Raw genomic sequence first — 72,089 nt, 5'->3', positions numbered from 1 at the left:
TAAACAAAAGCTGTTCCCTCCAGTCACTTCGTATTCTAGCTTCTGCTTATTTTCTGCTGTTATTTTCTTACTAGCTTAGTTCTGAGGTAGTACGTTCTACAGAACAAGAAAAAATGCAGTCCTTTCAGTTACATTTTACTTTTTCCCCTTTCAAAAACTGCCGTCATTACTAATTATGACTGCACATATCAGCATGTTTTCCTAGGAACATTTTCTATTAAAGAGATAAGCTAGGTTTCTACCTCATGCACTCGCCTACACTTCAACTCCATTATGAAAGCAAACATACATTTTTTAAGCAGCTGACGAAAGTCTTGTGTCTCATTCCCTGGCAGCCACACTTGATAAATTACCAAATCACACAAGCTTCGCCTAGTCTCTGTTTGCTTTACTGAAAGTAGTTTATTTTTAATATTAGAGAAGGAAAATATGAAAAGAAAAAAAAATCCCTTATTAAATAAATGCAATCTGGAACTAGATTATTAGCCCTGAACAGAAAAGATAGTTTGACATTTCTGAATTTCAGATCGGAGACCCACTGGTTCATTCAAGTATGATTGCTAACACTCAATCTCATGTCAGATCATATGGGGAAAAAAAGGGACTTTGGTACAGAAAACAAAAATGTTACTTAGAAAAAACCCTATTTGTCACATCTATTCCCAGAGAATCATCTGATTACAGTAATGTCTTCCAGACCTAAGCAAGGAGAAGAGTACTTACTGTACGCCTTAAAAAAAAAAACAATAAATAATAACATATTGAGGAAAAAACCAATGGAATGATCTAAACAGTAAGGGAAAGATGTCAACAGGAAAAATGCTGTGGAAGGGGGAAAAATCCAGGAAGGTCTGGTAGTTTGAAATAATTTGATGTCAAATATTGTATGTACGTGCAACCATTTTCAACCTAGACATTTCCTTTTAGCACAGTCCCACACTTACACAGAAGGATATCTAAATGTTACTATTGGAAATGGTACTTACAAGTGCAAGCCTGTGTACAGAAGTATGGCTAAAGTGATTTAACGTAGATGGCTTCTGGGTTCAAGTTAGAGATTGGAAGGTGTTTTCCCTTCTACTTTGATGAGGCACAGCTTGCTGATGTCTGTGGGAACACACTGATTTGTAGGTTGAACCCAGTGGCCAATGAATCATGATAATTGCAGTAGTGCAGTATAGGCCACAGGCCATTCTTATGCATAATTTACAAGTTTTTATTGCATCTTCCACTTGGGAAATGGTGTCTACCTGTGCTGCTGAAACAAGCAGAAACAGAAAATTACCTAAACCAAGAGGTAGGTTCTCATTTTTACCTCCATACAAGAGTGTTTCTCTGCACGTACCTGAGATTTCTCACTGACTTACTAGCAAATAGTGACTTTCCAGAAGCTGTCTTTATTTGCAGCCCTCCTAACAGCACTGAAAGGATTGACTCTCATAAGTTGCCTGGGACATTTATACCATCCCGTAATCTTGCAAAGTGGACTGCCTACAATGAGGAGACTGCTTCCTCATGCCTTTTCTTCTGAAGCAACAGAAATGTTTTGGTTGTGATATTCAGTTTTTAATACTGAAATTCACCAGAGATCTGCCAACACAGGGCCAAGATTTAGCAGCACTCATCTTTTCTCCTTTGTATTCTTTTAACAGAAAAGGAAAATGCAAGCTAACATTTGCCATGACACACACTTACCTGGAATTGTTCATTTCCTTGAAGTACTGTTAAGGGATTCAAATGGAATTATAGGAAAGGTGCCAAAAACTAAGGAATAACAACTCAGAAAATGTGAACAAGTCAAACTTCTGATCAGGAGACCTAACAGCTAAGGAAGTGTTCTCTACTGGAATCTTATGTGAAACCCTAGTAATCAGAGACACTTTTGCCCTTGACCTTAAATGGCTTTGGAATAAAATTCTGAGAACAAATTTAAAACATTGCAATCTACAAACAAGAATGAATTCTGCTGCCACTGCAACACTCAGATGATGCACAAAAGTGAACACTGACATTTAAGAGTAATATTATGGTTTCCAACAATTATAAGATGTGAGATTTGGCAGGCAATGCTATTTACCAAGTCCTGAAAATGCAATATAATGCTTGCTGAATAGAAAAACATATATTTTATTCAAAGGCAGGACGGATTGTAACATTTGTATTTTACACAGCAGTCACCACTGCAGATGTCAAGTTCCTTAAAGGGCAGAAAGAACCTGCAGTTTTTCCACTGACTCTCCTCAGAACAGTGGAGACATGGTTGTATGAAAAGAATACATAATTCATTGGATGGTCTCACTTGCATTTCCAACAGCGTTATCTAAATCCTGATCAAGACAACGCTGTTGGGTCTTTATTTTCATTCTCTTAATCTTCTTAACTTGTTCTTACTCTTCTCAGAGCTGTAAATTAAGTTCCTTGAGTGGAACAGACTGAGGAAAAGAACATCAGTTACACAGAGATAGGAGAAGAATAACTGATGCTAGAAAATAGAGAAGATGGTGGAAAAAGAGATTATGACAGTAGTAAACCATAAGACAAGAAAAGGTAAGGCATACTGAATGCTGGACCAGTTTCAAAAACTGCCTTTGGCAACTGCAGCTGACACTCCTGGATGCACAGGGCCAAAGTGGCAGAAAGCTGTCTCGCACAGACGAGTGTGCTGGAGCAGGTCATCTCCCCTGAGTCACAAATCAAAACACATACTTGTCCCCATGCACCTGGGCACTGAACCCCAGGTGGTGCCAACCAGCTTCTCAGAGCCCGAAGGCAGCAGCCCAGGATGTATATATCCAGTGGATCAACCTGGGAACCTGGGATAGGGGCTAAAGGTAGAGAAAGCAATGGAGGGAAATCCAACTGATATTTCAATAGCTGGAGGTTGCCACAATATTCTGCATTTAGCTGATTTTTTTTTTTGTAGAATAAAAAAGTCATCTGTCCATTTGATAGCTTAATACTCCCCTAATTCAACCTTGTTAAATTTGGTGCTAAAGTACTACTGAAGGCATTTTTGGTGTTGCAGATGGAGGGAAAGAGAATGGTTTTGTTTTGACACAGGAAGAATACAGATGCAACTTTTTTTTATTTTTAAAGCTGTTATCACAGTGACATGAGTAGAAAAGCAGATTTTATGTCCTGCCTGTATTATTCTATAGTTTTCTGTAAGCTGCTCATCCACTGCGGGGGCAGGTCCGAGAAGGCCAAGAACTAGAAGATTTAGTGGCTCATCCCAGCACCTGCTCTGCAAAGGCCACACCACCCTCTAGCTGAAGACATTTTAGACTTTCCAAAAAAGGCTGCCTATGACTCTTTTTAACAATAAATAAATCCTGCCATGTAAGAAATACAGTCATGGAGTGATCGGGCTGACACTGGAAACTCCAAGGCTATAAACAACTCACCAATGGGCAGATTAAAAAATGCAAAGCCGGGAGCTGAACAAAACTGGTTTTAGGAGCAATGGAAAACACAGAGCAATTACCTAACAAGTGAAATACATTCTATATATACAGTAAATTTGAACGCAATATGAAGATGCAAAACAGTCAAAAAAGAGCAATGTAGAAAAGCCTTTTAGAAAACAAGAAAATATACCACGTTCCTCCCAGTGATGTGTCTGAGAAGATCGCAACTCCCTGGAAACCCTTTACCCTAGCCCAAGTCAACATGAGGACCCACAGAGTCTGCAAAAGAGCAAACATAACACAGAGATGAGGCAAACACTGGGAAGCATCAGTTATTTGCTTAGCAGTTGCTAAACCACGGCACCACTGGTGCTCTTGTACTTCAAAATTATTGAGAAGAGGCAACAGCAGCTGCCTATGCAGTGTGGATATAAAAGATTATTCCTCAACCAGCATGCAGCAGAGTTGAGAAAAATCCATCTGGGAAAAGCTTCAAAAATGAGAAGAAAAGCTAAAAGGATGTGTTGAAAATCATCTCTCCGGTATAAAAATGACATCAACAATAAGATGTGAGGAATGGAAGGCCACAGCGTCAAGTGCTAAAGGAAACTTGCAGCCATTGCTCTCAGCCCAGCAGTCTGACAGCCTCAAGACAGAGAACCTGCTAACACTGTCATCAAAATAAGCACAAGGCTTTTTTCTTACCTTTGAAAACAAAATGAGAAAAAAGACACTTATGGGTAATTATCAGAAAAAGAGATTAACTAGTGAATGACAATTATAATAAATCTCTTTCAAATGTTGTACTGCTCATTCTCCATTTCATTCATGCTGATCACCTTTCTTACTCTCAGGCTCAAGCAATTTCATAACCAGTTTCTGCTGAGTGACAGCATGATATCCAAGTCAGCAATCTCATCTATGCAGTTTTATTTCCCAGTTTGTGCTCACAACGTTTTGCTATCAGTAGAGCATCAGGAGGCATAAGACCAGCACCTGAAGGGCTCATAAAACCACAAATAAAAATCAATGAAATCTGTATTCAGCAGCCATGTAAGTGTTTAGCTACTAGAAGAAAGGGAAAGTCAGCATATGCAATCCTACAAGAAAATCCCAAAAGGAAGACAACTGGTACACCTGGTTACTTGTCAGCCATCCTTACTAAAGCGGCCACACAGCACTTCTGTGCAAACAGCAAAGGGTGTGACAACATATAGCACTATAATTCAGATTACTTATGATGAATATATGATAAATAGATGCAACAACTGCAGTGTTTGCAGTACTTGATACGCTGTATTTACCATAGGAAAAAAACTCTGAAGCCTCACTTTAGGCAACTAGCAGATTTATCGCTTTTCTGTGCACAAACCTACTTTATGCCTGATAATTTATTACTTTATAAATGGACCATTGCCAGGGCATGAGGAACATTTTTGCATCCTCCTTATAGAAAACAGCACAACTGCAAATAAAGGCAACAAGCCAAATTAAAATATAAAAGAACTCATGTCAAGGTCATGGTGTCCTATCAACAAGTACTGTAGTAAATAGTGTATTTCTAAGCTGCTTTATGTTGTGGCTTGATTATTTATTAATATGTTCTAGTACTTTCATTCCTCTGAACTAAAAGTAACAATTGTTTTCATTTACTGAAATCTCCCTCTCTCTCTGTTTTTGCTTACAAATGTATGGAATGAAAGATGTTACCCCCCCAAAATTATAAAACCCTTGTTTATAAATATAATCAAATGAACAGTGAGGAAACACACTTATCTTGAACAGTATCGTGTATTTAAAATAATTACTACTACATGAACAATCAGGCAGCAGAAGATCATACCATAAAAATAAGATTCAATTAAAGGAGTTGAAAAGCTGATATAAGAGACTGCCAAATGCTCCTGTTTTACACCTCAACACATGATAAAGCTTAGGGTGAATCAAGTGGACTTCAGTGAACTTCTACAAGTCCCAAAGACATGATGGACATTTTAGCTCATACTTCTCTGAGAAGCAGTAATAGGAAAGTAAAGAAGTTTTGAGTTGGATAACATTTGGAGCTGAACACATCTCTCTGGACGTAGACACAACTTGTTTTTCTGCTAAACATACTATCCCTCCACTGACAGGAGCATCTGTGATTCAGCTTAATCTTTGGAAATTTAAAAACTGCCTGCACGGAGTGAAATGGTAATGCTTTTCTATCAATTAGATCTCATTTTTCTGAGCACGTTGATCAGAACAGTTGGCCAGATGTTTAGATGAGCCCCATCTGGTTTGGATTCACTGGCCAAAGAGAAGTAATGAAGGTAGGACACTATTTCCTTTCATTAAGTATAGAAAGCATTATTCACCCAAAATATCTACCTAATATTTCTCTCAATATATTTTCTTCACTTTGCTAAAATCATCTTATATTAGCTTGACATCACACGGTCTGTCATCACCGCAATTTTTACCATAGCAACCCATTATCCTACATAGTCACATGAACTAAAGCCAAATGTGGCACTGTCCCTATGCATATGAAGTTTCAATTTAGGTCAGAATTCAGCACTGCCAGCTAACAAAGTGCAGCCAAAGACTGCCTTTCCTATCCAGAACACAAGGAGATACGTACAGTGTGTACCAAGACAATTTAAATAAGGGGGTGTTTTTGCAATGTCACTAGCTTGGAAAAACATCAGTTATACTTCTGAGCTCAAGTGTCTAATTACATTTTCTTCTCAATTCTTGTAATCACAGTGTCATTTGTAATGGAATGGTTTGTGGAGGAGCCACAGAGAAACACCAGGGACTTCTGTGCACATACAGCTGGAAGAGGACATCTTCTCCCTGGACAACTAAACAAAAGGCTGTGAGCAAAACCTTAAAACACTTCTGAAAACCCAGCTGCCTTGTTCTATTGCTTGACAGGAAGCGGATTAATTTTTATAGCCCAAGATATCTGTCCAGTTTGATCCTGAGGTTAAAATGCATCTCAGTAGTACAAAACAAATCTTGAATTGGAAACGTAAATTTTGTAAATGTTAGGGATCCTTTTTTTTTCTCTGGCACTTCTGTTAAGAGTACACAAGCACTCATGTTTTCAAGGCTGAGGTAAGAGGAGCCGTGGGATAATGTAAGTTCAGCACTGGCAACTAAGTACAACAGAATCAGGTTTGTTGGTTTGTGTTTAACAAGGGACAAGGCATTTGCTTGAACTCAGTGTCAGGAGTATCTCCATCCACCTCACAGAAACACACTGCTTCCAGTGGGCTCATAGAGCCATTGACAGAAGGCTAGGGGAAAAGTTACTCAAAGGAGAGCTCCAAAGCTAAGAGGATACTTAGCCACCAAGGAAGTGAAGTGAAACACAGTAACTATGACTGAATGTCTAGTAAGTACCTGGAAATGGAAATTATTACACAGAAACAACATTAAACAATTAAAATATTCTCTTCTGGCTCCAGTCATGGAAACTAAAATGATTTCCTACATATGGATTTCACATTTTGTCTACAATGCAAAGGGCTGAACCACTGAGTAAAGAACATCACATTAGAACTTATCTCTGAGGACTTAGGTGGGAGGAGAAGATTATCCAAGCATGACATGTTGGTTAGTCTGACCTGAGTGTAAGGTTTTAGAACAAAATTGCAAGAGATGAAAAAATACAGAATAAGCAACACAAAATATAATAGAAAATGTAATTAAAAGGTGAATGCATTTCTAGAGAATCGCTGGACAAACCAAAAGGAGAAGGCTGAAGTCTAAAGTCTGAAGTATATGATCCCTAGAGAGCATCTCTCCCAGTCTTCCATTCCACATACCTTGGGCCACTGAAATCACTTACTTTTCTTTCCTATGCCCCAAAGTGGAAAGTAAAGCATTGATTCTGCTTTTTGGGCAAATTCTCAAAGAGCAATCTCACACTACAAAACTCTGTAAATCCCTGTTGCCAAGGAACCCTAGGGACTTGTTGCTCTTGTTTTTAAGCTTCATTTCCTTTCCAATTTCTCTTTCTCGATCCTTTTAATCACAGTACAATCCATAATTAGCCAAGTGGTGCAGATGAGTGCTCTGCATTTATAGGGGTGGAAGCAAAAAAACAGAAACAAAAGAAAAAACCCTCCACACTGAAAACCTTAGCTGAGATTTCCAATCCATTGCAACAGTGCCTCAATGCCTAGAGCACTCAGGGTGTCAAGTGAGCTTCAGCTGAACCAGTTTATCTGCAAAGCCAATAACACTGAGATCAGAGCACGTGCACTGGGTAAAACAGATTTAAAAGCTGAGAGACACAAGAAAAGATTTTGTAAGTATCGTAAGACCTAAACATAGCATTGAATTACACACATCATATGGGAGCAAAGACAAGAAAACATTGCTGGTTTTATTTTCAGCTATCTTTGGTACTGACCATAATCAAATTCCAAAACAGCATTTCCACTAAGCTATGTAGACTTCAACTAAGATCCAAAATTGAATACTGTTCATTTTCACTTGTGACTAGAATTTGTTTCCAATAAGTCTCTTAAATATCCATAGGAGTATTAAGAACTGTTTGCCCACAAAAAATAAAATAAAATCTCTTTATAGGTTGTTTGTACCCCCATCAAAACTCTCCATGACACTGGGCCAGAAGTTGCTGGTGCTGAAATTTAAGATCAGTCTTTCTAGTTCAGAGGACTGAAATGCATCATGACTCTCTGAAAGTGATCCCTGTAGTGCTGAATAAACTGTATTACTCTTTTTGTACTCTACTACTATACACAAAAAATATGCTTTATCTGGATAATGATTAGCCCACTCTTAGCGGCTAGCAATTTTGTTTGTTTTATACAGAAATGACTGTGTCAGAGGAACTCTTTTATAGAACAAATGCTGAAAGTTTGTCTCGAAAGCAGGCTCTTAGTATTGACTAATGATGACACCTCTCTCCTGAAGCAGCAAAGACATGCCCTTTTAGCTCCTTTTAAAGGATTGCACATTGCCACAAATTTAATAAGACAATTAGATCAAAGTGCCCTTAATAAGCCACTGCATTTCAGCACTCCTTGAAGCTCAGGAGAGCAAGGCTACGTTTACAGAATGGTGGTATTACTGATTTAGACTCATCTCCAGTAAATAATGATTTATTAACATCCAAAGGGTATTTTTGCATTATGAAAATTTGTCTCAATGAAAACACATGGAAAAAGGAAAGCATAAGATCATGGTAGTTCAACCCAGCAAACAGCTGAACACTGTGCAGTGTGATATAATCAACCCATCAGGCCTCTTAATATTTATATTTCACCCATCGCCCTCCATATCAAAGAGGCTTTATCTATTTGGCTTGCTTAATTGCTGTGTATGATTCACATTCATGGATAACCTGTGCAATAGTGTCAAGTCCACTCCTTGAACCTGAGCCCATCTATATGTTGCTTCTCTTCCTTGATGGCCTGAGGTGTCATGAGCGCTCACCAAGCTAGGAACAATTCACCCTTACGCTGCCAGTCCAGATCTACCATCTCATTCCTTTGCCTTCCACCTCCCTTTAGATATTCATAAACATTAGTCAGATCCCCCCTCAGTCTTCTTTTCCCCAGGATGAACAGTCCCAGATTACTCAGCCTTTCCTTACAAGGGAGATGTTCCAGGCCCTTTATCATCCTTCTGGCCTTCTGCTGCACTTCTAGGAGATCCCTGTCTTTTTGAACTGTTGAGCCCAGAACTGGACACAATATTCTAAATGTGGCCTCACCAGGGCAGATTAGAGGGGAAGGATCTCCCTCTCGATCTTCTGGTCACGCTCTTTGTAATGCAATCCAGGCTATCATTGGCCATCTTGGCCAGAAGGGCACACTGCTGGCTCATGGCCAACCTGCTGACCACCCAGACACCCAGGTCCTTCTCTGCAGAGCTCCTCTCCAGCCAGTCATATCCTTACCTGTACTGATACATGCGGTTATTCCTCCCCAGGTGCAAATACTCTACATTTGCTTTTGTTGAACCTCATCAGGTTCCCCTCTGCCCAACTCTCCAGTCTGTCCAGGTCTTGTTGAATTGCATCACAGCCTTCTGGTGCATCAGCCACTCCACTCAGCTCTTTATCATCAGCAAACTCACTGATGGTGGACTTCATCCCTTCATCTAGGTCACTGATGAAGATGTTGAACAAGATCAGACCCAGCTGGGGTCTGGGGAACACTGCTAGTTATACCACTAGTTAGACAGCTAGTTACACCGACCCCTGGGAAACACCGCTAGTTACAGTGGAAATGTCCTTGGCTCTGTACAGCACTGCTTAGCAACAACTAAAATGTTGGTGTCTTCTCAACACCATTTTTCTCCCAAAGCCAAAACATAGCATTATGTGAGACAGTATGAAGAAAATGAAATCTCTGTTCCAGCTGAAATCAGGACAAAGATGAAAACCATCAGGGAGCAGACAGCTTTTCTAAAAGTGAGCATATAAGCTGTAAAGAAAGCCTACAGCAGCACAATGAATTTGTTTTTCCCTTGGCTACAGCTCTATAATGATAATATATTCAAGAAGCAAAAAGACTAAATCTGCAATTACAGTACTTTACCTTCCTGCTCGTGAGAAGCACTGCCGGTTTATTTTGGCACTCTAAGTACTCAGAAGCATCCATTTAGTCCTTTGTCTGGCCAGAGTACGTTCAGAGTGCTACACCAGGGCATCAGGTGGTATTTTGGGAAAAATAAATGGATGTGTTTCTCTTGAAGTTCCAAACTTAATCTGGTAGATGCCCTCTGTTTCTAACTTCACTTTCACATACACATGTGGAGCATGCTGGAACGAGCATAGTGAGAAACTTCAGGACAGCAGATAATTTGTACTTTTTCAAAGTATAGTGGTTGGTTACATGGGTATTTTGAATAGCTTTACAAATCCTAAGATTTCTGAATCCTGTTCTTGAAAATATACCAGAATGCCCATTGAAGAAGCTTTTCTATGGCTTTTGAGGCTAAGATGTTTTGTACTTTGTAAAAAGCACTATATCTGTGCAAGAGAGAAATGTCTCAACGTTTCTGCAGTAAGGACTTCTACATTTAAGAAGTATTTGTTTCTTCATGTAATTCTGACTAGACTATTTTTTAAAAACTGTATTCAACTGTACAACAGCCACTGGCACATAAGGGAAATGCTTATCAATAACTAGGCAAAACAGAGCAACTTGACGGTATATTATGCTAGTGATAATACACACTCCATGTATTTTAAACTTATCCTAGGAAAAAAGCTCTATAGGAACACAGCTAAGATCTTAAGTCCACTGAAGCCAGTGGTAAAGACCATTGGAGATCAAGAAGCCTAGGATTGCACCTTTTTAATTTACTGCTTCCTGGCCACCAGTGTTTTATTTCTGAAGGAAAAATGATAATCTGACAACTCTTTGGAAGTTCACTCCAAAGATTTACTTAATTTCCATTTTCCTGACACTTGAGCTTGTTCAATGCTTTTGTTCTACAATACTCATCTCTAAAATCCCTTCACCTTTCACCAGTATCTTAATTTCTCTTAATTCAGTTTCTTTGTTTCTGTGTTTGGTTCCTTTCCTAATTGCAGAATGACATGTAGTAATCTCATTGAACATAGCTGCAGCTTAAATACCAGTACCAGATTTTTGAGACTTATCTTTTGTCTTTCCTGTACAGGGACAAGCTATTTTATCAAGAGTATACAATTAAAAATAAAATAAGGGATGAGAATACTGCCTTGTAGAAGCACAAATTACATTTTCTTTGGACCTGGATTTTTCTTCAGTTTCTAAAAATAACATCAAATATAGAGAGAGATGTAAAGAGGAAACGTAATAAAGTTTCAATTTTTCTACAAACAGGCAACTTGATAATGAAGTACTGTGAAATGAAGCCAATGTAAACAAAAAACAGGAGGGAGGATCTCTATGTTAACTCTATTGCTTTTTCTCCCTCCTCCAAATGAAGAAAAGTTTCAGATGGGCGCTAGCATTAGATAAGGAATGAACCTGAGGCCAGATTAACTGTGCAGACATCAGTTTTCACTGTTGCATAAGAGCTCTACATTAGCCAGTGTTACTGTAAGTCAGAGCTATTATATCTCTACAAAATGAAATCCAATCCTGACAGCCACACACCCCATATTCAAAACTTTTCTCTTTAGTACTCATTCTTGTAGCTTAATCTCAGTATAGAACCAAAGTAATGGGGGGAAAGAGAAGAACTTCATAGTCTCCTGACACCTAAAACTGCTAGGAGCTACTTTAGTCCCATCAGCAGATCAGAGGACCCCAGTACTAACCAACCACAATGAGCCTTAAATCTTTCTTTCACCTCAAGATCCTAGGAATGTCCAACATCAAAATGACCTCACTATCTGGAAGGAATAATTCAGCTAACACAGTGTTATTTTTCACACTTCCTTATTGACACTAAGGGCATGGGTTACATGAATTGTTTTGACAGCAGTGGAAATAATGCAAACTGTCACTAATATCAGGTGATGGTTTGTTTCCTAGCACTGCCCTTGTAACCAAACAAGGGTTACTACATCGGCAGCTCTGTCAGTTCTATAGCTAATTGTTAAATCCTATCTACCTGTTTTTGGATTTTTATACAAATAAGACTACAGCACATAAATAATGAAAAACAAATCACAGCTGTCTTTGACCAGCTTTTCTTTGGGTTAGGGAGTAGAATATTTACTTCATTTGAATTTATTATTATTATTATTATAACTATTATTATTACTTAAATCCTTTAAACAGTATTACTGATAGTTTCCCAGATTTTTTCAGAAATGGCTTACCCTTTAATCAGTGTAACCAGGGAAATGGTAACCTTTGTGAGGACAGAATGAGAGACTGGCATTACTCAGATCTGCTAAATACAGAACAGTCATATATAAACACAGTGGTTTCTTCCTCATTTTCACAGAACCTGCTCTTTTAATAAGCACACTTTATCACACACTCACGTGTGCTGTTGCTGCAGTAATAGCTCATCTTTGCTCAAGACACTGTGATGACAACTCTGTCACGCATTTTTCATATAAATAAGAATCACTAAGAGATACCATGTGAAATAAAAAAGGCAGGAGTAGTGTTTTGGATATTTCGTTTTCCTCCACAAGCATATCGTAAGAGATGTACACATTAATTAAACATAAATAGATGAAATACATGCATGTTCACTGAACCTGAACAATAATAAGGTCATGGTTCACCAACAAAAAATATCAAATCTGTTTTTTCTGTGGATTTTAATTCAGTTGTGACTCCTTAAAACTATTTGGTCAAATCCCAGGAGATGACAATAAACAAATTCAGCAGCTTTACACAAGACAAATCCAAGCTACAAGAATGCATATTTTATTAGTACATGCAATCAGTGAGCAAATTCTGTCTTTCCACAGCTTCTGGTAATTAATATACTATAGAGCCTAGTTTCTAGTCTTGGCTGAACACATGATTGTGAACTCTGGAAACATTTAGTTATACATTTATACAAATTGAAATCAAGTTACATACTGAAGAAATCCATATGCCAGCCTACAGCTTTCTGTATGGATTAATACAGAAATTAATACTGGGGGGGGGGGGGGGGGGGGGTGAAAGCTATATTATCTACTAGAGCAGGAATGTTTTCTGTCCTAGATGGCTGAGAAATTGAGCTGGAGTCCACTCGTAAATGAAGGAGATTTCTTTTGCCAGAAACATTGCATGGGCCTCAAAACAGTGACTCAGAGGAACTAGTTACTTATCCCACCACTGGGCCCCACATTACTATCCCACAAGGAACAGTAACCACAGCAGGGTGCAGACAGCATGCCAGACCCAGCCTATACCTTTTCATGGGCTTGTACAGTCCTAAATTACCAGTAACTGGCCATACTGAGAGGCCTACCTCTTAGAAGAACTGTTAATTTTGCTCTGGAAGCTACTCATTACTTTTAAGAGAGCGTGGACAGGATGATGAAAGTCATCTGGAGGTCACAGATCAAATTGGATCAGGCTACTGATACAGATGGTATTAAACTGCATTGGGATCAGGAACTCATAACTACAATAAAATAGCAGTAAAACTTGCTAAATAGTTTAACATCAGCCACTACTACGAGCCAAAGCAGGGCAGCTGGGCTTGATTCAGAATAGATTTGATGCCAGACCATTGATATGTTTTCCCCTGGCGAGTTACACAATTTTTGTTTTGGTTTGGTTTTTAATCCATTAGGAAGGACCTAAGTAATTGCAATGACACTGCAGAAAACATAACACGAATTTTTGGCCACAAACGAAACACTAGCACAGAAGTTTGGCTCTTATTAGATCCTGGTGCAAGAATAACTTGCCTCATCTTCTCATTAATAAAAATATAATACCAGTGTACTCTTCAGACTTAACACATCCTACCTTAAAAATATAGCAAGGATGCCATTAGCTAGTACCCTTCTCTGTTGCTATGGGTTGGTTTTAACTGATGGTGAGCATAATATTGATCATTAGCCTCTCTTTCCTTCTCCTTTTGCCCTAAATAACCTCTAGTCAAATGCCGTGCTACCACTTACAATGGCACTCAGTCACTAGAAGATTCTCAGCCCCAGCAAGGGCTGTAGTGGATGTCTGTTATTTGTGCCTTTATTTAATATATACTAACATGCTGACCAGCATTCTCTCTCCAAAGCTCACACTTTCCAGTCAGATTTTCCTAGCTAATGTGTTAATAAAAAATAAAATAAAATAAAAATAGGGAAATTATTCTTCATGAGATCTTTTTGCCCCTAAGAAGCAAAGAGCCCAGCACAGTAGCTCAGATAGACTGAAAATAGATTGCTGTAAATTACCTAGTTTTTAAATGCTCTGTTTTTTGCTTCGCATAAAATAACAAAGTAGGTAACCTGTATCACTGGAAGCACCTCGCTCACAACAGTAATTTTCACCTTTCCAGAAGAACAGCCCATCTCTTTACAACTTTTATCCTTTAAAACCTCTGCAACGCTGGTCAGTGGGATCAATCGGCTGCACAGAAAGAGTTTGAGACTAATTGTTTTTCTTGCCACTGTCTTTTTCACACAGCTTTATTCCTATCTATCATCAGCTTCCATTTGCTCCACTTCTGCAGAAAGAGGTGACAGAAAAGCTACTACTTTACATTTTAAAATATCAGACTAAAAAGAATAATTATTCACCGTTTTTATCCCCAAAATAAATGTGCAGGTAGCCATCTTACCTAGGCTACCAAGCAACAAGCACATGTTATGTGAACTCTCTTTTAAAAATAAATAAATAAATGGGCAATAGCTCTTCAAGGAAAACCTCCTCAGCTCCTTCCCAGTCTCCCAATTCCAAGGAGAGCTGGCTCCCTCCCCAGGGACAGACCCCTCAAGCTGACTCTTGCTCACTTGCTTCCAACATCTGCTAGCTGTTTGCAACCACATCTGTTCATTCTAGTTCACTGGAAAAGGTCTATCCTTCCACAGCACAAAGCAATACAAGGCAGAATGTAACTGTATCTGAATTAAGGCTGTAGTGCACTTAGCTAAGATACGCACATAAATTGTAGAGAACAGAAATAATGTTTTCAATGACATATGCTAGCTGCCCTCATCACCCAGCTCATGATAAGCACTCATCTCAAACAAGTTTACCTTCCTCCCACAAACATTTACCCATTCTGTATTTCTGCTCTAATGCTCTTTGAAAACCCAGCACCTCTAAGCAAATCATAGCTCAGCAGCTTGCAAGTATCTGCCCACAAATTTTCATCACATTTACCTTCTGATATTGCATGATCTTCATGCATGTGTTAGGGCTAAAACTCTGCTTGTGTTTTAGACATGTTTATAACTTACCCTTAAAAATGAGCAGCTTTTTAAAGAGCTATTTTTTGCTGCATATGATTTTGTGTCACCTAGAATACTTTACCAAAAGTAAAGTTTAATAAATAATGCAAAAAGACCAATCATGTCACCTATACTTTATCGAGCCATGCTGAAAAGAGAAGTGAGATGAGTACCTCAATAAATTCCAACTTTGGACACCCAGAAAAAAGCCACCACACCTAGAGACAGACATCTAGATGGCAAGCAATGAATCTGTATTTTGTCAAATGAATCTCAGCCTAAGCAGAGGATTACCGGGAGCAATTTCTATTCCCAATGCAACAAGGAACACAGAACAATACATTTCAGTGACGATGTTCACAGGAAGAAAAGCAACAAGAGTTTAAAATCACTACCTGCCATTCTGTCAGTACACCTTGTTTGACACATACTCCTTACTCCCTGGAAGCCTTGCGCCAGAATACAGCCATCAGTTTTCTCCTCAGCCAGTCAAACGGTTTTGTCTATTTGCCATCATACTTAAATTTGTTAGTTAACATAATTAACAACCGTCATTGACTAACTGGTATGTAAGCTCAGAGCTTTTAAAAAGTGAGCTGCCCACAGTCCATGTGGGACTTGCTCACAGTTTCTGATTCAGTGGAGATTTTACCTATGTTATGAGATTTACATTTGTCTTCTAGGTTCAGTAAGTAGTTCCTGCAGAGATTTTGTTCCAAAGAGGAGGCCGTCTCACACAAAGAAAGAAAATAAAGTCATACAGAGTCCCAGAGCACCAGCAAAGCTGGAAAAAGAGAGTGGAGAAAACTGTCTGGAACTCAAATGACTTCAAGGCTCTAGGGAGCTAATGAAGCGAATGGTCCTTAACAAATGAAAACAAAAACAGATGATACCTTAGATGTGCTCCGAAACAGCACCTTGGCTCTGATCACATTTTCTTCCAGCCAAATGCTTCTTCATAGTTCATTCTGAAGTCAGAAGAACCATCCCTTCCCAAGCTTATGCAAAACTGCAGCAAAAGCCAGTCATATCCTAAGAGAGAGAAGACACACTTCAATGTTTCATTAAATGCCAGAGCAACACTTTTTTTTCCACACAGTTTTGATACTCTCTTACAGGGAATGGCAGATCTGCTCATTTAACAGAAATGATTTTGATCACAGGCTGCCCCGTATTGTATTCTGGCATAGCTCCCTTGATTTCAGTGGAATTTTGCTGATTTACTCACAAACAATCAGATTCATTTTTCTGTAAACTCTTATTACTGTTCTCAGAGTTTTACAAATGAAAGAATGATACCTTCACATGGAATAAGATCAAAACAAATCAAATCCAAACAATCCGGAAAAAAATTTAACCCTCAACAACGTTGAGATACTCAATGCTCAGCACAAGAAACTAGATATTGTTTAAATACTGCCAGGTATTTTACCAGAAAAAATAAGAAAAACACAGACCCAGGTCAATCATACTTTTTTTCTTTCATTATTTCAACACAATTTGATAACCACCACCACTATCCCCCCTCCCACCCACACACAAAACAAACAAACCACTACTCAACAATAATCAAGGAAAAACAGCCAAAAAACCCACCCTTAAACAAGAGGATGGGTAGATCTAAAACCCTGCAAATTTCATCTGTGAAGCGGAGTTGAAAAAGCATTGCTAGAGTGCAATTTGAGCTGAAGCTCAGGAAAGGATGATTTTAAGATGTTTACACTCATAACAATGTTTGGATTGTAACTCAGTGGGGTAGGACAGTTTTCTACATCTTTAGTCTGATGAACGACCCCTGCTGCAGAGTTTGGAGTCAGTACCATGGGTTTTTTTTGTGTCATGACTCATACAATGAAGGTAGGGATGACACTGTAGAGAAATGGCTTTGCCTCCTTCTCTGAAACTTTCTTATCCACTGCCTGACATTATGACTCATTCTAACATCGAGTACAAATATAATAAGAACTTTTATTCACTGAAAGAATGTTGTATTTCATGGCTGCCTTTAATGTCAAAAGAAAGTGGGAAAATCTGGACTGGTAATTACTTTATTTATGTGGTTATACAGAAGTTGTGCTCAGATCTACAAGTTTGTGACCTTTGCTAGAGTCTGACATGTAAGTTAACTGCACCAGTTAAGGTGCAGAAACGGGTTTTACATATAAACATGTTTTGCTCACGTATAAAGTACCAGTACTGTATTCTTCCCATACTCAGTTTTTCAGAGTTTAATCAGAACTGTTCACATTGAATGAAATAGTAGCACGTACTAGCTCAAGAGAAGCACACCCTTAGGCTCACTGATCATGGATTTACATTCATGGATCTTGCTATTTATCCTAACCCATAAGCCTGTCATGAACCCAACAACAGAGCTGTCAACTGACAGATCCATCTCTCTAGAGCACAACACAGGAGAGATCAAAAGAGGGGTGTAACGAGACACAGAATGAGCATACCCTGTTCACTTGGACTGTTTCCCACAGTCTTCTCTAACAGACACAGCAAAGCTCTGAAACTCATTTCAGGTCCGGTCAGCTCTCATTAGAAAGAGAGTCCATAACTTTGGCAGTGCCCAGTCCTTGTTACATGAAGAAGGAACTCAGCAGAACATCAACGCCTTCAAGACCTACAAGAAGAACTAAAAGAAAATAAGCAAAAAAAAAAAAAAAAAAAAAAAAAAAAAAAAAAAAAAAAAAAAAAAAAAAAGATAGAAAATGAAAGACTATTACAGCTGCCCACAATGTAATAGAGTAAAACAAGTCACTGTGGAAAAGTAGTTTTAAACAACCCATCGGACTTTGATCTGCCAAAAGAAACTACCCAGAAACTTGTCAACATTTAATGGAAAAATAAAAATGTCACCAAGCTCTTAACCTAAATAATCACTGGAGGAGCATTTGGAATCAGTTTTCTGGGCTGTTTCAAGGAAAACAGTACAAAGAAGCAATCTTTTGCTTTCTCTTAGCATCTTATACCTTCCTGGAAAGTTTCCTCTCTCAACAGAAACCACACATTGCTGCAGCTCCCAGCAGAAAACGGAAGGTCCCAGCACAAAAGCCGAGGAAGGAGCAGACATGCTATCTTTAAGGATGGGCTGTGTATGATAGTAATGAAAATGGTTTCCAGGAAATGGCTCTTCAGAGTGCATTGCCTATGCTACACACTTCATTTCTCTGTATTATAAAAATATTCTTCAGCCAGGCTACAGCAAAGCATCTCATTTGCTTGAATAGCTACCAGTGACAACCAGAGCACTTGCATTAACATTCACTCTAACCGTTTTTCATTGCCTACCCTTTCACACTCTCTGCTATTAGATATTTTTAACCTCCCAAGATTAATTCCATGAAATGATCAATGACATTTGTAATGTTTAAACAAAGGAAAAGTGCCTTGATGCTTCTGTGCCTATTTGTACTTCTGCAGCTTCAATGGAAAGTCTCCAAGCTGGCTTTTGTTTGCTAATTACTTTAATTTGCAACATGGAGAGAAGAAGGGTTAGCACATAGAAGATAAGCTTTATTTTAAACATGAAAGGCATCACACGGCAGAGCATTCAGGTCTTAGGTGAATGGTTTCCATGCTCTTCAATGAATCTGAGAACAGTCTCAACCATAAATTACATTTCCAGAACAAGAATGCTAGTGCGTCGCAGGCCCTATCTGCAAAGGAAAACACAGGCTCACTGACACTGTACCCCACTTGCTTGCTTTAGAAAACAGTACACATTGGAAGTAGTTTCAAAGTACAAAGCAAACAATTTTGTTGTAACACCCATGTTTCTCAAGGACTAGGACTGCCTACATTTCCCCTGGTATTTGATTTCTGTACGCAGTCGTGTAGGAATCTCTGCTGTCTGAAAAAAATCTAATAAAAAAGCTGGTGGCATTCCTGCCAAACCTTCCAAGTCTCAAGTCTCTAGGCAGCTGTTGTTAACCAGCCACACAGACCCCATACTTCAAAGCTTTAGCTAATTAACAGCATTCCTCAATACAGCTAGAAGTAAGCTTGATTATTCACTAGGAAGGAATCACAGGACTATATTACTGACATCATCACATGGTGATTGTGCTTATCTACCAGATATCGCTATAGATGTGTATGTACGTGTATGTATATATATATATAAAATACATATATATATATATATATACTGACAGAAGTAATTTGTGGTAAGTTAAAGGTGCATCTTTAGCAGTACTCAAGGGTGGTGTACCAAGTGGTCAGTTCACCCCATGGCATACAGGAAGAGCAAGAGAGGAACTGTGCTGCTGCTTCCACTAACACATGGCCCTTGCTCAGGTCCCTGGCAGGGCTGCAGCCGCACACCTCACCTCATCTCCCTGGTTCATGGTAAGCAACTGAGCTGCTGGATGAGAATTCGCTGGCTCTAGGCCAGTGCAGGGCTCCTAAGTAAAGAACTGCAGCACACATCACTGACTATAAGTCAAGGAAAACCTAACTGATGTCAATTGAGTGAACTAAGCACGAGGTGAATTAAGAGCTGCTGCATTAGGGTGAAACTGATTCCAATCTTGAAAACTTAATTTTACCTTTTTCCTTTTTTCCTTTATTTTTTTTTTTAAGCTATAACCCTGAAGGGCCAACATAACCTTGTTGCAGATAGAACAGTAAGGCGAGAGATTCAGGGTAACAGGCCCCACCTTCAAACAGTAGGAAAACGTTACTACCTCATTGAAGAAATATACCAATATTTATGTATCTAGTACAGTAGAGAAAGGGTAATAAATCAGACTATATCTCCCCACAAACACAAGTTTTCCTTGTTTAAAGTAACCAAGAATTTACTTTTTGAATAAGAAATAAGTAGGAAAAGAAAAGACAATGGTTAAAAACACACTGCTTTTGATCAGAAGACATTCAAAACCTGTCACACAACTGTGGGTTAGATTATATTAAAATTTATTTACACAGCGTAGCAATTCAAGCTGCACCACAGCATACTTAGGTCTCCAGCAATCTCATTCCTCCTTTCTGGTTTTCCAACTCCTGACAAACACACTAGAAGATATTAGCAAGGAGCTTGGGTACACTTTGCCTGAGCTCTTTCTCTGTACACCATGGAAGGTGAGACCAAGCAGTGCTGCTGAGCTGTCGCGTGGTTTAGTCTCATCTGCCACCCAGTGGCTTCTCGCCCGTCCTGCAACTTGTTAGTGCTCGCTTTCCCATTGAGGTCAGCTCTGACGAGTGGACATTTTTACACAGGCAGATGAGCCATGGCACCATGTTGCTGCACTCAGATGTCAACCCACAAAGATTCAGCGTAGCAAACCCAAAGTTTGGTTAACTCCTCCTACCCACAAGTTCCACTTCACTCTAAGATTTCCAACAGAATGCCTACTAAGTTTCACCCAAGAGGTAACCTTTGGCTCATCCATTGGGTCACAAAACGCCAATTATCACCACAAAGTTTCTGAACCACCACTTTTGCAGAAGTCTCTTGTGCCCAGAAAATGAATACACATCTGCCAACCGTCTCTTCTCTAACAATTCCCCACAATTTTTGTATCTCACACTCTGATGCTGGGATATGCTAAAAATCCTACTGTGAGCAGCAGTTTGCAGCTTGCATTTGCACCGCCTAAAGCCCACATTGGGCAGTTTCTCTGTGTCTGCAGTACTACAGCTAGCTGTCTCACTGACACTTTGAGTATGGCATCAGAAACAGGCCGCATCAAATGTGAAAGGACAAGATTTTGTCTCTAGGATTTCTCCCTGTTGGTATAGGTGACATCTTTTATTCTGGTGAGCTGGTGATTGCTTTGTCAGCAGTGTGTTCACCCACTCTCTAGTCAACGCATCCTCCTCATAACTGGTCTAGTGGGAATGCCACCACTTTGCTGGGACATCCCATCACATATCTGGTGATATGGGGCTCTCCCCTAAGCTTTCTGCAGATTATTCCTCCTTTCATTTTTTTCTGATGCCTCTGTTGGAATAATAACTTCTTCCCCCCTGCACTGAAACAAAATTAAAAAAACACAAGCAAAGGGAATCCACCTCTCAAAGCTTACATGTAAAAACTTTTATTTCCCCTACTCCTACTCCTCCTTCACTCAAATCAAAACCACATTTGCAGGGCACTAAGTAGGGATACCTGGCAAGCAAAAAAGCTGGGAAAAACCATCAGAAAGAAGCAGTTCTCCAAAAGCAGGGACAGCAGTGCTCAGCTGATTAGCTGGCAGCTCTGTAGCTTTGGGAGAATGTTGTACACGAGGGAGCTGTTTCATTTCAACATAACCAAACTGTAAGAGATTTTACTTTCAGCTTAGCTGATGAGATCAAACTCATTAGTTTGTCAGAAATGGCAATTTCGGTAAATGTCTCTTTTGGGGCACTGAACGACAGAGAACGTTTATTTAACAGCAAGAAAATGGCAGTTTACAAACAGGATTCATTAGAGACAGAGTGGTAGAAATAAATTTTGAAAATGTTTTCACTTCTCGGTTTGAAACATGCTGTGCCTGGAGCAGTGTGGTGTTTCCCAGTCTCTGCTGTGGCTGCGCAGTGATGGGAATGGAGCACCCTGAAGTTTTAAAGTACATATCTTGCTTCAGGAAAGAGTGAAGGAATGAGGCATTTCTCCCTGGTAGTTATAAATACACATAATGAAACCCATCTGTAATTTTTCCACATTGCACAAGTTCATTGGGATCAGTGTACTTAAAGATGTACCATAAATACTACGCTATTGAGGACACCAGCAGTGCTCTAAAAATTGGGGAGGGGACAAAACCAAACAGAAACCACACAACTTTTCTCATTAGAAGATCTGTCCCATTTATGATTGGCACCATTGGGTTTGAACTCATGCTGAACTTGAAAGGACGCTTCTAGATCCTACATCCTGGCCACGTTGCCCAGCTTGGGTAGCAGCTGATGAAGGAAACACCACAGGCTGGCACCTGTCACTCAGCAACAACCAAAGGTGTTCTGTGTTGAAACCAGGACAGCAGGGCATGTGTGACAGGAGCCAAAGGAGACACTGACATCTGACGGTACCTGGTAATCACCTTCTTTTCTCTTGTAACATCCTAGGGTTGCCTAGGGCTCATAACACTGCAGCTGATCTACATCTGCTTCTGGAAGGTTTGGGGACTGGGGAAGCACCAGGCCTGTTTTAGACACACTCATCATACCCATACTTAGGTCAAGGAGCTGTAGATCAAGTAACCCCAGAGAACAAGGATCATGAGAAGCACTTCCTCTAAAGCACGTTCCCTAGATGCTCAATGGACTGGAAGTCAGTCAGATTTTTGACAGTTACAATGGCTTCAAAGGAAAGTTCTTCCTTTTCTTCCTGACCAGATTCCCAATCAGTACTTGAAGCTGTGCCTTTGTCCCAGACTTCATACTGCATTCCAACAATCTTAAATAAGGCTTTATTGATACGCACAAAATTCCCTTTTTTGTTTTGTTTTCTCATTCAATATTTGATCTCTCTCAGGTAACAACAGATAACGCCTCTTATGCCAGGGAAGTGCTTTTGCAAGTAGAAAAGGTCTTGCTCTAAGTAACCACATTGTAGGATCATCTGTACCTTGATTTGCATAGCTTGTTGGGGCAGGATACCCTCTGACAGATGACCGTAATCTGGCTTGTATATTTAATCCATCGGAGTAACTGCCTGTATTATTACTGCAGCCCATCTGTCCAATACGTTCTTGTTCTACCTGAACTATTCCACAGCCCAGGTTGTAAAGTCAGCACTGAAAACCTCCTTTTCAAGTTCCATCCCTTTCTTCCTCCCTTCCAAATAAAATCCACCCTTCCTGCAGTGCTATCAAGAAAGCCTCATATACTTGACCTTCCTCAATGCACTCTAAACATTTTATGCTAACAAAGTACCTGCACTTCTACAGACATAAACACAGCTTAATAGACCACCAGGATCCATTAAAAAAAAAAAAAAGGATAAAAACCCTCCAATCTAAATTAACACATTGCAAATTGCCAATAAGATTAAAATACATATAAATTGGTGAAAATGAAATGACTGCTTAGTGGGTGAAATCCAACCTACCTAAAACCTAGTGAGTGGCAGAGACAGGAGAAAAAATAAGGAGCTAGCAATACCACTGAGCAAAAGCTAACCTGACTTGGATCTGCAAGTGACATGAGCTGCTGCAATTTGCAAATAATGAGGCAGAAAAGCAGAGCTAGCACACGAAGTCTTCTGCCACCATCTTATCCATATTTATGAACTCCCAAGTCAGAAAGGTTTGCTGCATATTAGTGAATTTGCTAACTATATATAGCAGTTTTTCTACTGCAAACTGAGTTTTCCAAACCAGTCCACAGAGCAAAATCATGTCAGGTACTCTCTAATTTTTAATGTAACTGTAAAGCCTGTATTTTCAAAGCAGATAAACTTTTCAGTTATACACAAATAAGCACTTACCAGTTAGCTGTGCAAACAAGCCAAGTTCCAACAGAAGAAACGTATACAGTACAAAGTAGCAATAATATGCATATCAACACCATTAACCCCCATGTTCTTCACGTGTGTTATTTGCATATCCATGCTTAGCAGGTTTAGTCTGTAGAGGTACTGAAAAATCGTTTTAGAAAATTCAGTGTGTGGTCAATTGCTCAATTTTATACAAAAGAAAAGATTATAGGGATTTTCCCATCTGTATGGACAAAGGAAAAATAAGTATACTGACCACAAAGTACAACAGAATTTTGTTTATTCTTCCCCTATTTTCTATGCCTCTTCTCTTCCTAATTTTAGCCACTTTCAGATGGTGCAAGATACTACTTCTGAGTCGAGTGAGCTGGGCTTCAATATCAATACTAAAGAGCGAGAGTTGGGCTACCATAGTGCTGAAGAAATACGCTGTTTTGAAGAATGAAATTTTAAGAAAATAATCTTGTAACTCACTCAATTACCACCACACTAGTTATATCACTCATGTAGTACCTGGATGTATTGGAAAATGTGTGAAGACTATATGTTTAGTGATAATGGACATGGCTTCTGAAAGACCCCTGTTATGTTTCAAGAGGTCTCACTTACTTCTCCCCTACATCTCCCGCCCTTAAAAAGTTTAGTACTGTGAAAGAAACACACAGCTTCATTGCTTCCGCCATTGAGACAGTGCTTGACCTTGCTCTACACTGACATGAATGCAGTAAAGCCTAGCTATTTGTTCAACGTCTAATCAAATGAAATCTACCAACAGCTTGCAATTTCTCTTAGAGTGAGAATGGTTTTATTTACGTGAAGGTTTTCATGGCCATTGAACTGAAAACAGAAATTACTCTGTGATAGAAGCATTTCTGCAATAGCTCCAATTCTTTGGTCTGGTCACCTTCTGCCTCATGGGGAGCAAACATAGATTTATGTCATTCTCAATTAGCATTCACCTTACCAATGAAGTGAGACAGAAATCATCTTCTGACACAGCTAACATCTATCACAATCTCCCCATGAGCCAGGGCTCAGTAGTGATCTCCCTCTCTTCTCCAGGCCAAGCCAGAGCGATACAGAGTGAAGTTCTCTGCAGACTTGGAGGGCAATTCTTCCAAATGTTTACTCTTCCAAATTCATCAAGTGTTGCATGAGTTCCCTCTAATGCCTGTCCCTGGTAGGAAAAAAAATTAAACCCACTCATGTAGGCTGCACAGTTTGTTTGTCCTAAGTACAAATTAAACTTGGTTCCTTCCAAGACTGTAGTGGGCAAATTCTGCCTACATGCAGTTCCCCCCACTTTCATCTTTATGTGACCATCTTTATTTTCAGTCTTTTTTCTCTCACTGTCTTGACTCAGCATGACCAACAGTGATGACTTACCTGCTAACACATCTATTCCCATTTCCTGATAAACACAGATACAACACACTATTGTCACTGAATCCTCCTTATTCCTTACATTTCACTCTAGATCTCAATACCACATCCCCACTACAAAATTCTTATCCACTTATTTCTCCTCTCAGCTTCCATATAACCATCTCCTTTCCTTAATTAAGGAAAAAAAGAAAAAAACTGACTCTTATACTTCTAATTACACTGACCTTGGAATCCTCTTCACTGGCTTTCTTGTCTCTCATCTTTCAAAATCACACATAACCTAACTCCCACCCTTGACATATTGATACCTGTTTGGTTAATAATGGTTGAACTATTCATACCACCCCAAGTGTTCAGGTCCACTGGTGTGAGTACAAATATAATGTAAACTGGGTTTCTTCCTGGGCTTCTCAAAGACAGCCAAGCCATGAGAAAATTGACATTTTTCAATTACTTTAATTCATCTTGAGTAGCTACAGTATGTCCTTGAAGAACCATGTTTTGGACCCACTCAGGGAAACATTTGTATGAGACATTGGCTTAATCCTTGGCTTAAGCCCAAATGGCCTTAAGAGGTAATGATACAGCTGGTTTTGTTGTGCCTTACATTGTTGGTTTTTTTTTTTTCAGTTTTCAGCTATAAAGTAAAAGCAAGTGCAAGAATTCATTAATCTCTCCCCAAATTAATTCACTGCTTTATAATTGCTACTTAAGACTCTCTTTGAGAGGAGGGAGGAATGTACACATACCAGTCTCCAGAAAAAGAATTCATGTGAAGAAACTGTTGTTCCAGACCGCAGAAAAACTATTCTTCAGAGAAGCCACATTGAATTTATTTCAGCTACATCAATAAGCACATTTTAATTGTCAGGTTTGTTTACATAAGACTGTACAAGCTGTCAAGGCTCATCAGCAATGGACAGAAAGCAACTAGCCACCCACTCAGCTCCATGCTGCTGACGTATTTGGTATCACCTTATCTAAAGATCTGTCTTGACAGCCTTGGAAGCAGGAGCCCTTCTTTTACCCAAACAAGATAAGCAGCAGAAAGCTTCATCTCAATTTCATGTTTTTGCTCATATGGGCCACCTGAGCTGCCTGTATAGAAAATGAGTCAGTCCAACAATGTCTTGGCCCTCAAATACCTACGACTTTTTATTTAACACTGTTGTCATTGTCTGCTTTTAATCCTATATGACTGGCGGAGTATAAAGTCCAAGATGAATCACTCCCTTTCAGCACATGGCTGACGTATTTTAATGATGAGGGGCAGCAGCATGCAATACTGCAAAGAAAAACTTCTGTGGAGGTAGGTACAAGACAAAGAAGCTCTTCCAATATGACATTAGATACTTTACAGCTGCAAAAGGAAGTTCTTTCCCCAGACACAATAACCTATTGCAGCTGAATCACTCTTGAGATGAACTGGAATTTGTATGAAGGCCTCTTCTATCTAGTGCGCTGACAATTGACAAATTAGACTGAAATAAACAAGCTCTTACCTGAAAATGAGTTCATCATTCTAGAAACACAGTAATTAATTGTTTCAAAGTCAACAAACGGCAAAACCTTACAAAGTCACCAAAATGGGAACAGGCAATCACAAAGCCCATGTCCAACCCATGACCCCAAGAGTCCTCACATACAACTCCATGCACACTTTTACACAGAAGGTGGACAGAGGCAGAGTCCAGCCTCTTTTTTCTCTATCCAAGGCGGCAAAGCTAGAGCGAAAATCTCCCCAGATTCCTGCCTTTTTTTTATCTTCTTCCCTTTGCAGCTGTTCCCTGTTGGTGGTAACTTCAAGAAATTGGAGAGGGATGAAGGAAGAAAGAAAGAAGCAAGCATTGTAGTTCTTCTATTCAAAGTACCTAACCAACACCAGCCAGCACCTCGGTCACATTCCATGGATCCTAACTGCAGTGCTGGTAAGCGCACACATGCTGGGATGGCAGAGCTGTGTGTGAAAGGGGACTGAAAATAAAACCTTCACACTAGTGGCTGCCAGGCTGTACTGCAGGCAGCTCCAACTATCCTGAAAAGGGCTCTGCTTTCTGCAGCACTGAGAATGATGGCAATATAGTCCCACAAACAGACTTATGCATGCAAAATAGTCACTTGGCAGACTTGGTAAATAGGGAAAAAAAAGAAAAAGATATTGACAACAGATGGGTAGTTAAGCCCACTGTAAACTTTTCATGTTATCTCCAGGAGCAGATTATCTCTTTCAGCATAGACCTACATTGACTTAACTTTAATTTGGTATAGAAATATGAGCAAGTTAGCAACAAACGACTTTAGCTGAATGTTTCAATCTATTAACCTGACAAAAAAAAAAAAAAGAGCATTAGTTTCCCTTGCGTACTCAGGGAAAATCAATAGTAAGCTAGCTAACAGTCAGTGTGGGATAAAGCATGTGTAAAAACAGAATACATGGTAATATATGATAGAGTGATCTGGATTGCAAAACTCAGTTGCATTTTAATTTCACAGCTATTGACTATTTTCAAAAAAATTGCCCAAGTTGAAGTGATGTTTCTATTAAGCCATAGATACTGCTTGTATGCATGTCAGCTTAATTTCAGCAACAAGATATCCACAGGGCATGGAGGATGTAAGTACAAAGAATAGGGTTGGCAGTTCCTGCATGCCTAACTATCACAGCTGCCAAGCCTTAAGAGAGACGACAGACAAACCTGAGATGTAGATTTAGATTAACCAAGAAAACAAGGAACTTGCACTCTACCCTAGGGCAAGTGGTTAAACTTACTTTTGAATACTTTTAAAACTAATTAAGTAAACTTCAGAACACTGCTTCTGATTGTACTTTCTCCAGAGCATCATCCAACCAAAAATGTGCTCTTTTCACTCACAATTACAGAATTAGTCTTATAGGTATTGGCCCTGTAACAGAATTGCTGTACTTTTTTGAAATCAAGATGCCATTAAACCTGCATTTAAGAGTGTAACATGGGGAGCCTGAGGATACTGCTACATATAGTTAAAAGAAAAGATCCCAGGAATCTTAGTTAAGCTAAAGTCATCTAGGACTTGTTGCTGACTTTTACTAGAAAATTTGCATTCTATGGCACTCCTAGAGTGGCAAAAGTTGCCTTGTGAGCCTTACACTCCTGGAGATCAGTGTAAATTTGCATGCTGACACTTGGACTTGAGGTGTCAGCTCTGCCTGCAGTGACCACTTTTGCAAGACCAGAACGCTCCTCTCCATGCACTACGGAGCATTAGAGCACCCACCATGGCTGCTTAAGCAGCTCGGGCAGTCCAGCAGCACATTGTATTGTAACAAGCTGATGTGTTCTCAAGAAAGCAAAAAAGCACACAGTCAACCAAAACCTTGGAATTAATTCATGTAGCTGTAAATATTTTACACTACATAAAATAAAAAATAACCCTCTCAATAACATGTCACTCCAAATGATAGCTTAGATTACAAAACAAACAAACCACCCCTAGAACTACTATGAAAGAAATACTGTATTCTCTGACTACATTCATAGGACTCTGACAACACCAAGATCTTTTTTTTTTTTTTTTTTTTTAACAGAACTACATCTCAGTGCTCCACCTCCAGATGCAATCATTACGTGCTTTGAAAAAAAAAAAAAAAAAAACCCACAACTTTAAAGCCTGTTCCTGTTTAGGAATTTCAAGCTCCAGCCTTAAACAAAAATGATTATGAATGAATACAAAAAGAAGAAGGAGGATTTCCTTTTCTAGCAGTTTATTTTTCTTCATGGTACCTGCTAGTTCAGAACATTTTATTCCTTTTCCCTTTGCTATTCCCTTTTTATTATCTTTGGTTTGAGGTTGGTTGTTTTTCTTTTCTTTTCTTTTTTGCATTTCTCAAGCTCTATAAGCATGCTTATCTTTCGCCTTCCCTGCATCTTCCCCTGAGCTCAGGCTTAATAATTGCTCTGTACCTTGCAAGCAATATTTTTTCCCCTGGAAGTGCTAAACAAATGCTTTTAATCTGCTACTACCCTGATTCATTTTAAACTGGAAGGGCAGCTGAAGGCAGTCCTTTCTAGCATTGTAGCTGATATACAATAATGTGTTAAAATCCTCACTTTCTATCTAAATACAACCTAGTCTAGGATTAAATGCATATATGAAGATCTGTAAGTGTAAGCTATCCTTTAATGAATTTTACACTGGAGACTTCTAAAAACAGGATGCAAGTAATCTGCAAAATGACTTCAGTGACTTCTCCTGCATTCGCTTTGCCTCCCCAGCATCTACGGACCATCCCTTTGGGAAAATGATTTCCATTTAGCCATGCAACAACAGCAACAAAAATCAGGTTGCTTGAGTGTGCAGAATCTCAAACAACTACAAATAAAATAGAAAAGGGTTTTGAAACATAACCACCAACTCGCAGATGGAAACCTGGATGGAAGGACTGTTAAAAGATCAAGATCTTTCCACCTATTGGGCCTTACACTTGCAGAGCCCAAATTAATCTCCTTGAATTAAATCAACACCGTAGCTGAGACTGATACTATGACATAATTGGTACAGTCTGAAAGGAAAAGTATAGGCTGAAAAGGAAAAAAAATCACACGCAACAAGGTTAACCAGAATATAAAAGAAAGTGGCAGATACCTAGGTCCAAATATTTTACACTGAAGACCTCCAAGTCCCCATCTCCTAGACACAGATGAGACAAATCTGCATATGAGTGAAATAGGAGACTTTCTCTGTGAGTTTTAGAAGCAAAAATAATAGTGCAATACTAAGAATTACAGGGACATTAACATTACAGTTGCCTGCAAAGCATCTTTCTTGAGCACCCACAGGTTAAAGCAAGGCAACAACAAATCTTCAGCAGCCTGCTTACTCTAAAAGGTTAAAAAAAAAAATCAAAGCAAGCCTTTGCTAGTGGGGTGTTGTGCCCAAAGGTACTTTGTCTCTGTTCTCAAATACCAGTCCAGACTGATTTCTATTCAATTCTGTTTCAACTATCTTGAAAGCTTCAGGAACTGCCATTTCCAATTTCTCACGGAGGAAGTTGTCTCTTCAGTTCCATCAAATTCTATTGAACCTAGGAACTATATAACCCTAGTGGAAAACAAGTGATGGGGAAGCCTCTAGAAATAGATATGAAGCTGTGTATACCATTAAATCACTGTGAGACTCAGATTACCAACACAGCTTTGTGATGGTGCTGCAGGCCTTTCTGTTGTGCTTTCAAGGGCTACATCTCCTGGGAAGTTTGCTGTTACTCTTAACACTGCATTCCTTTGGTAGATCTTTGCAACGGGAATGTCAGACCAATGGCAAGAATGATGAAAAGAGAACATTTTATTGGGCTGGGTCTGGACTTGTCTAGTACACAGAAAAAAACAATTGTGAGCAGTTGCCATATATCTGCAGACTCCCACTCCTTGCAATCAGGAATCCTTGAATCAACACTGAGCAAAGCATCTGTTGCAGCACAAGCCCTTTCTCCATGCTGGGACTACTCTTATCAAATTCATAAACTTTAACTTCAAAAGTTCATCAATACTGGCTCCTGAAGAATATGAAATGGAAGTGCCTTGACATTGCAACTCTTTCAATAAAAACACCATTTGTATTTACAAAAAGAAAACATAATTCTGTCGACATGTTTTCTAAAGCCTTCGAGTTAGCGCTACCATCTGCAGTAAGATTAGAACTTCATTTGCATGAAATAAGATATTTAAGCTTCTAAACTTAAACAACAAGGCCATCTAGAGCTCAAGGAAAGTATTAAATCCATTTACTCTAATGAAAACACATTTGGCTATGCGCTTGCAATATGATTTTGTGTAAGGTTACTCTATAGAGGATAGACTGCAGAGGCATCTTACATTTCAGCAGAACGAAGCATTGTCTTTGTAGCTGTTGCTTGGTGGGAACCTCAGAATATTCCTACATTCCATTAATCAGAGTAAACCTGACTTCCACAAATATTACTAGAACAGCCTCTGCAGCCACCTACAGCAAAGATTCATCAACTGGGATGTTAAGAGCCATAGAAATAAAAAGCAGAGCCCACAGAATATATCTTTAAGGCACTTCACGCCACATACAATTCAGAGAAACAAACAGCCTGCTTAATAAGTGTTGTGACTCTTCAGCACATGTGGAGAATATCCCTAGATTATTCCAGTGCAAATAACCTTATTACATTGCTTGATGTAGCCTTTAGACTAGTTCACAGCTGGACAGGGGTGCAAATGTGTCAAAACGTGACAAAAATTAAGTTAACAGTGTAACTCCTGAATTGAGTGTCCCTCAAAAATGAGGCCTCTGAAACAACCTATTTTTGTCACCATCAAACAAAAATCATAGAAACAGAATATCCCACATTGGAAGGGACCCATAAGGATCATCAAGTCCAACCCCTGGCTCCACAGAGGACCACCCAAAAATCAGACCATATGTCTGAGTGTTGTCCAGATGCTTTTTGAACTCTGACAAGTTCGGTGCAGTGACCAGTTCCCTGGGGAGGCTGTTCTGGTGCCCGACCACCTTCTTGGTGAAGAACTTTTTCCTGATACCCACCCTGGACCTCCTCTAATCTCTTTCTAATTGTGTATCACTCACAACCTTTTCAGAGAATCGTAGAATCATTTAGGTTGGAAAAGATTTCTAAGATCATCTAGTTCAACCATCAACCCATCACCACCACGCTCACTAAACTATGTCCGTAAGTGCCACATGTACACATTTCTTGAATACCTCCAGGGATGGTGATTTGACCACTTGCCTGGGCAGCCTGTTCCAATACCTCACCACTCTTTCTGAGAATAATTTTTTTCCCAGTATCCAACCTGAACCTCCCCTGGCACAACCTGAGGCATTACCTCTTGTCCTACCAACTAGTTACCTGGGAGAGGAGACCAACTCCCACCTCACTGTAACCTCCTTTCAGGGAGTTGCAGAGACTGATAAGATCTCTCCTGAGCCTACTGTGCTAATAGAGCAGGAGGCTTGTGTAGGATGAGGTCATTACCCATTTTTCTCCAAGGAGATGAGGAATGGCTGACCAAGAGGCACATCCTGTATGCGAGCACCTTAGTCCAGGATAGAGGTGTCACTGCAGATTGTGTTTGTGGTGGAACTGTCTGTGGCAGAAGACAACATAAATCCAAGAACATCTACTCTAAGACATAGTCCCTGAAGGGTTGGATTAGCAATTCACAGTGCAGTCTCCAGTACTCATGATCCGCTCTTACTACAACTACAACACCAGGAGAACAACTTATTCCAGACCTCCCTCTCTCTCAGAGCTGATTTTTCAATATCTCTGATTCAGCCATACTGTACAATACATGCAAAACAGTGATTTCAACATTCAACAAAATTCAGCAGTTTCAAGAGGACTTTTTTTTTGCCCTCTTCAAGCATTAATCACAGAACTACAGCATTGCTTAGGTTGGAGGAGACCTTAAATATCATGTAGTTCCAACCCCCCTGCAATTGGGCAGTGTTGCCAACCACTAGATCAAGATTTTACCATCCACTAGTACTTCCTCCTTTATCAGTTAAGATCAGAAATAAGAGCAGATTGTTAAAAATGGTACCTAGCAGGATTAAAACAAAAGCATTCTCCTCAAAAATTAGTAGGGATGGCTGACGCTGCCTGTCAAGTCTTGCTAACATTTGTGCTTGCAGCTAGTTTTGTGAAGGCATTCAGTTTTGTTTGGTGGTACAATCACTTAGAATCTCTTCCCTGCAGTGGTTTGTGAGAAGAGTGAAAGAGGTCAGCTTCTGTGCATGTCCATCTTGCCAATTCTAGTTTGGAGAAAGTGCCAGCTGTAAAAAAGTTTTTAAAAAAGCTATCTGAGGATATGCTTGAGGTTTGAAAAAGGAGTTGACTGCATTCCCACAGTTCAGATTCCAGAATCTACAGGATAACAGTGGCACCCATGCTTAAAAGAAGTGCTTAGCAGGAAACTTGTTCATATGATGGCACACGTAACAAGCTAGGCCTTGAAGAAAGTCAATGCTTGCATTATAAGGTGACTGAGGATGGTTCTGTGAATCTTGGTAGTTCTTCAGTTAAAAATCTGCTGTGGGATAGGATAACAGGCCAGCATACTTTCCTTGCCTGTGGATATCAGAGAACACACAAAAGAGCTAGAACAACAGGAGATTCACTTACGTCACTTTTTTAGTGTTATTGGAGACGGAATTTGATAGCTTTGTCAAGTACGTTAAGAAGATGATGAATGCAAAGTCTTATTTAATGCACAAGCTAGCTGAACTGTTTAGGATTACCATGACTCCTGTCAGTGGTTGTTCTGATTACATCACTGCAACCCCAATGTCACAGTGCAAGATGTGGTTTCCTGGCCACTCTTTTCCCCCCAGAGATTGTGCCAAAATCAACAGGGGGTGATTTTTACATGTTTGGTCCCTCAGGCATCAGTGGGAATGGGTGGCTACAAGCAGCTTCATCTTGTTTATGAAAGAGCACACTTGGAAAAAAAAAGTGAAAAATTTCAAAGCAACTGACTTCAAAATTTCAGAAGAAAATAGACTAGGCTGTTCCTGCAAGCAGATGAAGAGAGCAACTAGGCTGGCTTATGAGTGGGAATCTCATGATGGGTCACACTGAGAGGACCACGGTGTCATGCATTAAGTACACAGAACCATGCTGCTTTAAGTTGCACTGCAATCAATACCAACTGAAAACCAAAGCAGTGAGTTCCGTCACATCATGAAGACATCAAATCCATGGTGCGCTGCACTTCCCACAAACAGAAAGGCTTTAAAAGCTGCCAATCTTCCCATCACACCAGCTGGTCTTCACACAATGCCAGCCATCAGCAGCAACCAATTTAAACAAAATGAGAAAGCCACTACTACCTGCACCCTGCAGACAGCGGCCTTGCTGCTGCCAGATTTAAGATCCATCACAGCTAGAGCCAGAACGTCACAGTTAGCTCTAGGTAGAACAGAGCAGAGCTGCAGAGTTCACAGCATGAAGAGTACTTAAAGGAGCCTCTCCATCACTCATTTTGCAACAAATACTTTTATAGTGCTATTTGACAGATAAGGGTAGGAAACAATTAGTAGGTATACTTGCAGAAAGAGTCAAAACAAGGATTCTTTTCACTACATTTTTTTTTTAACCTTTCCATAAATTCTACTAGCTAGATACTAGTGCATCATTGCTTTTCTGAGAAAGTTGCAGGGATGGCCTGCAAGACTCCTTATGTTCACTGGGCATATTCAAGCAATTTGGAGCAACTCCAGTAAATGTCAGAACACACTAACATTTTACTCAGAAACTGTATAAGCCTTGAAATAATTCAGTGTTTTCCTGGTGCCCAATTTTGCCTCACCCACAGAAATGAAAATGACCTAAGCACGTGCAGGGATTTGCTCAGCAGCACATTATGACTATATGCATGAATGTACGTATGCATGCAGCAGCCAGACAAGGATGACCTAGCTTAAAAGTCTGAGCCACAGAATCATTAACTTCTTGCTATGGTTGTTCCGGGTGTCCTTGAATAGCTATTTCCTCCTGCTCTTTCCTCTCACCCTCAGAACGAATGGAAAAAAAAGCAAGGTATTTTGAAGAGAGATCTGGAACTGAAACACAAGGTAACAGTTCAAACCCTTAAGAACACATAGCATCCGCTTACACTTCTACATTACAAACAAACCACAAGCCAGCAAGAGCATACTGAATTTGTTCTGGCAGAAAACCATGTCTCCCCCAGGGAAAGAGGAGGTGATAATGCCTTAGGGACAGAGATCTTGCTGTCTTCCCTCTGCCAATTAGGTTTAATGACATAAGGCTTTCTTTGTACATGTAGCTTTCCTGTGGAAAACATGACACTGTGACCACAGCACTCCGACCTCTTCTCCTGAACAAACAGCAAGCTCTACAAGTTGATCTACACTGTAAAAAGCAACATAAAGAAGATATCCTTGAGCTAGCTAAAAACAAGCTGTGGTTATTAGTGTTATAACATTACAGTCCTCTGCAAGGGCTATTTCTTGAGTTGAAAAAATGTGTTATTTTTCACTAGGTACAATGTCACTCACGTGGCCAAGCATCTTTTTACAAGCCACACTCATAGCTTGGAACAATATGATATGATACTGTGTCAGTGCAACTAATTCTGGTTCATGTTGAGTATCCTTGCAACATACAAAGTGGAACTATGCAAATATATTGCAGTTTAATCCACAGTAGCTGGGATGAGTTTCAAAAAGCAACAGAGCAGTCTTGTGAATGAAGAATCCACCCAGAGCTACTGAATGCAAGCACATTATCTCTGGTTCAGGGAGTGCAGGGATTAATCTGTCTTGTAACTCAGCATGAGTTAGATGTGCATTTGTGGATGTACAAGCTGGAGTACCCATGCCTTGTTCCCCCAGTTTGGACCTTCTCCCAGCTCTTGTGAAGTTCCATTCTTCTCATTGTTCCTGGTCAGCTACCTGGTCTCTCACTGCTTCTTTTCATCCCACAGTTCATTCACCTCCATTGGTATCATTTGAATCAGGAGATGTTCTCTGTCTTAATAAGCTCCCACATTTGCTATATTTTTCTAGAGATTCCAAAGGACAGCATGTGGAATATCGCAGGGATCCATTTCTACATCAACGAAGATGCAAGGAAGTTTAACGATTTGTTTTCCATCATGATCAGTCCCTGCTGTACAACATATAAAACTAGACTTACTGTACATTGGGCCAGTGCTAACAGTTATAGCTTTTGTAGCTCAAATTGCTGGCAAAACAACGAAGGAACCAATCTAGCTGCATTCAGTTTACACAATGCAATGTCACCATATACAAAGAGAAGAGTAAATATGAGTGCAGGGGCAGCTTACACCACCTACAAGTACTCATTCATTGAAATGGCTACAGCACATTTGTCTCAATATGATGACACAAAATATGCTAGAGTTCAGAAGGAAGTACAAGTTTCCTCTGTGAAACTTTCTTACTGAGAAATGTCTCTATTTTGCACTAGAACTAGGAATCATTTCACCGTGTCACCAGTAGCTGCCCCTTTAATGTTCAGAAATGAGTACAGCTAGTCAGAGCCTCAACCATACAAAATGAGAAACAGAATTTCCCTGTACCATGGCTGAGTGTCTATCCCCCTAGGTTATCATGCAGGCACAGGGCAGTCCATGTCTGGCTTCCAGAAGTTCTGCTTAGACCTTCAGCAACCTTCAGCTAACAAAATACCACTGAAGATGGTAGGTCAGTAGCATGCTGCTGACCAGTGTGGGCTATACTCCATCACAATCACTAGCAAACAGATTAGCAGCTCTTCTCTTCCATGCTGATGTTCAAAGGTGTGTGGTATGAAAAGAAAAATATGAGTAGAGCTGAGGACTACACCCCCAAACTTTGTTCATCCCCTAAGCAATTTTATACACCCCCTGTTCTAAAAATACAGTAGCAGAGCACAGTCACCTTTCATAGAAATCTTCCCCATCTAATGAAAAAACCCTCTAATAAATATTAATACCCCTATCACTGTTTGAGGACTTGATTATGGGCAGTGCTTTTACTGCAGCACGTATCAAAACAAGCACTATAGTACAGAAGGAAGAGCTGCCTTTCAGCTGTGTTCTCATTGCTCTACTGCATACGACAAGCTTTATAATTTGTGCGATTGCACTTCAAGATCATGTGTTCTTTTGCATTTTACACTCTTCAGAGACATTCGCACCTTTAAGTGATGCTTAGAACCCCTAGCACTGTCTGTGTACACATACAGATATATATATACATATCCAGTGCTATTTATTAAGCACTCATACAGTTTTACCTAATACCATATATTTGGAGCTCCTGCTTCTCACTGGCTGACAGTGTAATTTCAGTCTGAGCAGGGAAAGCAATCAGCCTCACACTGGTTCCTTGTGATTTGTATTGACATAACACTACTCATTCCAAGGCTTTTTTTTTTTTTTCCTCATCAATCCTTAAAAAAACAACAACAACAAAAACACAGCTATTTCTAAGCCTGAAAACCATTTTGCTCCATCAGCCTATCAGTCACCTCTCAGGGCTGGAGACAGAGCCGTATCACAGTAGTTCTAGAAAACAAAGCAGGAGTGGGAGACTACAAGAAAGAAAGCCCAGCCAACAGGTCAGTATCACCCACCTGAAGAGAAATCATTCCTCCTTTGGCAGGAGAAACAAAACAGACACAAAGGCAATTATCTTCCAGCTTAAATCTGGTATTCCCAGTAATTACGCATCAATCAGGAATACTTCAATAGGAAGCATAATTCTCAGAATCAGCTCAGGCCCCAAGGTCAGCAATAATATTCTCAAGTTTTCCCTTACATGGCTCTTATCACATATACTCTCATGTCTAAAGAGGATGCAACTCTGATCGATTATTTTAAGCACATGTAAAGCTGTCAACAAGTCCTCATGAAGAAGCTACTGTTCTTAGTCAAGTTATAACTAATCTTTGTACAGAGTCTTTTTATGTGTATCCTTAGATATAGCAAATATGTACCTTTATCTAGGTCAGGATAACTATCTATGAAACTATAACATGATTAAGTAGAGGAACTCTTCATCACAGTGTGACAACTGAACCTGTCTTTGAAGACAGGAACATCTTGAAAAAGCATGTAGTGAATTAGCATGAGTAGAGCAGCCTGCAGGAAGGGATGTTAGCCCTATCTTTAACTGACCAATTGTAGGCCAGAAGCTGCACCAGAGTAGTGGCCAAGTTATAAGAACAGGTATAAAAAAGCATCACAAAAATCCCAGAATGGATCTATAAAAAGGTGCTGTCCTTGAAAAGAAATGCATTAAGCAAAATGATGAAGAAGGGGATGTGCAATTGCTAGTGGCTTGTTCCATAGATGGGAGAACTGATCATGATGCACCAATGGTTAGTGGGGAGGAACTAAGAGAAAGTCAAGCTACGGGGTGAGAATGATTTAGCCCTGCTTTGGGATGGACTAGATCACAACCACCAGCTGTCATTCAGGCACTACTGAGGCACGCTGTGGGGCCTACTGGGTTGCTTGTATGGATGCAGGTTTGCATTTCTACCTCTGATTTGATGAATTGGAAAGACTGCTAGATCACACAGGCAGAACAGAGAGAGGGCTCACAGAGTCCTTTCAATGGTTGTTTTGAATCGTAACCCTGACTGGAAAAATATACGGGTTTTCATGAATACATTGTTACATTCTGTGGAAAAACTACTGGTTTTAGAGAAAGCTAATGAGGAAAACAGGAGGATAAATTAAAGGAAAGGTCCAGAACAGCTCATACCTGAAACAGAACCTAAATGGGATCCAAATATTCATAGGAGACAGCTAATGCTAATACAGAATCAACAGTTAATATTACACGGGGTACAACGTGCAGTACCCAAAGCACAGAATATCTCCAAATTATATCAGAGCCCAGCTGAGCCCCATCAGCACTTCATATGAGGTTATGTGAGACATTTAGAAATTTGTCTCATTCGGAGCCAGAAGGGGAAGATAATAAAACTATGTTTAATATGTTGTTCAGTGGACAGTCAGCCCCGATAGCCAAAAGAAATCACAGAAGGTTGACAGGATTTCAGGGATGTCTATTTCACAATTGATTGAAGTCACTTGTAAGATATATAAAAATAGGGAGTAAGTAGAAAAGGAAGAAGACAAAACAAAACAAAACGATGAGCGAAAGAGACATAAAACGCAGGCAAGTTTCCTGGCAGCAGCTATAGTTCAAACCACAAATCAAAGAGGAACATTTAGAGGAGGATCTCAGGAGTTAAAAAAACATGCCAACAAGATGGGATAACAGCCCTACCTTTAACTGACCAATTGTAAGCCAGAGGCTGTGTCGGGATAGTGGTCAAATGATAAGAATACGGATAAAAAAAGTGTCACAAAAATCCCAGGGTATGTTAGTTTTGTCGGAGATTACCTAGTGCCCACGCTAGTGCAACTTTGCAGTAAATCAGTATCTTGTGTCTGTGTGAGACTGGCTTACTGCACACCAGGTCATGACTTCACCAGTTGGACAACACTACTTCCACCAGTTCTGACAGTTCAAGTATTTTTTAACCATTCCTCTGCCATTCTTTGGGAAGCACTTAGGGTACATCCACACTGGCATTTTTGGTTTGAAGCAGAAGCCTGCTTTCCAGCCAAACCTTTCCTTCAGGACCACGTAGGGTGCTTCAGGGGTGCAATATGGAACAACCTCTTTGCACATGTACCGTGTTCTTCAAGGACAAGATGCAATCAGAAGCTGAATGCCAGGAATGCATCTCAGATGTTTCACTGTCAGTGATGCTTGGCCACAGAACAAGCTTACCATCTGAGGATTACAAAGGGCTCAAATTCCCTTCAGAAAGACATTTTCTTGCAACAGCCAGCTCTAGTAACAGGGCACAAGTCATCAAATATTTCAACTGACAAAACACCACTCCTCATCCTCTCTTAGTCCTGCATCTGCCTCACCTGCTCGCCTGGCCTCTTCTCTCAACCTATCTTCACAGTCCCTGCCTTCTGCTCTCTCCCTGTCAAGGTGGGGTGTAGTTTTGCCTTCCTCCCAAGCACTCACGCTCCGGCTCATGTGCAGAAATGAACTTGCAGGTAACATCACCATGCTGTGGGTGCAGGCTTCTCACACACTGCCTCTGCCACAGGGCCAGCCGCACTTCAGGAACACGCAGCACTAGGGTTGTCAGAGTGCAATGGCAGGACAAAGTTGTGGTTACAAGAACACACTTCCTGAGGGAAAAAAAAAACAAACATTGTGGGAAAGCCTTTAATGAATTTGCCATCTTTCACAAATGCTGAGGCATGTTATTCGTTAGCAGAATAGGTTAGATGCTTTCAGCATGGTATACAACTAGAAAATCTCCAGTGTAAAACGTTAGTGCTATTACCTATAAGGCTTAAATCCTTCATATACTGATTCACCCTTAGTATTACCAACAAGCCAAATCAGAAACCTTGTCTGCTGCCATATAATTTGAGCACGTTCTGTGGAGAGTCAGTGAGGTGGGCGGGGGGCAGCAACGTGAGTGCAGCAGCTGGGAGAGCTGGACTTGCTCATTCTGGAGAGGAAATGGCTTCAGGGGGGACACAGAAGCAGCCCCAAAACAACTGCAAGGGGTTTATTGAGAGGATGGATCCGGGCTTTTTATTGAGGCCCGTTCCTGTGGAGGAACAGAGACAACGGGCAGGAATAAAAACTATATATAATTTTTTTTTACAAAAAAAAAAAAAAAAAAAAAAAAAAACAAAAAAGCCCCTGGGCTGCCCTCGTGCTCTCCTGCAGCCAGGCAGGCACCCACCGCTAGATGTCAGCCCGAGCTCACGGAACAGCACCGGCGGCATCAAATCCCGAAGCTTTTGTAATTACAAGTTAGCTTTTTTTTTTTTTAGGTAGTTCCGTGTGGCGTTACACTTCTCCAAAACCAACTTCGCTGAAAAATACACGGCAGTTTAGGTTCAAGGCTTCTGAATCCCAACCCAAACAGATACCATGAGGCCACAAGTGAAGAATGCAGTTTGAGGCCGCCTCAAGATTGATGAACAGCCTTGTTTAAACACAAAACTGAAAATAAGCTATGAGTTTACTTCCCCTATGTTGGGATACAATGAACAGAAATAGACTATAAGGTCCTGTCAGACAAATAGCATACCCGGCACATCAGAATTTTTTTTTTTTTTTTTTTACTTATTACTAAAGTAATAGCAGTGAAATTGCAAGTACAATAATCATTGTAGGGGACAAAGAAGGAAACTGGAAAATCAAATGCATCCTGCACTGCCTGCTAGCATAATATCGATCCTCCTCTCCCTCTCCTGTAAGGCAGCTCCTGTTTATTTCAGCCAGGTACAGTACAGCATGAACACTAAGGGGTCTGAATGGCAAGCTGTGCTGTTCTGAAACGAGCTTCACCTACGAACGTGAAATGCAGAAAGCAGATCCATGTTAGGTGTCAAAACTATTGATTTTTAACTGTCAGCTTTACACTAATAGTGCTGCCAACTGCAAGCACTCCGAAGTTTTCTACAGACATCCCGTGCTCCCCTGCCATTTCTTCCTCCCTGCTCCAGTCCTCATACAAGTCTGGGATCATTTGGTTTACTTTTCATGCTAGTTCTGTTAAGATTACGGTTGTCACACTTTCCTGTGTTTCTAAGGGTAGAAGCTTGGACTTTGCTCTAAAAATGAGAGCGATCTTCAAGTAATAATCAGGCCTCAACAAGGGGAATTTAAAATTAATCAAACTTTGTGACGTTTGCAACAAAATGATGAAAAATGGCATACTGAAAATAGAGGCAGGCACCGATCAAGAGAATGAACAGAGATGGAAAAAACCCTCTGCAGAGGGAGAGCATCAGGCTGCAACATCTCCACCCTTCTGAGCAGAGACACCACCTCTTGCAAAGCAAGCACACCCCACGTGCTTTCTTTTCCCTGCACAGCATTTACACAGTGGAGAGGCTGCCCTGAGAGAGTGGCCTAAAGATCAGGAGTTGCTGCATTTGTTCTATCACGTCCCTGGTGAATACTGCATGACGTCACTAGTCTCCTTTGGACAACGTACAAGAGGATCCTGCCAATACGTTACGTGATGAAGCTATACATTTATCAAGCCTGTCATACAGGCTTGTTCAGGTTGTAGCACAGGCCACCAGTGCTCGTGAGATGACAGTTTTACACAATGCCACCATATAAAACAAGTACCTACGACACCAGGCAGACAGTGCTGTAAAGCTTCATTAAATTGGAAGCCACCTGACAGTTGTACTTTAGAGACTGAACTCAGCAGACAAGTAGCTTCACCAGTACAATGCTTTTTCACAGCCAGATGCTTTACGAAGACCACATAGCGGTTCACAAACTGAACCCTTATCTTACTTTCCTCAGAATTAGATTGTCAAGCAGACGGACTTCGAAGCCCCCTGAAAGCCTGCTGAGTTGTTTATAAGAGATGACCACAGAACACGGTCTCTGAAGAGAGCTAGAAAAAGGCAAAAAGAAATACACACAGTCCACATTCAGCCACGACGGCCCCAGGCTCACCAGAACTGCTGAAGAAGTCACAGCAGGCTGTTCTTCTGATAGACCAAATGTTGTCCTTTGTGCGAGCTCAGAAAGGGCACTGACGTGAGTGTGCATAGTCCCTGCTGCATGCATCCTGCACAGGAAGCATCCTGTTCCCCAGCTGTCCTAAAGCATCCATAGTTTGCATCAGCCGGTTGGAGAGCAAACAGGAGCTGAAGCCAGCCATGTCTGCAAGCTTTGTTTGCAAGGACATGGGTTAAGGGTTATGCACAGCATCCAGGACTATAAACACCAGTCTCACCTTATACCATGGGGAGTCCAGCTCTCACCTGGAGCTTCTGCACTTTAAAGAGGGTGAGATGGTATTTCTGTGGAGAAATGTAAATCTCCAGTGTAAGTGTATAAAGCTTTCTACAACTGCCTCGTATACATTCGCTTAGAACCGGGTACCTCAGTAACTGTAAGCAATCGAGATGAAGACTTGCAGAAAAACTTGTATTTTCCAGTAACAATTGCCACAACTCACCTCACCACTTCCATTCACGACACCCACAGCGTAATTTAACCTGTTTTGCTTGCTGTTTGCAAACACTGACTGCTGCGTGTACTCTTTGCGTGCTGGTAACTTCAACCATGCCCACAGGTAGGATGCATTTCCAGCACTCGACTTGGAAATCTGTTTTGAGTAGAACTCAAAAATTCAAAGCATACAGCAGCCACGGCCAGCTCCCACTGTGGCCAATCCCTACCCCACGCCATCAAGGCAAGTTTGGGGGCAAAGTGGCTGCACCGAGGCTGAGTACCAACACCACCTTCTGCCACAGGTGCATTCAACGCTTCTGTGGGACACACGCTGCCCACCGCGCGGCGCAGCGCTCTCGCCCTTCTGGAAGCTTCTCCCCCGGCTGAGGCAGCGCGTGCCTCGCGGTGAGGTACAGCTCCGCCCGACCGCCAGAGGGCGCTCCGAGCCACATGTACACATGGCTCCTGAGGCAGGGCGGGCTCCTACAGGTCGCCGCAGTTAAAGGCTGCTTGTTCGTACAAACTATACTCATTTTCTACTTCTTCACCCAATTCCAGCAGTGGAGCCCTCCCTCTGACAGTCAGCACTGGCAATAAAGCGCAAGAGCCAGCTAGGGAATAGCAGGGCACTTTCTCCAGTTCTCAAAGCAGTTATACTTTATAACAGAAGTGGCGAGGCCTTCTTCTACACCACTGCTCAGCGGAGCAAGTGGGAACACAATCATAAAGCTGAGAACAGACCTCCAAGATCACATAGTCCAGCCACCCCCCTACCACCAGCATCAACCTCTCACCACACCCTGTGGTGCCACATCTCTAGAACACCTCCAGGGACGGTGATTGCACCACCTCCCCGGGCAGCCTGTTCCAAAATGGTGGAATTAATACACCTAACTGGAAACATTTCATCAGAGCATCCTTTTGCCCCTTGCTCACCATGTTGCCAACGCAGGCAACCGAGGTAGCTTCAGAGGGCAGCGCACTGACCGTTCACATAGCGCTTCCCCATCTAGAAGATAACATGCACTTTTGCAGAAATAAAATAAACATAAAAACATGAAGTACTCAGAGCAGCCTGAAATGACTTAAATCAGAAAGTCACGCATTGGTCAACAAAGGAAGAGCTTTTTTAATGTTTATTTAATATGTAGTATAAGGTTAAGGCAGGAAAACGCAGGTCAAGATTGCACATCTAATTCTACATATAATCTATACTACTCAAAATAATGCAGAGGCTAACAGCTGCATTCACAAGTATATGCAGGTAAATAATTTCTAAAGGATAGATTCTGTATAAGGCTGTTTTCCCCACCCCAAATCACTGCCTTTAAATCAACTTTTGCACTTGAAAGACAACTTATTTTACAATTAGCTATTAAAAAAAAAGCTGGTGTTCAGTGAAGGGTTCCATGTTTCTTTGTCAGCATTTCTTGATAGCACCCTGGAGATTCCCCAGCCATCTTCAGCACTACTCACAGAAGAAATCAATGTCCTGAAAGAGAGTTAAAGGAAAGATGTTTTGAGATTACTGAAGGATTAACATTCCTTTATCATCCCCCAAAGGTAGATAAGTAGATGCAAACACTGAATACACTAATATATTCAAAGTATGTTCTCTATAAATTAACTTCACAGAATTCTGGAGAAGAAAGCTTTTATTTCTTTCAATTCCTTTTATGTGTTTGGGATGATTTGTTCCTGACATAAATCTTTAAAGTGAATTGGGCGATGCTATGTTCTTTCTTATTTCAGACAATTCCTTTATCTTTCTGTTTTGTATTCCCACATCCACGCTTGGATTTGAGTTGTATGTAACCCCTTATCCTTAAACTATTCCTAACCAGACATGAAAAGGATGCCTTAATTTGACTGAGGCTGTGATTCACTTGCTACAGAGAAATCTGACTAGAAAATGTTTGCATTTTGCTTGAAAACTTCCAGCAAGGGATACATTTTCATAGCACATGCTTTCATCTAGCTTTCTGCTAGTATTTTGTATGGCTACATAGCTCTCATCTTGATTTTACTGCAGGGAATTAACAACTTGTGTGCTCAAACTCAGCAACATTTACATTAGACCAGCCTGTCACATGTAGTTGTCCACTGGAAGCTGGTTCAGAGCAAATGCTTACTGGTATTAAAAGTACTCTCCTTTTAGCCAGCAAATGACCAATTTAAAATCATTGAGGGGTGGCAGGCAAACTAACACCACTCAGTAGTACACAGTACAGTAAGGAGTCTACTGTATTCAGTGTGCAAGAAGTTCACAAGCACTGGAATTTATTAAGAGGGTCTGTTGCTGATGACATTGACTCCAGTTCTGACAGTTACGATGGGGAAAAATAAAGGAGAGAGAGGCCCCCATACTAATGTCCTCTTTCATGCTCCTCTTTAGAGCACCAGGTCCCACTCCAATATTCCCCCCCCATCAAGGTGCCTATCAAGTAGACTACTCAGTGCTTTGATTGGGCTGGAGCTGCCATGCTGCTTGATCATTAAGCTCTGGGCATCACCAGGTCCCATAGTGTAAATGAAACAATAAGTGAAAGGGTTAGGAAGAAGGGCAGTCAGAGAAGATAGTTCTCACATCAGCAGTAACAACAGCACCAGACTTCACAGCTTTGAGGACAGGAAAGCAAGGCACAATCATTGCCAGCAGCTTAAATGAAGGGCAGCAGACCTGCAAACCTAAGACCAGCTACAACGTTGCAGTACAGGCATACAAGAGCTGTGCAAGAATAGCTCTTGTGTAAAGCAGTATCCTTTAAAGGATACTTCTGGAGGAATCAGTATGACCACCTAGAGATACATCAAGATCTGCTGTAAACAGTTTTAAATGTAAACCTGAAGTCAGATCCTTTAATGCCACGTCTGCAACGTACAAATGAGAACAGAGAAACAGGGAAAAGAATGCATCTGTACCAACATCAGGTTTTGCTGTGAAGCTTTTGCATAGCAAGAACATGAACTAAGGGTGAAACAACCATGAAACTTTGTGTGATTAGTTTTACAGAAGGGTTTGGTGCAGAACTTCCACTTGCCAAGTAAAGTTCTGCAGTGCAGCCTGGCAGTGGCCCATTCTGGACCCTCAGCCAGCCTGCAGACTAAGAGATGACTTTAACCGAGCTCTGCTTCCAGCTCTGCTTGCCATTCAGCAGACTGGCTGTCGCTGAGAAAAGAGCTTAGAAACGTATTTCAGTCACAGAACTTGAAAGAACGACTAATTGCTGCAATGCTACTGGCCAAATTCAGAATACACTCATGTAGTGTCAAGAACAGCAATCGCTTGTTTCAAGATTTGCATTTCCTCAAATAAAATTGGTCTGACATTAATAACACAAACCCTAGCAACTATTAAACTTCATTTCACTTATTTCTTGTTTTAATGAAACCCACCTAATAATCAAGAACTGGGATTAAAGAGTCCATATACAATTTCAAGGCTATGAGCAATTTGTTCTAGGCATAAGTATAAGCTACCAGTAATGTTAGTTGCAAGCCAAGCCATACCTTCCTCTTCCACTTCTCTTTGGAGTACGTTTCAGATCTTTAAGTCATGTTAAGAACTGTCTGGTGTATGACACACTGCTGCACATGATCAGGGAGAACCATCCTTTCAGAAATGCAGCTTATTTAAAAACACATTTTCAATAGCTTTGCTACTCTACTTTTTGATAGATGTACTAGCAGCAAGCGTACTTTCCTCATACAGCATTCTGAAAACTAAGGTTAATTTTCTAAGTTCCTTCCACATTTTAACCCAAGTGATGCTGCTACTATAAAAACAAGAACCAAAGAATACTGTATTTCTAGAGGAATAGTAGAAAAGTGAGTTTTCACGAACAATTGCCAGGGACCTGCTTTCACTGAAGCTTGAGAAGGGTGTTCAGGAGGGTAAAACAGAAGTACTGCATGACAATGTCAACCTATATAGACCATTAATAGAAGGCATGTTTGTACACGTTACTGAAATATGCAGCACAATGTTCAGGCTCCAAAAAAGAAAAGCATTTGCAACACATTGCAAGAAGCTTGGGTAAGACTCTTATGAGGCCTTCAAGCAATACTATTCCAATCAACAGGAACAATAATAGGATCAAGGCCTTAACTCGGCATTTGTGAAGTCTACAATATCAGAGCTTATGTTAGGATTTTATTGAGACTATTTGTCCGCATAAAGGCCCAAAGATTGCATCCCTAAGCATCTGTGATATGCTACAATCAACTGCCACAATTATGATCTGTTTTTACAGGAAATTAGCATTACACAGCCAAGGATAATTACATAGCCAGCTGGGGTTTTGTAAATTCCTTACCGTTGTAGGAATGGTCTTATTTGCTTCTTGATAGACATGTTGCACTGAGACTAAATGGCGAGGGAAATAACCAACTGTCCCCATGTGGTCTTCATACTCTTCTCCATAAACCTTCAAGCAAGGAGATGTATACTTAGGTACATTAGAACAGTCCTCATCTGCTTAAAGCCAATTCATAATTTAGTCAGAAGCAGCTACTAAGAGAATTTATAACTCTGGTTTTGGATTTCCTAGTCCTCCAATTAACCAGCACATTAAATGAACCATTAGCACAAGTCCTAATACAGATAGAATAAAATAACAGCACAGCTTTTTTTTAATTATTGTTATGAACACAGCTAATACTAGTGTTTGCTTCCTTTATATTTAAGAGTTTTATGAGCAAATGTGATGAAAGTTTTTCTCCTGCATAGTTTCAGCAAGCAGAAAAGAGCTGTTGAGCCCTTTAACTTGGGTTAAATTCATAATTACAGGACAGTTAATGAAGACACTTACACTTCATTACAAAAAAAAAAAAAAGAAGAAAAAAGCCCTCAAGACTCCTCAGTCAGTTTAAACACTCAATCTGAAAACTAAGTTGCTACTTCAAAACCCACAGTAGCTCAACATCACCACATTTTTGTCAAGAAATAAATGCTCATCTCCTTCTGGTTTGCTCATATACACAAGAATCTCATCTTACACTTCCAGCCCAGAATTCTCCAGATTCTTTTTCTTTCACTAGTTTTGAGTAAACATAAATCAACTGCCCTTTTTTAATATTAATGAATCTGCAGTCTGGAGCATTATAATCCTCTTCTGCTCTGACAAGGGAAATGGTGTCTAGGAAAAGAAAATAAAAAAAATCAAGAATGAGATGGATGAATGTAAAGACATGCTTTTATAAAGAAAAACAAACAAGTGTGTGGATGCACACATGTAAAACTTTTTCTACAGACAAAAGTAGGTTATTCTGAAATTAATGCCTGCCAGTAATTTGTCCTGCTCATTTTTCCATCTCCAGTAAGCAGAATAACAGCTTTAGAATGTGCCATTTAATCCTAATGTAAGTTACAACAACCCGTCTGTCTCCTCTCTACACTTAGCTTTCACTCATGAGAAGGGTCCCTTAGAAAAGTCTTGCTGCAGTAAAACAGGATTTGATGCTCCGCATTCATCTTCCCGCTCTACTTTGACAGAGCAATTTAAAGATGAGCTAAATAAGCAGGGTAGATTTCTGTCACACTACAGCTTCCAAGCTCCACAACTGTTTTTGAGAATATATTCTAATTAAAATTAAAACGAAATTACTCACACACACAGTCATCATCAGCACACAGCTTCTTGCTGGCAAGCTTGTCCATAAACATTCCAGTTGCAAATGGATTCATTAATCCAAGACACAAAAATAAGATAATCAAATAAGCACGTTGTGTCATTTTTCTTTGCTGCAGCACTTCCCAAATGCGCGCTGGGTCCAGCGATCTGCATCTTTTATGGAAGAGCCAAACATCTGGACAAACATCCCTGGCCAATGGGAAGGGATCAGGGTGACATTCCACTGCAGCAAAAGGAGCCGCTGGCAAGAGGGAAACCTCAGGTTCCACTTATGCAACAGAATCCTTTCCCAAACCCATTCTGGAGCAACTGTATTACTTAAAAGTTTTAAGCCTTCCCGCAGTCATACACAGTCTTAATCTCACCTCAAGCAAAATTTGTTTGAGGATGAAAAATTAAGTCAGACCCCAACAAACAGGGAAGAAAATTACATCCTTGCAAATCCTTCAGTCCTTTACTCTCACAAACACACACTAACAAGTACAATTTTCCCTGGACCATAAACTCTCCATGGCAGCAATTTCCTCATTACTCTAGAAAGGCTCTACAACACTAAATGTGGATGTGAATATAACTCAATTAAAAAAACCTTTTCAACTCTGCAACTTAAATTTGTAACCTAGAATTCAAGCACTGCATACTTGCGTAGGTAAGATTTCTTTTACACAGGTAAATGCAGAAAGAGAGCAGAATAGACAGGTTAAGCAAAAGCAGTGGCCATTTCATGCTTATTTATATAGCTGAACTCAGCTGAGAGTCTGCAGATGTGACACAAAACAGTACCATAAGCTGACTTAAGAGGGACTTGTTAAGCCTTACAGGACATCTAAAATTGATCTAACCTCCCAAAATACAGTCATAACATATGAGAATAAGTAAGTAGTATTTCAATTGAAATAGATGTTTTGTTCTTTTGTTCTTTTTCAGGTGCACAAAAAACAAGTTTTCACTTGCAAGCGTTCTAAACTTGTGAATTCACTAAAAAGAATGGAAAATGCATATATAGAAATCCAGAATTAATCCAGCTGTGGAAGGGCATCGTCTTGCAGTGTAATCTGAGTGTAGAAGATGGTTTTCACAGATGCTGTGCAGAAGAGCAGTTTTAAGGAGCAGTTTCAGATGCAGTGAAACAGAGTACTTGATCAGAAGGGGAGCAGACGTATCAGAACATGGAGCATAGCAAGATTTCCAAAAATCTATCATGCTTTCCTGGATACAAAACATGTTGTCCAAATAACAGTCTGAAGTCAGACCTCAGTCACCTCAGAACACAACTGGGAAAAAACACATGCTCTGCAGCTACAAGCAAGCTCACACAGCACAGGTAGGGAATGCACCAAGCTGCAGCAATAGAGGAACAGCTACAGCCTACTTCCTCATTTTCCAATTGATTTACTTGGGAAACAGAAAAGCCTCAACACTCACAAGGTAGCTACTGTGCTCATTTGAACGTTCTTCCTTGTACACTTGGTCTTAACACCAGCTGTTTGCCTGAACTACATCTGAAGGAAGTCACGCTAACTTCATCCTGTTAGGTCTTTGAAAGGGTGGTTAGAGGACTCAGACAAAGTATTAAAGAACTGAGGAATAGCACAACATGATAAACACAAACACTACGATACCACTTCTCAGATATTAATCTCCCAAGAGCCTGACTACAATTCTCCTAGACAACACCATGGAAAATCCAGTGAGTTTCACCAAAAATATAGTTCAGGTTTCATTATTCTCTTAAGCTAAAACATCTTTCTACGTCTTGTATCTTCACCACCTGAAGAGAACACCTCAGCTTTTGAAGATTTTCCCAAAACTACATTGGATTACTTCACTGCATTTAGCAAATTTTGTGTTCAACAAAACCTTTAAGTGTTTCAAACAAAGGAGGAAAAAAAAACAAAAACCACACAAATACTAGGACACACATTTTGTAAAGCCTGCCTAAAAGCAGACCATCAAGCTTATCAGTCGTGTCTTTGGAAAGAGCCAGAAAACTCTTCCTAAACCATTAAATCCCTGCAAAAGACGAGACAATAGGAAAATCAAAACCAACCCAAACCGTAAGTTTGCATGTGCCCTCTATACAATGACTTCTATCAGCCATTACTGTACAGACAAAACCAAAAAGCTGAACAGAGCTGTCTAAATTTTAACTAATTTCTACCAACAGAAGCAGAAATAAAAAAACACCAGCGACCTATTTTTCTTTATTTATGAGACAAAATTATTCTCACTGAAAAGCAGCTGTCCCCTTGACAGTGAGGCTGAAGACTGAGTATTGCATTTATTCTGAGCATGCTGGCGTTTAACATTCCCACTCACGCTTTTTGCTCTGAAAACACATATAATTTTCCAGCACTCACTTCTGAGAAATGAGTCACCTTAAAAGTAGTTAAACCAATATTATGAATTAACTCCCTACGGAGCAGTGGAAGGCGATGATAACGCCTTCTACCAGAACAGGAGCATGCTTAGAAAGGCACTCATTAAGATTTAGTTTAAAAAGCAACACAGAAGGTAGCTCACCCTGTCCAAAGACTGCTAACATCTCAAGAAGAGCAGAAGCTCCGAAGAGATGCTGCTCTCTTGGCTGCTAACCCTTATATGAGGGTGAGGAGGACCCTGGGTCCACCCCTTCCCATTGCTCAGGTGCACTGCTTGCAGCTGAGCTCCCTGGCTTAGCCACACCTTCTCACCTGGTGCTCATTCATTGGTTCAGGCCATGATCTAGCAATTCCCATACACCGTGCAAATTTAACAGATTAATAAGACAGATTTAATGAAAAACACAGTTTGAGAACAGCATAAGCTGAATTTATTTTATAAAAATTAGTATTTTAGCACAAAAAAATTACTATTCAATAGATCCATGGAAGTCCTGCAATTGTGCTGACAGCTGCAGCGATTTTACACAACAGTCTTATCCTTTCTGCACAGGACAGAAAGCATGCTGTACCATCATATTAAAATAGGAAAAAAAAAAATCAATACGAAGACTTCCAAAGAGTGTCTGGTTATTTCTTAGCATAAGTGATTTTCATGGCATGAGACGGAGTTATCTTGAATCCTTGGAGAGCGTCTCGAGCAGCTCCTGCTTGACATTCATTTTCAAACTCCACAAATGCAATGTCATGGCGCCCAGGCACTAAGCGTACTTCTTTGAATCCAGGAAACCTTTAAAACAAATTTAAGAAGAGTCAGATAGTATTTTCTAGTTTGATAATTTACCTCCCTTCAGCAGCCAGAAGACCTTCCCATATGCATCTACTAGAATAATAGTTACTACTAACAAGAGATTCAATTGAAAAATTTTTACATTTCCCATCCTTAAAACTTTGCCTCTCTTAAGGATCATTCTGCTGAAGTAATTTAATCAGTCTTACACATCTGCAGAAGCAATTAAAGCTGGTTTTAAAGCTGCTTCTGAAGTCTTTAACATTAGTCACCAGCTTAATGCACTGCAGACTGATAACAGATAACTTCTACAATCAAAATTATTTATTTTTAAAAAAAGTCAGACTTGCTTTCTGCACCCAGTCATCAGAACAGACATCTGTAATCTTGGCAGTAACACAGAGAACTGAAATACCTTCAAAACCTCTTATTTCTAATAATCAATGAGCCTACTGTAAAAAAAAAAAAAAAGTAACGGAATCAAAGGAAAGTTTCCTTCTTTTCAAAACTTACTGGTTGAATAACATGGACAGCATCATCTCATTTGTTTCCTCAGGCAGGTTATTAAGGAAAAGAATATAGTTTGGTGGGTTATCAGGCACCTGCAATAAGAGAAGAACAAAGTTCAGCAGATTATCCACAGCTGTCTGCCCCTCTAAATCCATCTGCATTATTATGGTAGCTGGGCTTTAGGATACCTTCATGCAATATGCAGACACAGATCTCAGTGGTTTTTGTTTTTTTCTGCTAAACAGCTGATACTGCAGTACCCCACCACACTAGATCTCAGCACTGCCACAGTTAGGATTCACATCCCTTAGTACTAATTGCAGTGCCATCTCAGATTTCACAGGCTATCCAGGACATCTGTGTGGGAGGACATTAGCTTGGAAAAAGATCTTCCCCATCTCCTTCTCTAGTGAAGGAGCTGGAGGCCAAGATAAAGACCCTGGCTCATCAACAGCTGAACTGAACTACTGAGTATCTCAGGGGCAACTGAAACCCACAGAAAACACATGGTTTTACTACAGTATTCTACAGCAATTTATGGGTTACAAACTCCATTAGATGTTAAGCTTCAGAATCTTGAAAAGATTTGGTCACAAAAGCAAGCATTACCTGCTGATTCTGCGGTGAAGTCCCAGGGGCACTGGTTGAATTTTGTGTTGCTCCCTAGTAAATAAGTACAAAGTAGTTTTAAAAAGACATTTGGTTAGAGATAATGTAAACACACATCGCCACGTTTCTGTACAACTAAAGTAGTGTATTATAAAGATGATGTTTTCTTTGTTTTATTTTTAAGCTGCAATCCAAGGAACATTTGTTTATGAAATACTTGCCCCAGGGGAACAACAACATGTAGATTGCATTGAACCCCAAAACCAGACAATCAAGGAATAAATATGTAACTAATGGCTGAGTCAGCAGATATGGCAAATCACTACTTCATTATCATTAAATTCAGTTTAGTTAGGCAGGAAATAAGTTTTGAGAATGAAGACCTAGACAAGACATGATAGACACAATAAGAAAAAAAACACACACTTCGAAGGACTCCAGTTTAGCAAGGATAACTAAAGCTATTATCATTATAAATAGAAGCAATCATTTCTAAGAAATCAGCATATAATAATTGATTTTGAATAAATCCTGAGGAAACAGAATTTTTTTGGTTGTTGATTTGCATGATCACAGATCTCTCCTTCTCAACAAATTGTGTCCTACCAGAAACAGTAAGTACATAATACAACATTCAACCCACGTGGGTTGCTAGTGTGTGGGTGGCGAGGTGAAAATGGCATGGTGGCATGGCATGATCTTGAAGGTCCTTTCCAACCTGAGCAATTCTATGATTCTCCAGCCTGTCCAGGTCCCTCTAGATGGCTTCCCTTCCCCCCATGTATCAAATGCACCACTCAGCTTGGTGTCATCTGCAAACTTGCTGAGGGCGCACTCAACTCCATCGTCTATGTCATTGATTATGATGCTGGAGAGCACCAGTCCCAAGACTGAGCCTTGGGGGACACCGCTTGTGACCGGCCTCCAACCTGACATAGAACCATTAATCACAGCCCTTTGGCTGCGACCAGCCAACCAGTTCTTAATCCACCGAACAGTCCATCCCTCAAATCCATAACTCCCCAATTTGGAGAGAAGAATGTGGTGAGGGACCCTGTCAAAGGCTTTGGAGAAGTCCAGGTAGATGACATCCATCACCCTCCTCCCATCCACCCATGCCGTCACTCCATCGTAGAAGGCCACCAGATTGGTCAGGCAAGATCTACCCTTGGTGAAGCCATGCTGGCTGTCTTGGATCACCTCCTTGTCACGTATGTGCCTTGACATGTCTTCTAGGAGGATCTGCTCCATGATCTTCCCAGGCACAGAGGTGAGGCTCACCGGCCTGTAGTTCTCTGGGTCATCCTTTCTCGCTTTCTTAAAAATGGGAGTAATGTTTCCCTTTCTCCAGTCACCGGGGACTTGACCGGACAGCCATGATTTTTCAAATATGATGGAGAGCGGCTCGGCAACCACATCAGCCATCTCTCTCAGAACCCTAGGATGGATATCATCCAGCCCCATGGACTTCCATACATTCAGTTTCATGAGAAGGTCTCGGACTTGTTCCACTGTTACAGTGGGATGGAATCCACTCCTCTCACCCACACCTCAAGGTTCAGGGTCCTGGCAGACACAGGGAGCCTGACCACCAGTGAAGACTGAGGCAAAGCTCTTATTGAGCACCTCAGCTTTTTCCACGTCTGAGGAAACCACTTCTCTGTCCTCATTTATCAGAGGGGGAACACTCTCCTTGGCCTGTTTCCTCCTGCCTATGTACCTGTAGAACCCCTTCTTGTTATTTTTCACATCCCTAGCCAAGTTCAGCTCAATCTGCACCTTGGCTTTCCTGATCCTATCTCTACACATGTGGACAACAGCCCTGTATTCCTCCCAGGCTACACAACCCTGCTTCCACTTTGCATACATTTCTCTCTTTTCCCTCAGTTTAAGCTGCAGGTCCTTGCTGAGCCATGCGGGTCGCCCGCCTCCTCTGCTTGATTTCTTTTGCTGGGGGATGGAGAGCTCCGCGCTCTCAGGAAGGCGTCCTTAAAGAGCTGCCAGCGTTGCTCTGTCCCTATGCCCTTAAGGACAGTTTCCCAGGGGATCCCATCCAGCAACTCCCTGAGCAGCCGGAATTTCACTCTCCTGAATTTCAGGGTCCTGACTCTACTCTTTGCCAGGCCTGCATTCCTCCAGATCGCAAACCCCACCAGGGCATGATCACTACAGCCCAGGCTGCCTCCAATCTTAACCCCTCTAGTGCTCTCCTCCATGTTGGTGAGCACCAGGTCCAGTAAGGCTTCACCTCGGGTTGGTCCATCTAATACCTGGGCTAGGAAATTATTCTCAGACTGCAGGAATCTGCTGGACTGTCTGCCGCCCACCTTGCCGCTATCCCAGCGGATATCCGGGTGGTTGAAATCCCCCATCAGGACAAGAGCCTGCAAATGCGATACCTCCTGCAGCTGAAGCAAGAAGGTCTCATCAACAGGCTCCCCCTGATCAGGTGGCCTGTAACAGACCCCAACCACTAGATCTCCTTTACTGGACCAATCCCTGATTTTAACCCATAAGCTCTCAACCTGCTCACGGCTGTTACTCAGACACAGCTCTTCGCAATCTACCCACTTCCTAAAATAGAGGGCAACTCCCTCTTCTTTCCTGCTCTGTCTATCCCTTCTGAAGAGGCTGTAGCCCTCAGAGTGTTCCAATCGTGGGATTCATTGCACCACATTTCTGTGATAGTAACCAGATCATAATTTTCCAAGCACATCACGGTTTCCAGTTCCTCCTGCTTATTTCCCATGCTGTGAACATCAGTGTAAAGGCACTTCAGCTGGGCTTTCTGGCACACTACCTTTCTAGAGGGGCCCTCCCTCAAACTTCCAGAAGAAATCTGAAGTTTTCCCGCACTGCTTCCTAGAGGGACAGGAGAAGGTATCGGATGGGGAGTCAGCAACATTACCTCCTCTGAGGAGTTCCCAGCACACCCTACAGGATGGCTCGGAGGCTTTTCCCCACAATCTCCTACAACTAAAACGTCCCCAACCCCTTCTCTGTCCCACTGACCACTACCCTCTTCCCCCACCAAATCTTGTTGAAATTTCTGAACTACTCGCTCCACCCTAGTGAGCATCATTCTATCCCCATCCCCCTTCATACCTAGTTTAAAGCCCTATCAATGAGCCCTGCCAGCTCCTGGGCTAGGATCTGCTTTCCCCTCTGTGACAGGCGAGGCCTGCCCGCAGCCATCAGGCCAGGTGCCAAGTAAACCGCCCCATGGTCAAAGAACCCCAAGTTCCTGTGGCAGCACCAGCCTTTCAGCATATATATACATACACAATGTTACTTTCTACTTTGGTTTATTGTACCTTTGCTCTATTACTTACTTTTCATCTTACAATAGGAACGAGAAAAAAAAATAAAGAAATAAAAAACAGTAAAAAAAATAAAATAAAATAAAATGCATTAAGGACTACATAATCACATCCCCTCCTGCAGCTTTAATGGGTGCTAAAGAGCACTAGGTATCAACAGACAGCAATCCAAAGAACTTACAGTACCAAAATACTTAGTCCCCCCCCCAAAAAAAATCCAAAACATTTCATTAAGAAAAAAAAAAAAAAAAAGGAAATCCTGTTTTGACTTGGGTTTTTTTTTTCCTTTTCTTCTTTTTTTTTTTAAATACAGAAGCAGCTTACCTGAATTATCTTTTTATTTGCTGCATTAGCTGACTGCTCCAGAGACTTGGCCTTCTTCTTTTCCTTCCTCTTCTCCTTGTCAGCAAAAGTACCACGCATTTTAGAGATGATATCAGAGTCTGTTTTGGCATACTGAATACGCTTTTATAAGGTAAAAAAAAAAAAAAACCAATAAATTTTGCTGTTTATAATACTGAAAATCTCACACCAACTTCACTGAACGCATTCTCTCTCATTCACACAATATTTTGTAGAAACTTATTATATTAAAAACACTTTTAAATTGTAGGCATGTTTACAGAGTACGTAACGCTTTTAATTAATTCTCATCACAACTAAAGAACGTTTTAAAAACTGGGATGAACCATTCATGAGAAGAAATTACTAATTTTACGACACTCATTGGAATCAGAACTCTAATCAGCTAACAGCATCTTTATAATGTCTGTCCAGGCAGCAGATGTACAATGCTATGTAACATTAGTTAGCAAAATTGCCATCAGCTGCTGTTAAAAAAAATAGGGGGGATAAAGCATTTGGGGGTGGGGGGAGGTGATAGGATTCCAATGATCTCAGATCTCTGCAGAAAACTGAGTTCAGTAAAACTCAGAGTAAATTAAAAAGATAAGCACTTGTCTTAATTCAACCCAGACTGCATAGGTTGTATCAGCAGCATAACTGTGCTGTTCTTCAGAACAAAGCTTCCCAGTGCCCAAGTGAGGGAGCTAAATGGTGGAGCTACAAGTATATAAATGCACAGTATTACACATGTATGCACATGTATGTACGTTTACAATCCTATCACTTAATGAAGACTACTTCAATACAAGGTCACATAGCAGATGATTTTTTTTTATCCTTTGTTTCTAGACATAGGATGTATCCTGCAGTCAATATTCAAAGAGGGAAATACACCTGAAAGCTTATAATGCCCTAATGTGTTGTGTTTTAATACTCTACTGCATTTTACTGAGCACAAAGGCCTTTAAGGGCGACAGAACTAAGCTTGCACAGCTCCTAGGTAAGGATTTTGTTAGATAATCTGAGAGCCTTAATGGAAGAAGCTTGCACCTCAGCAACACAACAACAGTAGGGCTCTCCTTGCCGCTCAAAGCTGTGAGCTGACAGCATTGGCACACCCACATATCACTGAAGTCAAGTGGACCATTTGCATACACAAGACTCCCAAATTAGGAGATGCCTAGTTACCCAAACAGGCAGCAACAAAAATGTATCAATTGTTGTACCATCCTGCCTGTAATCAAGCACATTATTAAATCGGCTTTTATCTAGTAATACTGTACCTGCTTCACTAAGTTGTGTCGGAATTCAGTTATTTGGGTTGCTAATCTGATGTAAGCACAAGCAAAACTATTCATTAATTCCTAAAGTAAATCAGTGACTACATCTGCCAATTTCTGGAGAGTAGAACTGAATAGATCTTCACCCTGCTCATTGTTGCCTTGAAAAGGAAGTACCATATTCTAGCTACGTCTTACAAACATCTAGAGTAACTTTAATTACTATAAATTCATCAGAAAGCACCTAATCTCAAAAACGTGACCGGGGAAATTTTATCTGTTCAACAGAAGACACAGTGAATATCATGAAATGGCTTAGGTTGGAAGGGACCTTAAATCACATCCAGCCCCAACCTCTGCTGGCTGCCCCCCACCAGCTCAGGCTGCCCAGGGCCCCTCCAGCCTGGCCTTGGGCATCTCCAGGGATGGGGCACCCACAGCTCTGGGCAGCAGTGGCAGGGCCTCACCACTCTCCGAGTAAAGAATTTCCTCCTAATATCTAATCTAAATCTCTTCTCTTTCAGTTTAAAGCCATTCCCCCTTGTCCTGTCACTATCTGCCCAAGTAAAAACTCAATCTCGCTCCCGTTTATAAGCTCCCTTTGAGTACTAGTAGGCCACGATGAGGTTTTTCCAGAGCTTTCTCTTCTCCAAGCTGAACAAGCCCAGCTCCCTCAACCTTTCTTCATAAGAGAGGTGCACCAGCCCCCTGAGAATCTTTCCAGGAAGAGTAGAGGGGGTCAATTCTCTCCCTCACCCTGCTGCCACCCCTCTGTTGACGCAGCCCAGGATAGCTGGCCTTCTGGGCTACACCTCACGTTAAGTTTTTCATGTGCCAGGACCTCGAAGTGCTTCTCCACATGGCTACTCTCAATGAATTCTCCTCTCAGTCTGTACACATATCTGGGATTGCCTCCACCCAACTGCAACACGTTACACTTCGTCTTGCTGAACCTCATTAGGTTCACGGAGACCCACTCCTCAAGCCTGTGCCGGTCCCTCTGGATGGCACCCCTTCCTTCTGTTGTGTCCACTGCACAGCTTGGTGTCATCAGCAAACTAGCTGAGGGTGCACTCAATCCCTCTGTCTGTATCTAAGCTGGAAGCATTTCAGATCTTGAAAACTTTTCACTCGTTACAGTGAAACATAAAGCCAACATTTAGGAAACCTAAGTACAAACTTCAGCTTGACTGTGTGTTTCAATTAGTCTCTCCAGTGCCTGTCAAGCTCACATAAATACGTATATTTGTCAACGCAGGACATCACTGAGTAACAGTACAATTGCAAGTATTTGTGACAGTTAATTCACGAGGCGCAAGTACCAAAACTCTGCAACACACCACGGTAACTTAATTTTCCACAGAGAAGGAAGTAAATAACTTACCATTGGTTTCCCATAAAATGGAAAGCCTTGCAGTTGTCTCAGAGCATTGGTAGATGATCCTAATTCTTTAAATATAACAAAAGCTTGTCCTCTCATTTTCATAGTCTTCAAAGCCACAATGTCAACCACATGACCAAACTGGGAGAACAATGCATACAAGGACCTCTTCAATTCTGTTGACAACATAAAAAAAGATTGTAACAGGTTACATATAAATGTCTGCATCTACAGAGATTATGGTGTCCTTTAGGGAGATTTCTGCAACCTTCATCTCACAGCAGTAAGGCACACAAGCTTAGTTAGATCTGCTGTACAAATGCAAATTTGCCCAGTTTCAGCAGGTAGGTGTATAATGATTGGTTTCACAACACAAGTTTTCAGCTAGCGAAGAAACTGTACCTCTATCCATTTTTAACTTTCTAAGAGAGTAAAAATGACACAAAGGGACAAATACACATCTGTGACAATGTAAACACTCAAGTATGATACATTACAGCCATCAAAAACTGATCAGCAAATCAATACAGGAACATGCAACAGTGAAGAGTTATAGTTTAAACAATATAGCAAAGCAGTGACTAATCAAAGGCTAAGTAAGTTCGGAAACTTAGTGTCTAAGCATTAAGTGAATTCTTTCAAAATATTTTTTCATATTCTAGATAAGAGTATATTTTCACATGGTCGCACTATACCTTACAGTTGCCACAGATTTAATTTTTATTTTATATCACCTAACGTATGGAATTAAAAGGTAATATTCTCCAGTTAAGCTAAATACAACATCTGTATCACATAATTACTCTCATTGACAAGTCTGACATCCAAAATACTTCAGCTATATAAGAGCACTGCCCCCTGCTCACTGCTGCTGCCCAGTACCACTTTTTCCAGCTGCTTTTGACCAACCATAGCTCTATCTAAAAATAAATAAAAATAATAAAGATCAACAAGGTGGTTTCCTCCATTAAGGGAACCTGCAGTCAATGCCAACAGCAGCGTGTGCAAAGGAAGAGGCGACCAGACAGACAAGCTTGTGTTATCAGTTTTCTTGCTCCTAATGAGAAAAATTTTGATAACCAAACCCTTCAGCTCAAAAAATTTGTATTTAAAAATAACGCTTGCAGGCTTTAAAGGCCATGTGAAGTTCTATAGTTAAAAGTTACTAATGAAAAAAAAAAAACTATTGGCGGAGACTCGCATGCTGCCAGGGCACGGCGGCAGGGGCAGCCAGCCGCCTCAGCGCCACGGGGCAGCGCGCCAACCCACGGCCGTGGCCTCTCCACAGAGAGCGGCGGCCCGGCACGGAACCGCAGCGCGCGGGCTGCCTGACGAAGGCGCGCCCCGCAACCCGCCGTACCTTCTTTCTTAATCTTGTCATTGATGTTGTTGATGTAAATGGTGTGGTTGGGCCTGATGTCCATGCTCTAGGCCGGCCCCAGACGCGCCTGCAGACAGAGCACACCGCAGTCGTTAGCTGCGCGGTAACGCCGCCTCCCGCGGCCCCGACAGGCTTGCACGGCCCGCGCCGACCTCCACTGTACTCCCCCCGCAGGCACGGCCCGTCAGCGGTGCTCGCTGCCCCGCACCACCGCCTCCCCCTCTGCCCGCACCTCCTCCCGCCGAGATGGCCGCCGTCACGCCGTGGAGGCGCAGGCCGGAGAGCCGCTCCTAGAGCGATCGATGCGCCGGGATCGCGAGAAGCGCATGCGCAGTGCGGGGACAGGTGGCCCGTGCTCTGCGGGCGCCATGTTGGGGCTGAGGGGTACAGGGAGCAGCCTGTGAGGCGCTGAGTAATCGGCTTGCTTGAATGCTCTGTTCGTGTGCTGACAGAGACGAGGCGGCCTCGCAGTCCTGGGTCCTGCCCAAGTGCCTGTGGGCTGGCAGTACCGTCTGGGTGTTGGAGCTCTGCGCCTGGGATGAAGCGGCGTGCTCCTGTGTGAAATAAAGCTGACTGTGCTTGTGTGTAGTTACTGTGCGAGATGTAAAGAAAAGGAAGGGAAACAGTGCCTTGAGGGACACCTGTTATAAAGTGTGCATGCACAAGCATTTTAGTTTTGATATCTGAAGGGCAATGTATCTGAGCACTTCATTTCTTGAAAGCCCTGCGGTGGTGGGTGGCAGCTCAGGGTAAATAAACAGAGAGGAGAACTGGGGCTGCAGCCTTAGAATTTTTGGAATAATTTTACATGCTGCATACCTTCATTTCTATGAGTGAACAATTATGCCATCCTTCAGAAACAATTTTGAGTTGCGGAAGTTTAATCTGGTTGCATATAAAGAAAATACTGCAAAAAAATTTTACTCCATAAGACAATTCTTGCTTAGATTTAATTACGTTTGGACAAGTTCACACTGCAACTCATTTCTGTGTGAAGAGATGAGAATACTGGGAAGAGCTGTTCCTTCAGCTGTAGTGCATGAAAAAGGAAAACCTTCCTTCTGGATTCTGGAGTTTTCCTGAGCAAAAGGAAAATCTGGTATTTAGCAAGGCTCTGAGCACCTGATGAAGTTGTAGGTGTTCCAGCTCATTGAAAGGCAGTTGGACTAGAAGGCCTTTAAAGGTCCTTTCCAACTCAGACAGTTCTATGATTCTATAAAGAACAACATGGATTAAAGTGAGTTGAATATAAAAGCAAAAAAAACCAAACAACAACAAAAAAGCTGTTGATTGAGGTGTTATTTACCGGTGGAGGAAAACAGTGTTATCTTCAGTTGTATAATGGTATGGGAAATGATGTGCCAGTACAAAGCTATGTGCAGAGTATAGACATCACAAGTTAAAATGGTGATAGGCAGCAGTTCCAGGCACTTTTCTCAGTTTGTTGTCTTGTAAGTAGCTAACATAAAGCATGTATTTGAAATCCAAGCATGAACAGTGTTTTAAAATGTTTTTTAGAAAGGTATGTGCTGTTTTATGTGTGGATCAGCAATGCAGTCCACGTAACTCATAATTTAGTTACAAAGTTCAAAACTACTTACTTGTTATTAAATCAGTGTAGCTTGGAGAATTTGATTGTTTCCTGGAGTGAAAAATATTGACATAATATGAATGACTTTATTTTAAAGTCTTTAAGGTGCTCGTAGAAAAGAAACTAATGAAAACATACACACAAAAAACCTTAACCTGACAGAAAGTAAGGAAGAATTCATGGCTTCTATAATTCTTCAGTGCCACACTTGTACTTGCTCAGAGTCACTTTAAGCACTGCTGATTTATTCTGGAAGAATTTGAATGCAATAAAGCAGAAAGCCGTCCTTTCCTGCTCCTCAGGTGGGATTTCAGTCTGACTGCTGGTTCAATAGAAGCAACATTCATTCCTCAGGTTCCCCCCAAGATTTATTTAGATTACTTTTGTTTTCTTAATCCCCAGAGAGGCACAGTACTCTTCTGTTCAGTAAAGCAGTTATTTGTTTAAAAGTCCATGAAAGCTTGAGGAATTGTAAAAACTATTCCAAGTTTCTTAGCAAGAATGCCTGTAGCAACTTAGTAGGCAGTTATAATACATCACCAATATAATATGCTGGAATCATGCTTGCAACTCTTAACAGGTAGCTGCTTTCCAGAGACTGTAAGCAGTGTTGGAGAAGCAAAGCAGAGAAGACAGTTTTTTAACGTATCTTTGTAGCCACTGCTGTTCTGTATTCCAGCCCCTTGCTCAAGGTCAAGGAAACCTGGCATTGCTTTATTATTGCTGTTGTTTGTTATGAAACCTGTAATAAGATTCAGTTTTTTTCTTCTTCTGAAAGTAGCTCTCTGCATTAAAGTAGACAATAATCAGTGTACAGTAGAAGTTTTGATGCTGGTTTCATAGCATCATGCAATCTTCATAGCTTTGATTAGGTCCACATATATATAATAATGCTTTAGACTTTTCACAGTAATTATCCTGCAGTATTAAGATTGTAGAATTGTTAAAATCAGATTTATCTGTATAGAAATATTTTCATCTCAACAGTGCAGGGAGGAATCGCATGCTAGAAAGAAGCATGTGTGTGATGTGGGTGGATTTGTCTTCTGTAGTTTTGTTCCACTCTGCTTGATCTGCTCTGCTGTGTCAAGCATGATAATGCAGCACATCAGTAAACACGGGAAAATGCACAGAGACAATGGACAAAGTGACAGGAAATACAGAAATTCCCTAGCAAGTGCAAGTGTATGTTAGTGGTGTAAGCAGCTGCAAAGTTAACATGCATGAAAACTCACATTTTAGTCCAAAAAGGCTTTTTGAAGGTTGAGCAACTTACAGATCTATATTCAATTGGAAGGTGCAAAATAGAAAGTATTGTGTCCTATAAATCCGTGGTTGCTGGTCAGTGATCCTGTCTGCCATCCACAAGTGCAAATTGCCAGAAGGAGCTGAGGAGGTTGCAGTGATTTACAGACTGTTGTTCAAAGGCTTAGGCTACACAGTCTGTCAACTAACAAAGCAAAGTGAATGGACAATGCGATGGCAGAAGAAATTTAGTATTGATGAGTACGTGGCAAGGCACTCGGAAAAGAATCACTTGAAGTACACATAGTGGAGTTCTGAATTAAGTATAACCACTCAGGAAGAAGACCTGCATGACCCTGTCTGGAGGACAATAAAACACCCAGTGGTAGGAAAAGAAGCAAACAAAAACACCACACTGAATGGAAAAGGAAAAAAAAAATGTACTGCATAAGGTGTTTCATAATCCCTAAACAGATGGCTGAATGTATTACTGTTTGCTCTAAATCAGACAAAACCACACAGTCCTCTGACATTTATTGTAGGCAGTTTATGTTTTTAATGATTAAATGCACTACCTGATTGACCTTTCAGTTAGACTGTGCAAGTCAGTCAAGGAAGCTTCACCAGCTGAGAGAAGAGCGCACCGTCACAACCAATTACTTGGAGAGGAAAACTGTTCTATCATCGCTATAGTATATATAACTGTTTGATTCTTCTCTTGGCCAAATCAGACTTTCGCCTTACCAAGCCCACAGAATAGAAACAAGCAAACCAACAAAAGAAAACTGCAGCACAATTTCTTTTGGCATGCTTCTGGTTTATGACAACATAAAACAGTTGCATTGCTTTAGAAACAACAACTGATTACCGTGGTTAAATGAACCAGAACTAAATTTTAGATACTTGCTATTCGTCGTTAATTAGTTGTATCCAGTGTAAGCTGTGAAAGGAGTACATTTTGTCTCTGTGTTTTATCAACCGTGCTGAAAAGAATAAAAATCAATAGAACTTTGAGGTGGACTACAATAGGTCACACAGTGAACTCCTTCAGCAGAGCCCATGCGAGTTCATCGATGAATGACCATTTCCCATCTCAGCAGTTTATTCTCAATTAGCTCTGGGGCTGTTGGAAGCCAGCGACAGACCCCTCCCATTCCCCTCACCCACTCCAAATAAAGAAAACAAACCAGAAGTGTGGCCTGTACCCCAGAGAACTTAACCAAACCCTTAGCAGACCCTTGGCTCTGTTTCCTCTGTGGTCATATTCTTTTTCTGAGCTGACCCGTCCTTTATCAGAGAGCTTTTTCCCTTCTCCTGTCAGTTGCTCCTACTGGCAGTTATAGGGCTTTGCATCTTTTATGTTATGCTGCTAACATCAATTCTCCTGAGCAAAAGATCATCAGAAATTTCAGGTATGCTAAACACCACCCCAACAGAACAGAGAATTCCTCACATTTATTAAATTTAGCATTATGGTAATTCCCAATTTGTTCGAGTGTGCTAATATACTGAAAAAAGATGAAATGTGGGTTGTGCTTTTAATTTCGTACAGATGGTTCCAAATTAGTTCAGGGTGCTTGGGTTTCCCCTTTATTAGTATTGATTGGTGGCGGTACCATCTGTCCTCACTAACTTTTTGCTGGGAAAAATAGCAGCACACTGGTTTGATTTATTATTCTTCAAGAAGGCATGAGTTCCTTTCAGTTTGGGTTAATTTTTTTAGTTTTACTGGAATTGGCATGTTAGTATAGTGTAAGTGAAGTGACTTACATTACTTTGGGCATTTTGAATTAAATACTTTTGAATCCTAATACATATGAAACATCATAGAGTAATGAAATCAAGTCTGAACTGCTTAGTCATACGAACTTGCCTTGTTGTTGCCTTTTTTTTCCCTCTCGTTAATCTCATAAACAGTTCTCTGTTATGAAGGTCTTTACCTGTGTCAGTACAAACTAGAAAAGTTTTACCTGCAGCAAACAGGCTGGCAACATGGGCACAGTCCCAGTGTACCTGAACAAAAAGAGCAGATCTAGTGATGGTAGCTGGGGTTGGGCTGCTACATGCTGACAAGTCAGGAACAAAAAGACAGGTCTAACATCAAGCCTGCAGGCCTGGATCTACAAAGTACCCAGTCAAGGGAGCTCAAACAAGGACCAAAGACAACAGGCTGGGTTTAAACACACCTCCCACACAAAAAGGGGAAAACCCAGTGGTGCTGTATCCGTGCTGTTCTTGAGCACAAACAGCTGGGAGGGATGTGATGAGGGCAGTAATGCAGACTACAAATACCTGAGGGACTGCTGATGGTGGAGCCAGAAGCTTTGTATGCAGATGGTTGCTGAGATCATTGTCTGCTTCTCTAAGCTGTAAGCAGCTTAGAAGTAGGAGGCTATAAGCAATGTCCTAAGTAACCTATGGCAAAGAGGTGAATGTGAACTTCACTCTGCTTTAAGCAGTGCTGTTGGGCTGAAGTCTAGTGCAGGGGGTGGTCACAGCTAAGCAGCTGGTGCCACCCCTCTAAAGCTGAAGAAACTCCCATAGATGGGGAGGGAGAGTACAACCTGCACTGAGCAGAAAGGGAAATTCCCACCTGAAGGAACAGGTTTACAAGGAAACTGAGATAAGTTCTTTCAGGAGGACCTTGAAAGCAGAGTTTGTCACACCAATCCCACCAGAGCAGGGAGTGTTTCCACAGCACTTAATGGCAGCTTGCCCTCAGCATCAATGTGGGGTCCATGGGCCATAAGATCCCATAAAGAAGCTCTCAGATTTCCGGAGCTTCTTTCTCAAGCCAACTCATCCTTGAAATTGCTAAGGCCCATGCCAGCTTCAACCCAGGAAGCCATAAATAAGCTTGTGGTTAAAAGTCTCGTTCTTAATGATTACTGCAGTTGGGACAAGCAGTAGTAAGCCTCCCTAACAAGGTCTGCCTGGGCCCGTGCTGAGGCTCTGCCTGTTCTCTGTATGGATACCAAGAAAGCTTGAGGGTTATTTTGATGGTCTCATTCCTTCAAACGTTTATCAACCTAAATCATTTAGTTCTTGCTCCCAGCAGACACTGGGGAGCTGATGGTAAATCATACCATCTCTGATACTCAAGTAGGCTGTAAATTCACCATATCTGGTGGACTCAAGCTGACTGTAAATTGTTTTTGTGTTCCTACAGCTTGGCTGGCTGTGGAAAAGACTGTTTGTGATGTGCTGCCTTGTTTGCAGCCGTGCTGGAATGCAGACAGCCTCTCAGTGCCTATTTCTCATGTAGTCCTGGCGTAGTATAGCCCCTTTCAAGTGTTAGGGTTCTTGTCTGCCACATCCTCTTTAAAGAAAAAATAAAAACATTGTAGGTCAAGAGCAGCGTCAAATGGGACTTCAATCTTCTCTCCATCAGAATTCCACCCTGAAGCAGCTCTGTGAGTGTTAGCTTCCTAAAATACTCTATTCCAGCTATGATTTACGCTGCCTTGCCTTCGGTAATGTAAAAATAAATCTCAGCTCCATGAGATGAGATCTCACCTCTGAGAAGGAATAAATTTTTTCACCTTCAAAGAGTGAAATGAGAACAGGTGCTTGGATATATATGGATGTATGAGTCTGCTGGCTTAAAAATAAGCATGCAGGCGGATTAAGACAATCCTCTCCACTGCGTTTCTGGTTACAAAGTAAGGCTATACAATATTCAGCAGCCAGCATCCTACATCAATTAAAGTTTCCTGGTTTGGGGACTGAGAAGCAATTATTCCACATATGGCTGTTATAATCTTTCAAAGGAAAAGTAGTAGTGACAGAAAACGTTTTACTTCAGAATATTTTAGAAACTATATTAAGCTTTTCATGAAAGGTGTTTTTTGTTTTTCATAAAACTGATCAACATTTTCAAAGACTGAAATGTTCTATGAAAAAGTATGTTATTTTTTTTGCAAGACACAGGAACTAAGAAGTTCCCTCAGCAGTCCTCCTTCTGCCTCCTGAATTTCTTCTGAGGCGATTGTGTATACTGGAGAATCTCATTCAACTGATGCAGCTCCATTCCTTGGAGGCTAGCAGCCCTTCAGATAAATGTGGAATTGTGGACTGTGTTGCCACCAAAGGAGCGACTTCCTGCACAGAGATGTTTGAGTTCTAACAGTAATCTAGCTTGCTCCTGTAGTAATAGCAGCAAGGTGACAAAAGCACAGAGGGATGACTTCTGCAAAACCAGTGGTGATCTTGGATGCTTGGAGGGCACTGTTCTATCCTTTTTCTTCCCATATCCTCAATTCAGGTATGTATTGAAGGAATGCTGGAGAACTGCATCCATAAAGTGGGGCAAGAGCAGAGGTAATGGAGCCACTTGCTGAGCCTCAGTTGAGCAGGCTGCCATCTCCTCCTGGTCATTTCCTTCCTCATCGACTACAGCTTTTCACTTTGCTCCGCTTCAGCACTGTGACTGTGATCCTTCTGGCCTTCCAATCGCATGTAGGGCTGCTATTGTTACTTTTTCACATGTTTCCATCACTACATTTGTAAGCAGGCTTTTTGCTGCGACGAACATTGCAGGCCCTGCAGAGCCCAGGGAAGCTGAGATCAGCAGCTGGAGCCAAGCTTTACATTTGAGCTCCTCAGTGAACGGGCAGCTAGTGGTGGCATTGCCTTAAAATGGTGCCTTTTTCTATGCTCCAGTCTCCCCAACCTGATATCAAATGTTAGAAATATAATGCTACCTTTGTCTGCACCATATAAAATATCTTGACTGAAATTGTAGACTAGGTGCAGTGTTTTTCTATTTGCCAGTTGTGAAATATTTTGGTTTCCTTTTTGTCTGCATTTTAACTAGTCCATCAGTAACCAAATACTTTGTCATCCCTAACACTGCGTTGGAAATCAGCATTAATCATTCACAAGTGAGGACAAATCCAAACCTGTTCTGCAGAAACTGCAATTTCCTCTCTTTCACAGAAAATGCAATAATCTGTCCTGCATACTGTTGTTATTATGAAGTAAAGCACAAACTCACCTCTGCTCCCACCCTCCCGTACCAGACGTGGGTTCCCGGGGCGGTTTCCTTCTGACCCACTGTCTGTCCGAGCACCAGATGCTGGTTGTGAACAGCCCTATGAGGGACAGCCCATAGCTTCTTGGCTCTGGCAGATCTGCCTCTAATCCTTTGGAAACAAGGGCTGTGAGTGGGAACTGGTGTCCAAACCACATCTGAGAGAGTAATTAGTTGTGCCCGGACTTTATCATGCTGCGTCTTTGCCTGCTCTTTATAGCTAAGCAGCAAGCAAGACTTGGGACTGTCATTGCCCTTTCAGACTTCATCAGCCATTGAGCTCTCAATTTCAAGTGGTCTCACACTGGAGAAATCCATACTGTGCGGAGGGAGCAGTGTGTCTTTGAGCTGGAGTGGGTCTATCAATGAGGAGAGGATGAAGATTGCTCCCAGGTGCACAGCACTCACGTTCTCTGTGCCCTGTGCGACTTCCCCCAGTCCATGGTGGCTATAACGGGGTCACTTCTTGCCCCTGCGTACCAAGGCACAGCAGCAGCAAATTGTCTCATGGCTCACATGTCAGGGCTTGGCTTCCCGTTCTTTGGGGGAGTCCTTTCAAAATTTTTCTTTTTTTTTTGTGGGACATCTGCTTTTATGCAGGAAATGTCCTCACCAAACCTTCTCCACAGCCACTGCCTTTGAGAAGTCAGCTAAGGATGCTGTCACCTGAAGAAATACCGCCTGGCAGCCAGATTATATGCCATGAACCGTTTCTTCAGGGAATCCATCTTAAACTCATTTTAGGCTAACACAGTCAGAGCCATATATTACGTAAGGGGCCGCTAACCTTTTATATCTGCTAAGTGTGATTGAAACACATTACTCACAGGCTTCCTCACTACCTGGACAGTTTTATCTGAGAAAACAATCATTGGGGGAAAAACTCCCTATGCAGACGGCCATAGAACACCGTTAATGATCCCAAAGGTTTCTTTACCTTGGCTTTAAACAAGAGCCAGCTGCCAGAGGGAAAAGCACAGAAAATCATCTGATCAAGGGCACGCTCAGATTCTTCTCCAAGATAAACAAATGTTGCCTTAGGACTTTAGAGTATTAACAATATTGGCAGCATCAATACAGAACTCTATACTGCTTCTTTGTCAATGAAGTGGTTTTTTTTTTCCTTGATAATGAGACCATGCAATGCATGTTCTTTGTATCTGCATGCTGTAAAATTGGCAGTATTTAGGCATGAGCAAGCCCTTGGGGAAGGCACAGTGCTTAGGAGTGTGCTCATTTGCTAAATGAGCACTGCAGTGTTAATCAAAGCTTCAGCAGGGCTGGGGAGGAAGGCTGTATGGAGAGGGGACAAAGATGTCCTCCTGGGGCAGAGGGCTGCAGATACTCTGCATGATCTGATTTAACCAGCACGATCAAAATGCTGGCAGAAGAACAGGGATAGTGGTCTTTTCCTTTCTTTTTCATAGAATCAGAGAATCATCAACTCATTAAGGTTGGAAAGGCTACTAAGGTCATCCAGCCCAACCCCAGCCCATCCCCACAATCCCCGCTGACTTTGTCCCTCAGTACCACATGTCCACAGTCATCTCACTGTGCATTCTCAACAGTATGAAATGCAAAAAGTATCTCTATCTGCTTTTTTGCTTTAGTTTTCTGCTAGGAAGGCTCAAGAGTAGAACCATTCAGACAGGTGAAAGTGAAGCCTTGGTTCTTTCACTTTAGTCTTTCTATTAATGAAATGATCTTTCTGCTCAAAAACGGAAATGCTTATTCTTTTCCTTTCTAAAATAAAGTTTTTTAAATCCCCTCTACTAAATTTCTCCCATTGCCACACATTTGTTCTGTAAACTGGAAGGAAAAAAAACCCAAACATCAAACTACCCTACGGATAGAGTCAAACCGGCTGATAAAATCAGGCTTATTCTACACAATAGGTGCAGAAATGGTATTGCTATATTTTTGTGTGTAATAATACGGTATGATTCAAAAAAAAATCTATGTCCAGAAAGAAATAGAAGTGATTTTTCGATAAAATCACATTAATAATGCTTTCCCTGTGCGGGAAAAAAAAACCCACATGATTTGTGTTTGAGTCTGATATTCCGGGAGCTGATAACACTGATAGGCTCATTCATTTCTGCAAAGCTCTCAGGAAATGTCTAGAGGCTGTATGAATGAGAATTGTTAGCATTCATGAAAGTGCCTGGGTGCTTTGTTGCCAGGAGACCGTAATGAAAGTACAGCAATGCCAGCTCGATGATAGGGATATGGGCTGCTGCATTAATCCCGCCTTCTGCAGACACGAGATCTCTATCATTTGCAAACATGAATGCCTGCGCAGGGCGGCAGGAATTTCAGAAGGTCATTCCACTAACCGTTTTGTAGAAATGTAGAACTTTAAAAAACCTCCAGCCAACAACGGCATCGGGCTGGAGCTCTGGAAAATGTCCTCCCTTCCTTCAAATGCAGTTTTATGGGATGCCATGCTTGTGCATAGAGTATCTGTGCTGTTCGCTCCATCAACGTGGAGAGCCTAACTGAGGTGACAAGGACCAGCAGCCCTCTGATGTTATTGTTAATTAATATGATGCTCATGTTTTTACTACAAAAGGCAAAGGAGGAACCTGGTAAATTGAGACAGGGCTTTTCTAGATGGGCTTTCCCGTGAGCAGAATTAATAAGAGTCGCAGGGATGGGGATGTAGTGCTTAGGACTTTGCCTACATTTTGAGGCTTTTTGTTTCACTCGTGTGCTATATTTCCTGCTGCTTCCTCAGTGGGGAGGACATAAGGTTCGTGTTTGTGCATTCATAACATGGTAAATTTTGTTGATAGTTTGTCCCATACAGGGCACTTTGTGTTGTCCTGCTGACTTTCAAGGGATTAACATCACTTCCCAGTAAGAGTAATGAAATCTAGCAGAGTTTTGTGAGTCTGGTTCTTGCCCTCTGCCCCTCATTCAGAATCATTTGTTTGAATGAGTAACAGGAATATATTGAACTATTAGCAAAGACTTCAGAGAAGTCGGAAATATATATATTTTTCAAGCAACAGCTATTTTTCACTCTGATCTTTCTTCGTTAGGCCAGGATTTTCAAGGTGGGGAAAAGCCCTGTGAAACAGAGAGAAAAATGTCAGTGTCCTTGAGCTCTGCTGGAATCTCCTACAGGGGACATCGAGCCAGTTCAGAGGGCTGATTATAATGAAAGTCCGAAGCCTGCTCTCAGTCCTTCTGTTCTTTAATCTTCAAGAAAAGCAATTTTTTTGTGAATGGCTCTTCTAAAATGACTCCATATGTCTCTTACAAAGACTCAGTGGAAAGCATGGTTCGGCTGAAGCAGTGTACAGGCTGAGGACGTGGGTGTCAGTGGGAGCTGCGAGTCCCCGTGCTGTGAGCAGTCTCCATTGCCCTGGGAAGCTGCCTCTTCTCTCGACATCTGGACTGCCATTTATATGCTTTCAGTTGCAGTCATTTTGAAAGCAGCAAACCTACATCTCGGTCTTAATTATTCAAATAGCAGCTTTTCAGCAATGTTCAAATAAATGCTAAGGCTTCCCTGACAAAGTAGCGCAGAACTCGTGAATGCTGCAGTGAAAGGGAGCTCCGGGGTAGCATACAGAGAGGCTATTTGTACCAGCTCTTTGGAAATTAGATACGGTGATATGACATTTTCTTATAGCAATCTTGGGAAGCTCATCCAGAGCTGATAGCAATCACCTCCAAAGAAAAAAGTGCGCTAACCTCTGGTAAATATATCTCTTGAGAGAAGCAAAAATAATCTTGTGAGAGGTACTGCCTGGCTTCGAGGGAAGGAGCCTCAGCAAATATGCCCAGTGTTTTGGCCTTTCCAGCCAGCAGGGAGTGAAAATGGGGAGCTGAAAGATGCAGAGCTTGCCCATCAGATGGGAGCTGCTAGAGGAGAACGACCCAAAGCATTGTGTTTGCCTTTGTGTTAGAGGCCTAATCTAAACAGATTCAGGGGAAGAGTGAGAAGTGAGATGGCTCCCTGGAAAACCTATGGCACTGTGTAACATGTCATGG

At 41.1% G+C, this 72,089-nt stretch overlaps 2 protein-coding genes and 1 long non-coding RNA gene across 4 annotated transcripts; all 3 read right to left on the bottom strand.

Moving 5' to 3' along the window:
* Positions 16,125 to 42,960, bottom strand: LOC110396775. The gene is made up of 4 exons (XR_002437245.1): positions 42,594 to 42,960; positions 39,502 to 39,774; positions 17,685 to 17,866; positions 16,125 to 16,257 (listed from the first exon to the last, which is right to left on the bottom strand). It is a non-coding gene; the product is annotated as an uncharacterized LOC110396775 (long non-coding RNA).
* Positions 43,712 to 50,861, bottom strand: OTOR (otoraplin). Its single transcript, XM_021392216.1, has 4 exons — positions 48,200 to 50,861; positions 47,588 to 47,727; positions 46,906 to 47,016; positions 43,712 to 44,081 (listed from the first exon to the last, which is right to left on the bottom strand). Exons 1-4 carry the CDS (start codon positions 48,321 to 48,323, stop codon positions 44,058 to 44,060), a joined length of 399 nt encoding a protein of 132 aa, XP_021247891.1. The 5' UTR covers positions 48,324 to 50,861; the 3' UTR covers positions 43,712 to 44,057.
* On the bottom strand, positions 51,012 to 60,550 carry SNRPB2 (small nuclear ribonucleoprotein polypeptide B2). 2 transcript variants are annotated; one of them, XM_021392214.1, is made up of 7 exons: positions 60,452 to 60,550; positions 60,199 to 60,286; positions 58,842 to 59,014; positions 56,157 to 56,297; positions 52,513 to 52,566; positions 51,907 to 51,995; positions 51,012 to 51,393 (listed from the first exon to the last, which is right to left on the bottom strand). In XM_021392214.1, the coding sequence occupies exons 2-7, from the start codon at positions 60,260 to 60,262 to the stop codon at positions 51,234 to 51,236; spliced, it is 681 nt and encodes a 226-aa protein (XP_021247889.1). In that variant the 5' UTR covers positions 60,263 to 60,286; positions 60,452 to 60,550; the 3' UTR covers positions 51,012 to 51,233. The 2 variants fall into 2 exon arrangements, with proteins under 2 accessions (XP_021247889.1, XP_021247890.1); XM_021392215.1 differs by having other exon boundaries at positions 60,372 to 60,460.

The sequence above is a fragment of the Numida meleagris genome, chromosome 3 (genome assembly GCF_002078875.1).
Source record: "Numida meleagris isolate 19003 breed g44 Domestic line chromosome 3, NumMel1.0, whole genome shotgun sequence".
Classification (NCBI taxonomy): domain Eukaryota; kingdom Metazoa; phylum Chordata; class Aves; order Galliformes; family Numididae; genus Numida; species Numida meleagris.
This window is presented reverse-complemented; position numbering and strand designations above follow the sequence as displayed.

What these genes read in the sequence shown, in the direction of transcription:
- OTOR (XM_021392216.1), bottom strand. Translation starts at nt 48,323, where the DNA reads ATGACACAACGTGCTTATTTGATTATCTTATTTTTGTGTCTTGGATTA. An exon ending in GAGAATTCTGGGCTGGAAGT is followed by an intron (nt 47,017 to 47,587) that starts GTAAGATGAGAT and finishes CCTTGCTTGAAG; the next exon opens with GTTTATGGAGAAGAGTATGA. An exon ending in ATAAGACCATTCCTACAACG is followed by an intron (nt 44,082 to 46,905) that starts GTAAGGAATTTA and finishes ACTCTCTTTCAG; the next exon opens with GACATTGATTTCTTCTGTGA.
- SNRPB2 (XM_021392214.1), bottom strand. Translation starts at nt 60,262, where the DNA reads ATGGACATCAGGCCCAACCACACCATTTACATCAACAACATCAATGAC. An exon ending in TGACAAGATTAAGAAAGAAG is followed by an intron (nt 59,015 to 60,198) that starts GTACGGCGGGTT and finishes TGTTGTCAACAG; the next exon opens with AATTGAAGAGGTCCTTGTAT. An exon ending in CAAATAAAAAGATAATTCAG is followed by an intron (nt 52,567 to 56,156) that starts GTAAGCTGCTTC and finishes CTTATTTACTAG; the next exon opens with GGAGCAACACAAAATTCAAC.